This window comes from Macrotis lagotis, chromosome 1, assembly GCF_037893015.1.
Source record: "Macrotis lagotis isolate mMagLag1 chromosome 1, bilby.v1.9.chrom.fasta, whole genome shotgun sequence".
Classification (NCBI taxonomy): Eukaryota; Metazoa; Chordata; class Mammalia; order Peramelemorphia; family Peramelidae; genus Macrotis; species Macrotis lagotis.
The window spans coordinates 313672638-313744726 of NC_133658.1; the positions used below are offsets into that span (position 1 = coordinate 313672638).

The window sequence follows — 72089 nt, forward strand, 5'->3', positions numbered from 1 at the left end:
TTTGGACTAGTAAATTTAGTGCCTAGTGTTCTTTTCTTCTCTTTCATTTTCAAGGTTCACAAGCCATCTCCTATTCCTCACTTTCCCTCAATTTACATAGCCAATTCATTGTCAAGCCTGGACTCTCTCACATTCATCTTCTTACTACTCTGAGGACCCCATTCCCAGTCCCTCATTGGTCTTCATTTGGATTATCCCAATAGACCCTTAATGGGCATCCTTACCTTAACTCTCTCCATTCTAATCCTTCCTCTATAGAGATGAAAAAGTAATATGTCTACAATCCAGGTTTAACCATATTGCTCCCCTGCTCAAAAGAGTCAAACTCCTTTGTTTTGTATTTAAAACCCCTTCAACTCTAGCTCCAATCTACCTTTCCAGACTTATTATATAGTTCTTTCCTTCTCGTACTCTCAGATCAACTCAAACTGACCTTTTTTTTCTGTTTTTCACCTATGGCACTCCCTCTCCCAAATCTCTTAGTGCCTTTGCATAGGCTACCTGTCCCTCATGACTAAAATGTCAGCCCTACTCAATTCTACATCTTAGCAACCAAGTTTCTTTCAGAGTTCAGTTCAAATGTGACCTTCTAAATAAGGTTTTCCTAATCCCTAGATGCTAGTCCTGTCCCCTACATACCCCCACCCTTCAAATACCTTGCATTTACTTTTGGATTATTTTAAATATACTTATATGTCTATATATTGTTTCCTCCAATAAAGAAGACACTGAGTGTCAGACATTTGACACTTACTAGCTGTGTGACCTTGGGCAAGTCACTTAACTCTGATTGTCTCATACCAAGGTCTATCTCCACTCATCCTGATTCATATCTGGTCACTGTACCCAGAAGGTTCTGCAAGAGAAAGTGAAACCGCCCCCTCCCCTCCTCACTAAAATCCAATTCACATGTATGTCTTAAGTCTTGGCATCACCTTCCTGATGTCATGGTCTTTGAGAATGAAGGACAAACCTCCATTAAAATGTGATAGAAAGGAATTTTATAACCTCAACCTCCAGAGAGGTGCCTAGTGTTCAGTAGGCACTCTAAAATACTCGTTGATTTATGGATGATTGACTTTCTCATATACTAAATGCCTTTAGTGGTTGGCCTAAATAAAGTCTGACCTCCCTTTCAACTCTCACACTATGATGACTCATTTCCAATCATAATTTTTAAGAACCTTCCTATGAAAATTATAAAAGTTTATTATTGTTGTTATTAATTATTGTCATTACTATGGATAAAGAAATGAATAACATTTTGTGATAGCAAGTTATTTAAGGTGTTTGAAAGCATGTTACAAACAACTCATTAATTCTCACCTCAGCCCTTAGAGGTAGGATGGTGATAGGTATAATTATCCTTTGATTGCTAAAAGAGAGTAAAGTACTTAAAGAGAATAAATTGAGCAAAACATAAGGTGAGCGACTTATCCAAAGTCACATAGCAGCTAGTCAGTGACAGAATTGATATCATTACTCTGAAATCTTTAGTCTTAAAGTTTATCTTTTCCTTACAATTAGGAATAGAGTCTTAAATTTACTAGTCCAAATTCCTAGTAAAATCATTTTATCAAATCATCAGTAAGAAAAATTCCACAATCAAATAGTTAAATTAAAGTGAAGCAAACTGAGTAGTGGTCTAAATAGGTTATAATCAAGGAATGAAAGACTAAAAATAATCACTTGCTATGTAACAAGTCCTCCTAAGTACTAGAGAAACAAATACAAAAAATAAAGATATCTGCTTGTTTCAAATCTAATGAAGAAAGACCATACATAAAGGAAAGTGGGGGCCAGAGATGGAAATGTCTAGAAAATCACAAGGATAGTGAATTGATACATGTATAGTTTCTTTAGTGCCTTGGGTTTCCAATGTCCTTCATATTTGCAATGGATTCTTTCCATCACTCATCTCCATCTGTTGAATTTCCACCTATTCAAGGACCACTTCTTTGATTATGCTTTCCCTAGCTCCTCCTTCCCAAAAAAGGCAGATAGGTGTCAGAGTTAATAGAGTCCTGGGTCTAGATTCAGGAAGACTTGAGTTCAAATCTCACCTTCAACATTTTAGCTGCGTCACTTAATCTCTATCTGCCTCATTTTTTTTCAACTTTAAAATCGGAATAATCATCACACCTATATCCCAGGGTTATTATTAAGAATCAAATGATATAATATTTGTAAAGTACTTCGAATAGTGCTTGTTTCCTTCCTTCCAAGATGAACCTATTTTTTTCCTCCTTAAAAAGAATTTATCAGAACCCTTTGTCTATACCTCTCCTCTAAATCTCCCTCCCTCTGTCCTGTATTCTAAGGTTTGGGGTTTTTTTTTGGGGGGGGGGGGTGTTGTCTCTCATTCAGTCCCTCCTATCATGGAACTTTGGGCCTTACACATAGCAAGCACTTTAAAAAAAATGTGCATTGAATTGACTTCTTCTTCTTAGAACTGTTATTGTGAAAGCTTATTGGGATCATCAAAGTATTCTGGGATGGTCTATCAGTTCACCCAAGTCAAAGAAGCAATGGCATTAAATTAGAATTTCACATCCAGCAATAATTGCCCTCCAGCTCTTACCTTCAAAAATACTTTTACCATGTACCTTGGGGTTAGAGAACGGTCCATTATTTCTTTTAACAGTCTCTAAACCCCTAGGGACTTCTTAAACTGGAGTCTTGCTTCATTGACCTGGAAAGTCTTTGAGAAATATCCAGTCCTTGAGTGTTTCTTTGTAACAAAGAAGTTTAGTCATACAATATAAAGCCATCTTGTCTAGTCCATATCTGAGAAGGAATAGCCTCTACAATATACCTGAAGTCATCTCACCTTTCCTTAAAGACTTCTAGTGAGGAGGAACTCTTCACTTCCTCAAGCAGTTGAAAATACTTTTGGCTAGTTCTAACTTCTAGGAAGTGTTCCTTCATGTCATTCAACCATGTGCCAAGTAATAGGAAAGACTCTGGACAAACATATAAAAAAACAAAATGAAATAGAACCTTCCCTCAAGGATTTTATGTTCTATGTGTTATAAAGTCTAAATTTATCCCATTAGACTTACACTCTTACATCCTGGTTGTGCCCATCCCACCTCCTGACTTAAAGGAGAAAAATCTTAAGGGAAAGGCAGACACTTTCTATTTCCACAAAGACATATGTGTCTCCTTCTAAAAGACTTCTTGATCACTTTTTGTCCTTTCAGTTCATCCAATGGCAGATACCAGATCCTGAATAGTCACAGTGTTGCTGTTTTTTATTTTTTTAAATGGAATTCCATTATCTTTGCTTTTGTAAAACATGAATCATTAATATCAGTCACTGCCAGGCCAACAAAAATAAAAGCAATCAGAAACAAACTGGGAAGAAAACAAAAAGGAGTTACACCAAAGGAGTCACTTCAGTCAGTGGAAAACTTTAAGTTATTGTGGAAAAGTAAATTTGAAATAAGAAGTAATTCTTAAAGGAAAAACACTGGCTTTAGAACAATGTTTGTCATCAACAAAGCTATTCCAGATCTTTTTTTTAATATCCCCAAATTAAGTTGACACATTAATTTAACATTAAAACAGGGATTTAATGAAGTCTGAAGAATGAATTCCTATCAGTGCTTTGAATGAGTTATCGAAATGCCATTTTATTATGTAAAACTATGTAAAATAAATTATGTTCAAGCATTGGTTCAAAAAACATTTTACCATGCTACTGATAGAAAATAATAGAAAAGATTGGGGGAGCCCCATCCCACTCTCCACATGGGAAAAATTAAAAAGCCATGGTCTTTAATTCAAAACCAGCTAATTTGACATACAGATAATTATCTGATTACTTTGCAGCCATTACTTTGCAATATGTTACAGCTGGAATTAACAAATAGAGAACAATGAATCCAAATTATATGGGGTTTGGGAAAAGAGTGAGAAAGACTAGTCAGTTTCCCTTATTTTGAAGCTAAAGTCTCCTGGCAAATATATTTTCTTTCCTTTAGGAGCTAAACAGAACTACAAACTAATTCTATCATCTTTCCTTCACTGGTTCTCTTTTTATTAGCAGAGGTTGCTCCATCATTTTTTGTTGTCATTTGAGAACAAGTTTTCAGAGACAGTGTTGTAATAACCTTAAAAACATTGGTTTCCATGAAATATTTGAGTTTCCAAATACTGATTTTCTTGCATATTTGTCTATCAACACAGGGCAAGAAGCCACATTCTTGTAGTAACAAGGATGCCTGCATTTGGATAAGCATCTATTGGAAGTCTTGCTTTGGAACTTTAAATCTCTTCTATTCAAAAGCCAGAAAAGGCTTCCCATTGTTCCAAATCCATATTCCTCAGCCAATCAAACCAAGCACTCCTTGAAAAGCTTGGAAAGAGCTCTGGGCAAGAAGTGCACATATTTAGTGATGTCATGCACATGAAGTGATTAAAGAGGTGGGTAAGAGATAAATTGGGATCTACTAGGGTAGGAGCTGTTTAATATTTCATGAGGAAAATTGACTCTCAGATCTCTGTGGATTGGTCCAATCGATAGGACTGATAGAGATTTTATTTCTTCAATTTATGTTCCAAAGACTCTATTAATAAGCTCACTAATTGTTTTCAATGAATACCAAATAGTCAGTGATTTAAAGAAGGCACATCATTCCCTGGTTCTTTCCTTTGGAGCAGAGCACAATTCCAAAGGTGGACCATGAGTTAATCTGAAGCAGTGTGATATACTGGAAAGGACAGTGAATTGAGGGTCAGGGGATTGGATTTGAATCAGACTCTATTGCCTACTAATGGTGACCCTGGACAAGACTTCTATGTTCCGAGTCTCAATATTCTCTAATAAAATGAAGAGATGGGACTATAGGGTCTCCAGGGTCTTTTATAGTTCCTGATCATATAAGGCTATGATTGTACCCTCCCAAAACCTCCCCCATATGCCTTAGCTAAGCTCTGGAATAATTCCTAGGCCATGGTAGGGGAAAGTAGAGAGACGCATTGGAGTTAGAGTTAATCCTCTATAAAGCCCTTCAGTGCCTCGAACCTCCTCTTTCTATATCTCTTATTCCACTCCCCCCAAAGTGTTTGAGTATTCATATTGTTCATGCTCCCCTTCTGGTCAAGAAGATGAGCAAGAGGAAATCATTCATAACATGGAATTAGTGACTTAATAATGTTCCCCATCAAGGATATTTGTATCTTAACAAGGATCAGAGAAAAACCTGAAAGCAAACAATCTAACAAATAAAAAAAAATTGGTAACAAATAAGATTAAATATACAACTAATAAGCAAATGTATAGAAATGGATAGAAATCTGATGGACAAGTGGAGGGATAAATAGATGGAGAGAAAGAGACAGACAGAGAGATATTCTAAGTACTTTGAAAACTTGTATTGAGCAAGAGGAAATAATAGATAATCTCCTTGGACATTATGCAGATGACTGCCTATTCAATCAATCAATCTAGGGCAGAATAATTTCTTCTGACTTCTTGTTAACATCAGAGAAATAAAAGCAAAGCAGGAAGGAAAGTGGCAGGATGGAGAGAGAAGAGAAGAAATCCAGCTTGTCTCATAGTCATCTTTTATCTAAGCCTGGTCTCAATATCTCTATCTCTAAAATAAGAGAACTTGATAGACAATTCACTTTGATAGAAAGATTGCTGAACCCGGGGTTTAATCCTGGTTCTGACATTATCTAATGGTATGACTTTGGACAAGTCACTTTCCTTCCCTTGGCATCCTTAGATTTAAAAATGGAAGTTACTTTAAAGATTATGTAATCTCACCTTTCATTTCACAGATGAGAAAAGAGATTAAGAGATTGGCCCAAAGAGTAAGCAACAAATCTGTATTATTTTAGTATAAATATAGTGCTTATCCTACTATACATATTAACTTCAACTTGGCTGTGATCTCTGAGGTCACTTTTGAATTTAGACTGCTTTATTATTTAAAAGGAAAACCCATTGCTGACCTCACAAAATTGAGCTATTGGGCCAGGATGTCTGTGGGCTGGGGTAGGATTAGAAGATGAGAAGGAAAGGGAGACTAGTTTAAAAATCTAATCATTCCTATTTGAGAATTAAAAGCATTCCCTGTCATACTAAAGCCATCCTCCTGGAAAAAATACAATATATGTATATATGTATACATATCAGTGTTTTGATCATGACATGACTTGAATTGGAGTGAGGGAATGCTGTGTGGTCACCAGCTTCATGTTCTTTTCCAGTGTCATCAGGTTACAATGGCCAGATATAGAACAGGAAGACTGAAGATGACCCAGATTAGGGGTCAAGGGGGCAGGGAAGGGAGAGAGGGTCAATCAGGATTAAGTGACTTGCTCAGGGTCACACAGCTAATAAGAGTCAGGTGTCTGAGGTCATATTTGAATTCATATCCTCCTGATTTCAGGGTCATGCTGTATTCATTGTACCTACTAGCTGCCCTTATGTATATGTATATGTATATATTCTCAGATGAGATAATCGCTGCTACTAGGGAAGATCAGAGGAACTGGGGGGTACAGTACAGAAAAGCTCATCATCCTGAGTTCAAATACAATCCACCTTCAGATGCTTTCTAGCTCTGTGGACAAGTCACTTAACCCTATTTGTCTCATTTTCCTCATCTGTAAAATGAGCTGGAGAGGAAAATGACAAAGTATTACAGGATCTTTGCCAAGAAAACCCAAAATGTAGTCACTAGGAGTCAGACATGACTGGACAACAAAAAACAAAATGTGCTTTCTCTAAATCTATGGGCTGAGAGAGGTGCCTGGAGCACTAGGTCAGTCACAAAGCCCAGATGGTCTAAGGAAGGACTCGAAAACTCAGCTTTATGAATCCAAGACCAATCCATAAAGCAGAGTTCATATGAATGCAATTCATTCAAGCTTACAAAGTGTTTTCCCTATAGCACCTCTGTAAATTGCATAGATTACTGGATGTGAAATCAGGGCATCTGGATTTAAGTACTGGCTGGGAGACTCTCAAGCTCTTTGACTCTAGATTAATCTAACTCTTTGAGCTTCATTTTCTTCACTGGTAAAATGAGAATAAGAAAAATACTTGTACTTACCTCTCAAGGAACTCATAAGAAAAGTGCTTTGAACACATAAAAAGAAAGGCTTGATTGATCTATTGATCTATTATTATTAATATTAATTATTATTAATAATAATATTATTATTATTATAATCCTAGTTTATCAAGAGGAAACTGAGACCAAAATAGGTGACCAAGGTGAGTCATACTGCCAAGAATGGTAGAACTGGAACTCAGATCCAGATCTCTGATGTCCAGTCCAGCATCTTTCCACTAGAATGACTTTTAAGTACAATAAATAATGAAATCCACTAGGGAAGTTCTTAAAGGAACTCTATAATTAATTCTGTAGAGTGGACAATTCCTTTGTAATATGAATTTTTTTTTCTAACTCCTATTTTAAAATTGTTCTGTACTGGGTTTTCTTAAAATGCAATCCACCTATATTTAATTTTTAATTTTTTTGTTATTCTGAACTTGACAAACACAAATCTACATGAATGTTCCCAGATGTAAAGAATAGGGGAAAAAAGAATTATATATATATATATATATATATATATATATATATATATATATATATATATATCCTATCTTGAATTCCAAAGAGTATTGCTTGTTACTTTAAGCAAATACTTAGAAACCCAACAGAGATGGTTGAGTGGAGGGAAGAAGTACAGTTTAATTCCTACATAGAATCCACAAAGAGGTAGAAAAGTCAACAGATTGAGTTGTGACCAGAAAATCCAAGAAAAAAAAATCAGGGAAAGTCATTTTTTCAGCCCAAGTAAGCAAAGGGAGACAGACAGAAAGATCTGAGGATTGAGCACTATTCAAAACCTTCCTACAGAATGAGAGACTGCTTATGGCTATGCATTAGGGAAAGAAAAGGACCACTTTAGTCATAGAATAGCTAGACCATGGGAAGGGAACTATTAATCTGGTGGTGATTTCTTTTTAAAGATGAGTAACTACTACAAGATAGAACTTGGTTCTTTGTTTAAGGAGTTTTGCTTTCGATTCACTCCTACAAAATGACACATTCACACCAACAAAACTATAAAAAGAGTATATTTAATAAAGTGATTATAAAACGGGTAGAAATAAATCAGTTTTACAGCAAAAGTAACCAAGAAGTTCCAATATAATAAAAAGAAGATCAAATTCTACATAAATATAGATATTAAAAGAAAACATCACCAATCAGGTGAGCTTCAACATCTGAATCAACAGCAGCTGGGGAGTCCCAGGTGTACAACCTTCAGGGTCCCACTTGGAAAGGCCCCAGGCAGAGCATCTTCTCCATTGGTGAAACTCTGTTAAACTGGGGTTTAATTAGATCTTATATAGCTTTAGAAAAAAGAGGGCTTCTTGCCAATTTTTTTGTGGCATAAAACCAAATTTTCCAGGTTGTCTGAGAAGGGAGCCACCCCTCCCCAAACCCCAAGAATTATGGTGTCTACATTCAGAAATGACTAATTCCTGAAGAAACAGGCAATGTTCATCAAGAGAGAGTCTGAGCAAGACTTGTCAAGAATGTTCAGTGGTTCTTTTAAATATTCAAGCTGTTTTAAATATGTCCATGAGATCAATCCTACTCATCTCCCCTCCATGTACATCGGGGTGAATTGGGGGTCAGTGATTCTCTGTATACTAGAGGTAAACTGAGGGTCAGTAATTCTCTGAAGCTAAACTATAAGGCCTTACCATGGAAAATCTTATATCCTATGTATTAACCATACATTTGGCCTTAAGATTAGACATGGTATAGGCTGTTCCAACTTTGGGGGTTAATTTCCTATAAATTTTCTTTATTCTGGTATATATGTATAGATTACACAAGAATAACAAAAGAAGCAGTTTAGCAAACCATAGAAGAGGATGTACTAGTATGGAAAGATACTTTTGAGCTGAAGATGATCTAAATAAAAAGTCATACCAATGATGATTAGTATTAATAGTTACAAGGTGAGAGGCCTCAAGTAGTTTACCAACAACTATGTAGGTCTGTATTTAGTGTTCATTAATAGCTCTTTCATTTTTCTCCAATAGTTGCTTTAGAGAATCAAAATCACTTAATATTTGTATAAGAGGTTCTAAAGATAGATATAGCTTTGGAAGAGGTAAAGATCTGGGTACCCAGTTAAGAGTTTGGTCAGGGGGAAAAGTAAAAAAAAAAATCATCACCCTACCAGTGGAGACATGTACACATCCACTTGGACAGGGGGAAAACATAAAAATCATTACCCTGCCAGTGGAGATATAAAATGTTGAACAGGCAGCCTTTAAAAGGGGCAGTCTGACCAATAGAGGACAGATCAGTTTGAATATTAGAGGTAATATATAAATATAAATATATATATATATTATATATATATATTATATATATATATATATATGTTGTGAGGATATAACAGAGAAAATAGACTGAGGGTATATTGTCAAATCAAGAGATTAGAGGAATAGTCCAAAAGACAGGGCTCTATCTGCCCATGTAACCATTCCACACACTTCCTGAATTACACACCAAATACAATCAGCTAAACTATGAGTTATATTCTTACCATCAATATATTATCCATTAATGTGTGGTAATGTAAAGTAATCATATAGCACAAAAGGAATAACATGCAAATTACACATGGTCAAAGGAGTATTGACCTTAAAATAAGCAATAGTGAGGGCTGCCTTCCAGAACTCCTGCGTGGGGCATGACCCCTGACTGTGCTGAGGCTGGTCAGGTGTCCCAAGGCTGCATTTACAGGCAGATGTATCTGTGCAGCCGCCTCAGAGTAGTTCCCAAATGAGAAAGTGGATGGAATGCTGGTTCACTTGAGTGTTGGTCTTGTCCAGTATGTCTGTATATTGTGCTGATAAAAAGGGCTCTCTACAATAAATCCTTCCCATGTGAGTTCTATTTTCATGAAAAAAAAAGTAATAGTGCCTATACAGGAAGTATAAGTACAATGAGGAGAGGTTACAGATGTTACAATCCAATGATGTCTAGGAAGATAGCTCCTAAAGGCATTTTCCCACAATTTGGCATCTCCTGATTGTAGTAAATTACTGAGCATTTTCCTTTTGCGACAGCATATACATGTTTTCCAGAGAACACTGAGTCCAGTTAAATAGGGCTGAGTTATTAGCATCAATATGCAAGTAAGGTAAGGTAGAAGCATTAAAAATGGCTAAAAATTGCTTTTCATATCTTAGGGTTAGTTGGTGGGGTAGGACCATGGTGGGCAACCATTGAGCATTAATTGTTAACATCTGAGCAACATCTTGTCCAGCACTGATCAGTCTGCTGGCCAGGACCTCAAGATCTACTAAATTTACTAAGCCCAAACCAGTTCCAGCCCCACCAAGTAGGGTATCATACCAAGCACATTTTCCCCTTTTGCTAGTACAAGTCTTTAGTATGGGGAAAGTGATATTATAATGCAACAAAAATTTGGGGGAACTTTGAGATACATTAACACAGCTATGGGGAACTCATAATTGAAGGAGGACTTTGTAATGGCTTTTGCCACCATAATAATTTAGCATATTCTACATACAGATATTGATTTGTAATATTGGTAGAATTAGTACACACAAGATATTTATCCTGGTCCTTGGTGAAACTGAATGACAAAGTAGTTTCATGGTAATTACCCATCTAGAACAGTTGTGGATGGCAGCATTAATGTGGTGAAATCTAGCCTTAAGGCAGCATGAGGTATTTACCCAAGAACATACAGTGATATTCATTATAGGGGTATTGCATATCAATACAGTTCACACAGGGGAAGGAGCTTGCCAGAAAGTAGCATCTACAGTAGTCCAATCAACAATGCTGCATGGTTGGTTAGGACAGGTGAAGTTATCTTGTTGTCTGTAAGATGTGTAGTTCCTCCACCACAAATGGATGCGGGTGTGATTGAATCTCAGGAGGGCTCCAGGAGTCTATGAGGCTGATACATGCAGAAGAAATCACAACAGGAGGCACCCTAATAAACACTTAATTCACGTAAAAACACTTGAATTAATGGAACGGTATACCATTTATCACTCCCTGAATAACAGATTACAACAGTATTATCTTTGCCTTCTGCAATAATTTCCGCAGCCTTAGGTGTCTCATGTAAATGTGTCTTTATCCTAACTTAGTCCACTTTAATATTACTGCAGCCAAAACTTCCACTGTGGGTGGTACTGGAGGGTGGCTCCTTGATCTGTTACCATTCTACTTTTAAACATGGTATAATTATTAATTGATACACTTTTGCTCCTTTAAAAAGCTATGAATGTATTAGGGGGGCTAAAATTGTGAAGATACACTTTGATTTCCCCTCTATAATCACTATCTAGAGCCCCACCCACCATTGTACATGTTGAATAGCAATATTTGATCTGGTGACTAATTGACCATAATGTCCTTTAGGAGGTCAATTTCTTTGCCTTTAAAATATGACCCATTAACACTCTGTGTTTGCATAGGAGAACCATAATATTAAGTTATAATATCTAATGTTTTACAGGTGTTGTTTTGAGTAGTTTTTCTGTCAGGGCAGGCTATGAGTACTACAGAATACGTGTCCACGCAGGTGCAGGCACATTGACACCTTGACAAAACAGGCAAAGGCCCAATAGAATCAATTTGCCAAATTTGGGCGAGTGGAGTGCCCCTTCCTATTTCCCCAATAATAGTGTTGGGAATTGGTCTTTCGTTAAATAATTGACATTGGGTACATTGATCATTAACTTGTCTTAACAGTGGAAGGGGAATTGATGAGCAAGGGCCCACCTGTGAGAGGCTTGGGGTCCTAGATATCCTGCTGTTACATGGAGTCATCTGGTCAAATTCAATAAATCTTCAGGTTCCTCCATTTCTTTAGGAGAAATTGCATGATAACAATCCTTGCCAACACATCTACATATGCATTGTACTCATGTTCCAGAGTGTCCATACTGCCATTGGTATTGACATGAAAGAATGAGACATTATTATGCTGGACCCAAAAATATATATGTATATATATTTCCATATTTCATGACCCCCCCAAACTTGTTTCCCATGGAAAAAATCCCAATTTTTTGCATGCCACATGGTCATCTAAGTGGTTAGGCCATTTGCTACTGCCCAGGTGTCTCTAAAAATATGACATTGTCTCTCCTCCTGTTTCATTACTTGGCATACAAACCATCAGTTCTTTCCATTGACTGTTTTCCTGTTCTTCCTAAAATATTATTTGCTACAACCTTCAAATGCCTAATTTTTCCTAAATATTTAGCAGGCCCATCCATGAATCAATTGTGTTTCTTTTGTTCAGGACTCAAGGCATCAAATTCTCGATTCCATTTGACTGATGAAACTGCCTTCTGAAGGGGAGTGGTCAGTGGAGACTGCACTGAGTTTTATTAAGACCCTTTCTCAGGCAGGGGAGAGATGACAGATTCTCTTGGTTTAGCTTTGTTCTGTATGTACTATTTCCATTTAATTATACTGGACTTCTAGGCATGTCCTATCTTATGAGAGGCCAAAGTCCCCATTTATCCAGCTCATAATAGGTATTTGGGGCCTTAACAGAATCTCATGATTTAAAGGGAGCTGTTCAGTTTCTACTAATGCTCAGTATGCAGCCAGCAATAGTTGGTGAAAAGGAGTATAGTTCTCTCCTACAGGCAGCAGTCTAATGTTAAATTTTTAAAATTTCCCCAGTCACTTTTAAGAACACATCTCAATTTAGTACAAATCTGGGTTGCGCAATCCCAGAAGAAATTCCATAACTTATTAGTTGATTCATAGCTCTCTATATTCTTTTCTACTTTACATTGATTTTAAATCAATTTTCAAAACTTCCAAAACTAATATTTTATTTATATAAAGTCAAACTTGCTCATACCTTCATTTTACATGCTTTAGTGTCCATAAATTTGATATAATTACCAAAAACACCCCAACTTTCTCTATGCCTCTTCATTTTTCTTTGCACCCCTTTCATTATTATCTTCACAGGTCCTTAAATCCATTATTCAGACTACACAACTTGCATTTTCTCTTAACATACTATTTAAGCATATTTCAGACTTTATTCCCCCATTCTTCTTCTTCTTCTTCTTCTTCTTCTTCTTCTTCTTCTTCTTCTTCTTTTATTTTAACACTGTTCTTGACCATATTCAATGACATTTAAAACCTTACTTTTACAGCTAAATAGGCATGGTTCTATATACAAGTTCTTGGGCAAGATTTATCTATGCCCCTGATTCCAATGGGTACTTGAAATTTTACAGATTGTGATTGTCCTTGTACTTTAGCAAAAATAATTTCTCATCAGGTAAATTTAGTGTCACCCCCACCCCTTGAAATGTACTATTATGTACTCCAGGAGAAAGGGAACAATCATCACTGAGTACTCCTTTTTGGGTAATTGACCTATCTTCATCATTACTTTAACTTGTTTTACCTAAATTTCTTTTCCTCCCAAGCCTATAATTTTAATGGACATTCTATTTCTAAATATACTAGGATTGCCATACATCAAAACCTCTATCAAAACAAAACAAAACAAAGAAACAAACTTTAGTAACAGTTGTATATCCATTTTTCCGATTTGTAATTAATTAACCTTATGAGAGACCAATAATTCCTCTGTCTGATGATATCCCTTACTAGGATTTGGTCCCTATCTACTATTCTCCTTTAAGAGGGGTCAAATATGGGTAAAGGAAGGGTGCCAATGGAATGGCCCTAATTTCCCTATTTCTACTTTCTTGTCCTTTCTTCTCCTTATTCATCCTGGACAAGTTAGGAGTAGGGAGTCTATCAGTCTTTTTCTTATCCACTCATGCGCATATCAGAGCAAAAAACAAATCTTTTGGGGACATTCTATTTTTTGTACTTATCTTGAGATTGACCAGCACTCCTATATTGAGATTTATTGCTATCAGTATATGTACAGTTGCCTAAGTTCTCTGATTGGGAGATTTTGTCCAAAACTTCTGCCAGAGGCTTGCCTGCTTCACTAAGTAGCAATGCCATTATCAAATTTTTGTATCCAGATGGGCCCCTCTGGATTAAGGTATTATAGCTGGCTGCTCCAACCAAAGTCAAATCATATGTATCTGTATCCCCCACCATAGTATGAACTTCCTTGTGATCAATCTTCCCTTTTTACTTCCTATATTTAAATTGTGACTTTCTAAGGCAGCTTTTTCAGCTACACTCTGATAACTGCATACCTGATCTCCTAAAATAAAGTTCTGACATTGTAGAATTTCTCCCACAGTCTTATCTCTCTGATCCCACCCCATTTTACAGACTCCTACCATTCCTTTGCCTTTTTCCATAGTTATTTGCTTCAAACATTCAGTTACTTGTGTGGGAGACCCTTGTTTCATATGGCTTCCCTATCTTCACATGGCCCCATGCCATATGCCCATTCTCTAGCAAGGGATGAATATCATAAATCTTCCCAACTCAGTATATACATATCTCTTTCTTTTCCCTACATTTTTCTTTTAAAAATGGCATTTTGTAGAGTGATCATGTTCTTGATATCAATTTTGTTTGATTAAGGAGTTTTGGTTTCAATCCACTCTTACAAAATGACACACACCAACAAAACTAAAAAGAGTATATTTAATAAAGTGTTTATAAAATGGGTAGAACTGAATCAATTTTACAGCAAAAGTAACAAAGAAGTCCCAATATAATAAAAAGAAGAGCAAAATCTACATAAATGCAAATATTAAAAGAAAACATCACCTATCGGGGGAGCTTCAATATCTGAATCAACAGTGGCTGGGGAGTCCCAGGGGTACAGTCTTCAGAGTCCTGATCAGGAAGGCCCCAGGCAGAACATCCTCTCCATGGGTGAAACTCTGTTAAACTGGGGTTTAATTAGATCTTATATAGCTTGAGAACAAAGAAGGCTTTTTGCCAATTTTTTTTGTGGAATAAAACCAAATTTTCTAGGGTGTCTGAGGAGGGATCTACCTCTCCCTGAACCCCAAGAATTATTGTGTTTACTTCCAGGAATGGCTAGTTCCTGAAGAGTTAGTCAATGTTCATCAAGTACGGCCTTGAAAGTCTGGTCAGGACTAGTCAAGGATGTTGAGTGGTTCTTTTAAATACTCAAGCTGTTTTAAATATGTCCATGAGAACAATCCTGCTCATCTCCCCTCCCTGTACATCAGGGATGAATTGGGGGTCAGTGATTCTCTGTATACCAGAGGTAAATGGAAGGTCAGTAATTCTCTGTAGCTAAACTATAAGGCCTTACCATGGAAAATCTTATATCCTATGTATTAACCATACATTCTTCTGCATTCTTGCATTTCTTTCAAGGATTATAATTAGGGACAGAATAGAGACTAGATAGGACCTGGAATCATAATTCAGTTAAATAGGGAACTCTTGATTGAGATAACTACTTTCATCCTAGTTGGTCAACACCTTCTCTGCAACTCTCTTAACTATTGTCAGAGCTGTCACAGATCTAGGTAACATAAGGACAACCTCTTTGTCCAGAGAAGGATGTGGCAGGGGGTCTAAGACTATAGACTGAGTGAGGAACAAGTACCAAAGCAAGTAGTAGCAGTAAGACCCTGACCAAGGGAGAGGAGCAGGGTCTCAGATACTGCTCGCAGACCAGCCTTAAGCCTTCAGCAGTAATAACATGGGCAAGAAACCCACACTAAAGGAGTCTTTGGTTCTGGAGGAACATGTGGGTATTTGGATTCCATAAGAATTTGAAAGGAGGATTATCAGTTTATAGCGTCTGCCTATATTGCTGCCTATGACAAAGGTACTAAATTAAAGTCAAAAAACTTAGCCACCATCTTATCAAAAACTGATGAGATTGCCCCACCTGTTTTTAAATAAACCTGGAGTCTTCACCTTCTCCCTTGTGCATGCTCCAGGAGATCTAGCTGTTTTTGCTCATTAGTATTATGAACAGGGCAGGAGAAATGATCAATGTATCAGTTAGATTCTGACCCCAACCTATCATTAGCATGAAGGGACAGGAACAATACCTTTCAAAGTGCAAAAAAGACCTTGAATTTTGAGAGAGTATGCCATTTTGTTAAGTGTGCATTTGAGAAGTGTGCCATTTGTTAAGATATCTTAATAAAAATCCAGTTTAATCACTCTGGACTAAATATTCCCCAGCCATTTATAGCAGTTCTATCACTAAAAACCCACAGAGCTTTGTGGCTTCACAAAAGTGACTGGAATCCAACAGTAGTCTACTGGTGCACAAGTCAGGAGCAACCCAAAGTTGTGTTGCTCAAATCCAAATCTATGTCAAAACACTGCAGAGTTCACTCCACTTTAATCTATATAAAAACTTTTAGTTACCCAGTCTGAGTCATCCCTAAGATTCTGGGAAAAATATGGCGCCACAAGAAAACAGAAGCGGGACCCAAGTGGACATAAAAGAGAACAACCATAAATGTGTTTAAAATTATTTTATAGATGAATGTGCTAGAAGAATTAATTGAAAAAGAAATGAGATCACTAGCAGGAAAATGGAAAAGAAATAAGCAACATAGAAGAAAGAATTTATAAAGAGAATTAAGAAGTTGGCACAAGAGGTATAAAATTTTACATACAGATCCTCGAAAATTAGAATGAACCAAACAATTCCTAGTGATTAAATGAGAAATGTTGAAACAAAGGTTTGAAAAAGAATTTAAAAATAGAAGAAAGGAGATCAGATAACTAGTCTGGAAAACATATTAAGAAGAGGCCATTTAAGAATAAATATACTGGGGCAGCTAGGTGGCGCGGTGGATAGAACACTGGACCTGGAGTCAGGAGGACCTGAGTTCAAATCCAGCCTCACACACTTAATAATTACCTAGCTGTGTGGCCTTGGGTAAGCCACTTCACCCCATTGCCTTGAAAAAACCTAAAAAAAAAAAAAAAAGAATAAGTATACCTGAAAACTATGAACAAATGAGTGTAAACAACATATTTCAAGAAATCATAAAACTTCTCATAGCTCCTAGAACCAGAGTACAAAATGAAAATTAAAAAAATTCATCATTCATCTCCTAAAAAAGAAAAAACCCAAAATAAAAATATCCAGAAATATCATAATCAAATATAAAGCTTTTTAATCAAAGAAAAAAATTTCAACTAGCCAGAAAGGAAGAATTCAAGTATCAATGACCCATAATTTGGATCACATATTAACAACCACTATTATAAAGGAGTACAGAGCTTAAAGTACAATATTCCAGAAGATAAAAGATATAGGTTTATTACTAAGAATAATTCACCAAGAAAAACTAAAAACTAATCCTACATAAGGTAAATAGACCTTTACTGATGAAAAAAAAAAAAAAAAACCAAAGTTGTCTAGGAACTTTACAATAAAAATGAAGGAGTAAAGATCAACTTCAGAAAGTAAATATGAGTGAATAATTATAAGGGATTAAATAAGGATGAATTGTTTACATTATAATATGGGGAGATGATACTTAAGATCCCTCAGAATCCTATCATCATTAAGGGTAGTAGAAGGCATGTAATGCAAAAGGGGATTAGGGAATGATTTTTTTAATTCTTTTGATGATCTATAAGAAGAAAGGAAAGGAAGGAATACACTAGAGGAAGGGAAAGGAGAGGAAGGTTAGGGGAAATGATTTCACATTATTTCAGTGCCCAAATAGGAGATTATATCAAAAAAGAAGGAACTAAGACTTAAGTCTCACTTTCAACTGAACTGGATTTTCAGATGAACTTCATAATGGGCATGGAGTCAATCAGATTTGAGTTCAAATATGATCACAGACTGACTTATTGTGTAAACTTGAGAAGTCACTTATCTTTTATTTGCCTCAGTTTCCTCATCTATAAAATAAGGTTAAGAATAGCACCAATTCTCAGGGTTGTTGTGAGGACCAAATGTGATAATAATTCTAAAGCATTTAACACAGTGACTGGCATATGGTAGGTACTACATAAATATTAGCTAAAATTAACATTGTTATTATTATAATTATTAACATGTCAAATGAAGGAAGAACATACATGGGTGTTGGATGCAAAGATACATTTAACTCAACAGGGAAAAAGAAAGAAAAGAGGAAAAAAAGGAGAAAGGGAGGATAAGAGATAAGGTAGAATCTTAGTTGTAAGCAAAATAAACTCCAGGTATGTAGGGAAGATTATGAAGTAGGATTTAAAAGGAATGAAAAAGGATGAAAACCTATGATTGGGCTCTGGGTGAAGTATAGAGATAGGGCCAGAGAAGCAGAGTAGATTACAGCTAATCTAGAGCATTGGTGGTATCATTACTTCTTTCTCACCACCTTCTTGTTCTTTATAAAGAGAGAATGGTAAATTCTAATCAGCAAGGAACACCAACAATTTCAGACTACTCATGATGAAACATGCTACTCACCTCCTGACTGAGAGGTGATAAACTCAGGATACTAACTGAGACTTTTGTTTGAACATGGAGAATGAAGGAATTTGTTTCACTAGATAAAACATATTCATTACAAGGGTTTTTTTATACTTGAAAAGAAGGTAAGAGGGAGAAAAGATGGATTTTTGCCTAGTGGAAAAAATAAATTAAAATTTCAAAAGTTAGCTTATGAACATGATTAATATAGAAATATGTTTAACATGCATATACATGCATGACCTATATTAGATTACTCACTGTCAAGGGAAAGGAAATGAGAAGGGAGGAAAGGAGAAAAATGTGGAACTCAAAACCTTATATAAAAATGAATGTTGAAACTATTTTTGCATGTAGTTGAAAAAATAAATAAATATTTTTTTTAAAAATGTTAAGTGTATAGGGGTAACTAGATGGTGCAGTGAATAGATCTCTGGTCCTAGAGTCAAGAGGATCAAAATTCAAATGTGAACAAGACCAAGAGAACAATTTATACAATAATAATATTATAAACACAATTTTGAGAACTCTGATCACTGTAATTACCACAGTACCAGAAGATTGATGAGAGAATGCCATCCATCTCTTAATGATAGACTCAAGATATAGAATGAAATGTACATTTTTACATGGTCAGTAAATGGTTTTGTTTTCTTGTATATGAATATTTTTAAGAAGAGTTCTATTTTTTAATGGAGCAGAGAAATACTTATTAAGAAAAAAGAAAATCTAGAAAAAACAAAGTACAGTATTTTAATATATGATAGAATAGAATAGAATAGAATATATGATAGAAAAATCAGCAATCTGAAGGGAGTAGGGGAAAGGCTTCTATTAACTCCTGAAAAAAAAATCTGAATATTCTTATTTTCTAATGAGAAAGTAATTAAAATGATATAAAAAAGTAATAGAAGCATTTGGGATAAATGGGTGATTCTGGGTTATTTGAATACCATTAAGCATAAGTGATGATCTAAAAGAAAGAAAGGAGAAAAAAGAAAAGCATATATAAATTCAGCATATTCATCCAAAGCTTTCCTGCTTGGGTTTTACCATCTGAAATACCTTATATTCTCTTCTGTCCATTTCTTTAAATGTTTCATTGATTCTCTTTTATTTCCTTTTTTTTGGCATTGTTATTTCTTATTATCTCCATCTCAAATATTAAATAAATAAATAAATAAATAACTTACCTTATAACAAGTTGGCACAAAATATCAGAAAATATTCCTCCCTGTTTCCCCTACCCAGACTTGGAACATTGGTTCTTATACTTTCTTTTTTTTCCCTTCCTTATTCATCCTTTTCTTTCTCAATACCCCCTTTATGGTCCATTCTCTGAACTTGAAGTATGTTTGCTTTCCCTGTTAAACTCCAGTCCCTACCCTGTTTCCATGCAGAATATAATATATTATCAGACTAAACTCTATGTCAGTATGTGTGTATATATTCAACCTCCTTTTGTCAAATTCAGAAAAGAGTGAAATTCATATACTTCTTTCTCCTCCCAATATTTTCCTCATTTATATATTTTTCTTGCATATATCACTCCCTACTGGGTTATTTTTACTATTTTCTTTTTTTTAAGACCATAAAAAGAGAACAAAGCATTTCCACTCTATTTGTATTATTTAATTCATTCTCTGAACCTTGAAAACATTAGGACTTTGAAGCAACACTTGTCTTTTCTCTGCTTATTAGAATGTAACTGCTTCACAATTTTTACCACCTTTCACTTGTTGAAATGAATATTAACTCTTGTATTTTTACTTCAGAGTTTCTATTCATAACTCATTATTTCTTCAGGGTTATTTGAAAGTTTCCTATTCTATTACAGATCTATTTTTTTTACTCCTGTAAAATTTATACTCAGTTCGACTGAACTTATTTTTGGTTGTTGTCATTTTTCTTTTACCTTTTGGAATATATTATGCCAAGACTTTCTCTTCTTTAATTTAGTTGCTGCCAAGTCTTGTGTGGTCTTGACTGTACTTGGGCGCTTTTATTGTGTAAAATCATAGTAATTTTTCCTTTGATTTAAGATTTTTAGATTTGGATTTTAGCTATGAAATTTCTAGAAATTTTCAAGTAGCTGCTTGATTTTTGTTTTCTATTTTCACTTTGCTATCTTGCTCTAATAAAGCTGAGAAATTTTCATTTATCTTTTTAAAAAATTTTATATCAAGTCTTTTTTCAGTCATAATTTTCAAAGGATCTATTATTAATTTTAATTCTCTTTGAACTATTTTTTCAATGTTGTGATTTTGATCTAATATTTCTTTTTTTATCTCATAGTATCATTGAGTTATCTTTGGTATATTTTAAATTTTATAGAGCCCAAATTTTGGGTAAAGGTTTTTATTTTCTTCTTTTCTAAGCTACATGCTCTATTTCCATTTCTTTATCTTTAGGTGATTTATTATTTTTAGGTTTTTTTCATGCTTTATTTCTCTCAGGTGGTCTGTTTTGGCCAGATCACTTATATGTTCAAAGGCTCTTCTTGTGGCGTTGTACTTGTAGTGTTATTCTTTTCTTCTGAGTTTCATTCTTGGATATCTCATTATCAATAACTTTTGTTCATAGCCAGACTCTACCCCTTTTCTTGCCACTGGCTTCCACCTCCCGATGGCAGAGGGCTAGCAGATCTCAAGGTCCTAGGTCAGAGCCTTGGAGTTAATCTATCACTTCTATAAGGTACTACTAGAGGCTGGTATGGGTACTGATGCTTTGTGGTTCCATCCTCCCTGAGTCTTCACAAGTCAAGGCACTCTTGAACTTCCTGATACTTTCCTGATAAGAGTGTTGTTGCAATGGCTTTTCTCACAAGATCCTTTTCTAGTAGTCTCAGATCATGACTGTCTTTATATGTAGACTTTATATAAAGACAGCTGGAAAGGGGGACCTTACCATTGCTTCTCTTTATTTATTTTTAGTTTTTAGTTTTTGTAAGGCAATGGGGTTAAGTGGCTTGCCCAAGGCCACACAGCTAGGTAATTATTAAGTGTCTGAGGCCGGATTTGAACTCAGGTACTCCTGACTCCAGGGCCAGTGCTCTATCCACTGTGCACCTAGCCACTCCTCTATTGTTTTTAATTATTATTCAATTTGGAACCCTTATTAGACATTGCTAGTATATATTAGGGAGAACTGAATTTCTCTACTACCCATCTTAACAGAAAGTCTGAACACAATCACTTAATATTAATGTTATTGTTGTTGCACAATTGTTGTGGTGTGGCCAACTCCATGTGGTCTATGGGGTCTTCTTGCAAAGATACTGAAATGGTTTGCCATTTCTGTCTCAAATGTGTCCTCATTTGTAAAATGAGGAACTGAGACAAACAGGGGTTAAGTGACTTGCCCAGGGTCACTTAATTAGCAAGTGTCCGAGGTCGAGTTTTAACTTAGATCTTCCTGACTCTAAGGCCAGTGCACTATCCACTGTACCTCCTAGCTGTTCCTTTTATAGTAATAGCTCTCCCCAAATAAACTTTTGTTGCTAACCTCAATTCAGTATGGAATTAAGAAAATAAAAAAGGTAAGAATAAGCTAAAGGTGATTAGAAAATATGTATATTTCTAAGACCAAAATTATGTCTTTGTGAAACTGTACAGATACCTGAGACAAGTATAGGAAAAAAGTTGAGTCCTTTTATTCATCACTTTAGCCACAAAAATGACCTTGAATTGGTAAGTGATCCACATGGTATCTGTTTACAAATTAGGAAATTCCAGGTGCCAAAAATTATTAATCTTTTTTTACTACAGCCTACAGTGTATATAATATTAACAAAAATGTTTCAATGACTGGTAAATCATCTTTAATTCCTTTGGAACTCATTGGTGTGATGTTAACCATGATGAATTCTTTTGGTATTTAAAGAACTAGATTGTCAATTAGCTTTTATGAGATACATCACAGCCATCAGTCTGGTATCAGATCTACTTTGCTGAAGAAGCCAATTATTAAAACGTATAATAATTTGCTTTTATTATAATCTATCTAAAAGCCAAGGCTAGTCTCCAAAATAATTTAAAGTTTTAAGTTGCAATCTAAGAGACCTTTTCTTCAAAATCGCTGCATAATGTAGTGTCTCTGTTCTTGGTTAATTATTTTGCAGAGTGTGAATTTCACTTTATCTTTCCTTGTGAAGAATCTGTTATACAGGTACTTTCTAACTGCAACTTTAAGGATCTAATTAGTTAAGCCATTCGAGGAGAAAGAGAGAGAACATAAGTTAAATATCCTGGAGAGCACTTCCGTGGCTCTGGAACTAGTAATTCCATGACTGACCTTGGCAGAAAAGAAAGAAAGTGATGATGGTCTGTGACTCCCACTCTGCCTATCTCTTTCTACCCACTAGGAACCTTCTTTGGAGAGGGGACTTTGCCATGGCTATAAATTTTAAATGTGTCTTCCACACTCTGTCTTTCCCTTTCTCTGCACCTTGTCCTGACAAGTTTGAGGCTACAGAACCAATCAGAGGGACAAAGAGAAGAGTTATGCATAGGACTTTTTCTTCTATCTTGACCTATGATTTCCTTAAAATGCAAGGTATTCTACACCTCTATTCTTAGAGAGTTATCTAGAAGTTTGCTGTGAAAACTTATTTTACCAATGTCATAAAGTAGTATATATCAGAAGTGGGACTTGAACACAGGGCTTCCCAACTCTGAACCTAGAGCTTTATCTTTCAAGACCTTTTCAGTGATTTGAATTCAATAAAGTTTGGTTGATTAACGCTAACATCACATCTGTATATACTTAGCCTCAGGCAGCTCTCTGACAAATAGATATGACATTGGTCACTAAGGAAAAACTAAGTAAGAGAGAGAATAAGAATGAAGGTTCAGTGCAGACAGCTTAACAATCAATCATAGAAACAACTAAGTGGTGTAGTGGAAAGAGCACCAGCCCTTGGAGTCAGGAGGACCTGAGCTCAAATTCAGCTTGATTGCCTCACATCCAGAGACATTTCCAATAATCCTGATTCATATCTAGCTACTGGATACAAATGGAGGAGAAAAGTGAGGAGGGTGACTTAGTACAGCACCTCTTCACTAAAATCCAATATCCTGTTTGCCATAGCATCACTTCCCTGTTTGTCATGGCTTTCTTCAATAACAAAGGACACACCATTATCTTCAACATTCTTAGAAAAAACAGTTTAAGCACCCATGTTCTACATGAGTTATATGTGAAATTTAGCATGTATACAAATCCTCCCAATAAACTCACACAGTAGGACTGTTCTGAAGAAGAAGAAGAGCAAAAAAGAGGAACAAGAGGAAGAAGAAGGAAGAAGAAGAAGAAGAAAAAGAAGAAGAAGAAGAAGAAGAAATATCAAAATATATCAACATCTACTGACCCTGGAAAAATGTCAAAACTGATTTACACCATCTCCATGAACAATTTGTAGTGATTGAATACCCACAGTGTCCTAGGCACAATACCAAATAAAAACTTTATCATACTTCTTCCAGTTTCAGGCACACTGGCTAAAATAACAGTGGAGAAAATAGAAAGGGTTTACCAGAGAAAACATGTAAATAAGTTCATCAGGTATGGAGGATGATGGTAAATTATTTCTTAGTCAGTTTGTTTACATCACCACAAGTCATTCTTCTGGACATTCTATAAACATCTTTAAATGGATTACACTGGAGGTATATTACAAGAGCATAATAGGTGAAAGAAACTGTAACATTCCTAGGGGAGCCCCCCAGCCTATCACTTTGGAAAGATGAACTCTTTCTCATTGACTGGCATCTTCTTTTTGTGAGATTACTTTGAGCTGGCCACAGGATATTTATTGACCAGACCTTTCATTATAAAGCAGCAAAGTACCAGTTACCTGAAATATATGCAAGTTTTTAAAGTCTACATTCAAGGTTTAAAACCTTTTTGCTTATGAAAAATGTCCTACCCAGCCTCTTCCTGTCTCATTTGGGAGATTAAATGGTAGCTATATAGTTGAACTGCAATTCGCTTGGCTCTAAAGAAGCCATTATCATTGAAATTCAAGACCCTTGATCTAAGGTGTCTCAGAGAACTATAGGATGCTATATACTATACTTTAGAGGGAATGGTACAGTGTAAAATTAGTCTTTGTAAGGAGTTACAGAATGAAGTCTTGTACCAAACAAAATATGGTAGTAATAACAACAGATCTCAATGGACTATGTGTCATTCAGAAAGTATAAAACAGGGGATACCCTAATCAAGGTAAGAGACACCAGACAATGGCAAAAATGTTTTTTCTAATTAACTAAATTTTAAATCTCCTGTTAAAACTACCAGAATCTGAGATTCTTTTTCTTTAGAGTTTTCAATCCAGGAATGCAACTGGAACAGGGATCCAAATGGCTTTACTCAATTATGACACACAGGTAACTGAAGAATACAAGTCAAAGAAATGGGTCTCAAGGGAAAAGATCAGAAGGAAACTCATGCCAGAGAAGACTAGCATTCATAATGACCAAAAGGATATGGCTCCTTCAAGCAGAGAAGTGACACAATGCTGACTCTGGAAGAGAGAAGATAATAAAGACTGTTTTGTGATTTTCAAAGCATTTTATATCTGTTATCTCATTTGATTTTCACAACCACTCTTTGAGTTAGGTATTGAAGGTATTATGCAAACTTTTTGCAAACACAAAAGTAAAGGCTCATCACACTGATGTGACTTACCCAAGATCCCACAAAGAGTAGGTGCCAATACAGTGATTCAAACTCACAAATGCAGTAATCTTTCCAGTAGTCCACAGTTGGTTGCCCTCAAAAAAGAAAGAGAAAAAAAAAGTTTTCCAAATATAATTGAAGTACCTAGAGCAGCTCAGCAAGTCTATCTCATTTATAACTAAAATATCTTTGCTTTTCCAACATCACCCTTGGATTATATGAAGGTTAAATGTATTTTTATTTATTGTAGAATCTAGAATAGCAGAGTTGGAAGGAACCTCAAAGGTCATCAGTCTGTCAATCAGCATATCATTTATTTTACAATAATTATGTCTCCTGCCCTATGTTATAAATAATGTGTTAAAAGAATGATATAAGAAGGGGTTCTACTTTTAAGGAGTTTCTAATTTCCTTGGAAAGTAGTATCAGCACACAATTAGGTCAACTGGAGAAGCATGTGGTGCTAAATCACATAGTTCTCACCCTAAGGATCATTGAAGTCAGATAAGGTACACAAGAGATCAGCAAAAACTTCCTAGAGAAAGTAAAGCTTGAACTAAGAGTTCAAGCTGGAAGGAACCCTATAAGATCCCTTTCTAACTTCCTCATTTTACAGATGAGAAAACTGAGGTTCACAGAAAGAAAGTAATTTACTCAAGGTTACACAGATACTGTCAAAACCAGGATCCAAATTCATATTATTCCAGTTTTCTTTTCCCTACAAGGAGGTTTTGCTAGTTAAGCTGATAACTTATTAATTTTCCATCTTCCTGAATGAGCAAAATAAGATCCTTTGACTAGCAGAAGGCATTGAACATAGTGAATATACATAGTAAAAGATGCTGCAGGAAAAAAATGTCTGAAATGAATTGGGGACTGAGTATAGCAAAGCAGCATCCCAGTCTGAGCTCAGTGAAAGGAAACGTGCCCTATTTGCAGGGTTGCCGTGGTTACACTGAAGGACACAGAGTGACAAGTGAATGACAAGCTAATCTTGGGCAAAATAAAATATGAACAGAGGGTAATGGCAATCCCTAAATTCACATTCCCACAGAGATATAGGGTGTTAAGGAGGAGGAAGAATCCCTTTATCCAAAATGACTTTCTTATTAAGCAAAACACCATCTGAAAATATACACCGTAGCACTGAAGGACTGAGATAAAACGAATCCTGTTTCTTTTCACTTTTCTAACTGGTACATTTTAAATATGTTCAAGAATTCCTGAGGACTATAACAATTAGAGGGAAGAAGGGGAAAATATGTTTTGTAGATCAAATACATGAAATGTCAGGGGCTCCATTTTAAAGATGCCTAGAAGACATTGATCATTAATTTGAGCTGAGAATAGAGAAGAAAAGCAAGAATACCTGCTAAAATAACATGTAGAATTTTCTGATCACCTATGCACCTTTAAAGTTCACATTTATATGAGAACAGCCAGAAATAAGATTGCATAAATGTTCCCACAAATTGTGCAAAGGTTACCCCCTCAGCTAGGAGACAGGGACTGAAGCTATATAATCATAGGAGCCCAGCTAGGAGCTAACATGGGAAATTTTAATCTCCCCAAAGAATTAGCAGCCAGCATGGAAGATAGATGAAATCTGATTGCAAAATTGATTAAGAAATTGTATAGCACAAACATATCATCAACATTGTTTACCTTAACGCTTGGCTTATCTCAGTAAATAGAGGGAGACTGAAGTAAGGTGCTGAAAAGGGCCTGTGAGCCTTGAAATGGATAATCAATGCTACTTTTTTGGGCAGGTTAAGTTTGGATTCAGCATTCTATCAGTTGGATGCTTCATCCATTTTGTTGTACATCTAGGTCCCAATTAATACAAATAATCCACATCTCTGTCCCAGTTTCACTTTTATTCTAATTCAGCACTATTTGGGTCTATAATTAATATATAGTAATTGTCTCGAGTTCAATGGAAATATACAGTGTGAATTCAAATAAGGATCACTTCAGGTAATTCATTATTCACACCAATGAGAATCATTCATGGCCTCATTCAGGTCTTTAAGAGAAACTCACAGTAAATATGAAGATCATTTAAAAGAAATAGGCTTATTTTTTAAAAAAATAAATGTTTAATTGTTTGATTATTGTTGGTTGATTTTCCCATCTTATGGAAGTTCATATATATTTTTTTGTTCTGTCATTTTTCTATTGTATCCAACTCTTTGTGGCCCTATTTGGAATTTTCATGAAAAAAAAATACTAAAGTGGTTTGCCATTATCTTGTGGAGCTCATTTAACAGATGAAATAAAAGCAAACAGGATTAAGGGACTTGCCCAGGGTCACACAGTATCTTAGTGTCACAGGCTGGATTTGAACTCAGGAAGATGAATCTTCCTGACTCCAGACTTAGAACTGCATCCATTGCACCACTTGGTTGATTTTCTCATCTTAGGAAAATTCAAATATTTTTATACTTTGGGTAAAAATATTCACTTTAAACCAGTGGGATTAAACATTTAGGATTTAGCAAAATCTATGTTTAAGATCTTCATTCATTCAACAGTCAACAATTTTTGATGATTACATTCTGTGAAATGTTTTCAAAAATTTTTGAGGTTATAACCTCTTTAATGTATTATGTTAACAAACATTTAGTCTCTACTGTGATGATATAAAGAAATCACCTAGCCCCATAGCCTGTATATAGTATTAAGTTTATTGATTTAAGCAGTTTATTCATTAAATTAAAGTCTATATAATTCAAATATGCTTGTCAGATACAAAGTCAATCTTAGCATAGGTTGCAATCAGCAAAAGATGATCTTAAACACATTTTAAGAATTATTTCTGGAAGAGAAGTGTAAACTAAAGTACAATTGATGGATTCAGGCACATCCTACTGACTTTTAGCTAATGGGAACATTAGCCCTCACATTTAGTTTTATAAGGCATTCTGCTCAAGTTCTCCTTTGAGGCACATAGAGTTAGCTTTATTATCCACATTTTACAAATGAGGAAACAGAGGCTCAAGGAGATTAAATATCTTTTTGCTATGCCTTTCATGCCTTAAATAAAGATATCTCAAGAATCATGGAAAATTAGAGCTGGAAGGGCAATAGAGAACATTAACTCCAGGGGTTCTTTACTTCTTTTGAGGAATAGACCACCAGCACCCATTTTTTTAAAATCTATTAAAGACAATGGGTCCCTTCTCAGAATAATATAATTGAAGAATAAAAATAAAATGCAAAATATTACAAGAGAAATAAATAGTATTGAAATACTATTTAAGTTCACAGACTCCAGAGCAAGACCCGTATAGTCCAACCCACTAATTTTACAAAGGAGGAAACTGAGGTTCAGGCTAAGTGACTTTCCCTGTTTCTTTCAGTATTGCTCTGGACAATCCATCTATGTAGTTTTACTAACTCTTACTCAGCAGTCTTCCATTCTTCTCTATCACCCTCAGTTGCCTCCCAAAACAATAAAGCATGCTGCATTGTTTTCTAGATCATTCTGTTTGCTTAATCACTCTCCCCGAAATCCATTTCTGGTAGTTTCTCAAGACAGCTCCTGCAACATTTGTCCCTCCCTACCATACTACCAAATCTCCAGCTTCCCACGTGTTGCTCATCCCTCCCCACCCCCTTCAATTCCCCAGCCTCCCATTGCTGCTCACCTTCATTCAGCAAGTTCTCGATCAGCCGGCCCTTTCTGAGGATCTCAGGAACATGCCAACAAATAATAGTGAGAGCCTGTGTGGAGAAAGCATTAGGAGGGAGCCATGAGTGTGAATTATTGGTGTCAGCAGGAGAGTACACTGCCCTGAAAAATGAGTGGGCTGATAACCAGAATTTCTTCTATTTTCTGACACTGCTAGAAAACTGTGAGGTGAGCTTCTTATAAATATATAATGTCAAAGGGGAATTTTGCTGTTTATGCATGGCCCTAATTTGTTTGGGGTTTTTTTTTGACTCTCTGTGAGGCTTAGAAGTGTCTGATTTCAGACACAACAGACTCCTTAAATCTGTACTACCTTCAAGCACATTCAGCCTAGGTGAATAAACTTTGTGAGATTCACATGAAATGGGGAACATACTGTTCATTGTTATCTGTGTCATTGTATCCATATTGTCCTCAAGGAAATGTAATAGGAGGAAAGAAAATAGTTGTGTTTCCAAATATCCTTGGAACCCCAAACTGGTCAAATGACCCTGGTCTCTATCCCTTCATTGAGAAAATTAATGAAATGCACCTCTGTCACTGAAGGACTGGCCTACTGAAATAATTGAAAGGAGATTTGCCCGAGAAGTACAAGGGACTGGGAAGGCAGAAGAGAGAACAAAGTTAGAAGATAAATAGTACTGGCAGCAGCAACCTTTAATGACCTCAACACAGCAATCTGGAGATGACAAGAAATTCACAGTGAAAAAGGTTGGTGATTTATAGAGCATATGTCAGGGTGGCCCAGGCCCACGGTAGGGATGTGAATCATAAGCAAAGGCAGATTATCTGTCAAGACAGGTAGCCATCTTCAAAAAACAAATGTTGTCAGAGAGTGATTGGCAGAAGGCGAGACCATCTTAGTCATTTATCCTTCCCAGCATCTGCAGGATCCATGAAATAGTCAATCATAACATCTTCATTAGATCCCTAATGAGCTTCGGGGGTCAAGTAGGTCATGAGAAAAGCAGGGCTATATGAGCCAAGGGAAAGGCACCTGTCAAATCAAGTTTTTACTACCAAAAAAATACCCTAAGCAAGGATAGAACAGATATGCTCAAGTATTTCTTCGCCACTCAGATAAAACTTCAGTATATTCCTTTGTGCAAGGTTATCTATGCATAACTTTTCCTCTCACCTACTAAATTGCAAGCTTTATGAGGAGAGGGATTTTTATTTAATTATAGTATAGGATAATATTACTATGGGGCACCTTGGTGGTACAATGAATAGAGGGTCCACCCTGATTTCTGGAAGACTCATCTTTTTGAGTTCAAATATGGCCTCATTTACTCTGTGACCCTGAGCAAGTCACTTCACCTTGTTTGCCTCAGGTTCCTCATCAGAAAAATGAGCTAGAGAAAAAAATGGCAAACCACTATAATAGTTTTGCCAAGAGACCCCCAAATGGGATCATAAAGAATTGGACATGACTCAATAACAATAGTATGGTTTAGTATAGACTTAGCTACTATTTTACACATTCTCTCTCCCCTACCAGATTGGAAATTGTAAGAGAAGGGATGTCTAGGTTATTCTGTTATGCTGCTATATTATATTTTATTATATTGTGTCATAATTATATCATTTTATATTATTCATATTAAAGTTTCTCTTCCCTACTAAATGATAAATTCTGTGTGTGCAGGGATTCTGTTCAATTCAGTTATGTTTTATGTATTTGTGTTTCTTCCTCTCTGCTTCACCACTACCCACCACTATTAGACTATAACTTCCTTGAGGGCAGAGATCATGTTTCAATTAAACTGTGTAGTTTTCCAGGCCTCACATAGCACTGTTCCTGTATATTACAGTAAGCACCATCCTTCCCTTCTACAAATCCAACAGTCCAGCCAAACCTTCTCTCTGTTTCTGTGTCTCTTTTTGTCTCTCTGTATGTCTGTATGTCTGTCTCTCTCTGACTCTGTCTCTGTGTCTCCATCTCTGTCTTTCTCTGTGTATCCCTGTCTCTTTCTCTCTCTCAGTGTTTTTCTTTCCCTCTCCTACCTCCAACACTTTGTTAAAAGATATTTTTTCCTGTTTGTTTTTTTGCCACACAATATTCCCTCTCAATCCACACATAATATTTATTTACACCTAATGTGCTTACTATCCAATCAAATCTAATTCAAATCAACCCCCAAAGCATTTATTATTATAATAATGTTATTAAGCTTAGTTATTTTCATAGGTCTCATATTTTCTTTCTAATCTGGAAGATCCATTATGACAGGGAATGTGCTTTATATAAGCCTTACATTTCCCATAGCATCCAAAATACTCTGTCCATAATATATGAACTTAATAAATTGCTGTTAAGTGATCAGGGGGAGAGAGCCATGAACTGGCATACATGAGAAGGGTTCTAGTTCTGATTGCCACTGACAGGAGACACCACTCTGGATAAGTTTCTCCCTCTTTGGGTCATGGTTTCTTCAATAAGTATTGGTTGCACTAGAATAAAATTTCTTAGCCTGAGGTTTCTGAACTTTAAAAAAAGTCCACATTTGGATAACTATCCTAGTAGAATCTGTTTCTCTTGTAATCTTATGTATTTTATTTTAAATATTTAAAAACATTAGTAAGAGAAGTTTTCATGTGCTTCACCAGACTGCCAAAAAGATCCATGACGTGAAAAGGTTAAGAACTGTGGTCTAGGTCAGGGTTGTCCAACCTTATCTTTAAAAGTTTTTATAGAAACAGTGGACAATATATTTTAATTTTCCATTTTAGTCATAGTTCCGTGGTAGTTCGACTTCATTTACTAAAGCATTTAGTAAACCCAAGGTGGGCTGCATAAAAATCACCCTGAGGTCTGCATTTTGGATAGCCCTGGCTTCGGTAATCTCAGAGGTCTCAGTCAGCTCAGAAGGTCTATGCCTCTATGATGAAATGTAGCCTCTAACCTTTGGACTGTGGACTACTAAGAGAGGAGCACTATGTCAGTAACAGAACCTCAGAGACCCAGGCCTCCTGTTATGCTGCTTTAAAAACAGTGGGGGAATCTTGAAATTGCTCTGAACCTTGGTCTTTGAGCTAGTGAAATAGGGAGTTGACTATACACATCTAACTGAAAACTGGAATGCTTACTTGAGTGTTTCTCAGTTTGGTCAATAGATTGTGTGTTTTATGTTGACAAAAAGAAAGAAAAGGGAAAAAAAACATATGGGACCTGCTCAAGTAAGTTCCTTGAAGGTAGAAGACTCTTGATTTTATCTTTTTATCCGTTAGCAAAAATCATTGTAAAGGATTAACCATTACTTTTGTGGTATGATTGATTGATAGGTTGGTTGATTAAAATGATGATCCCCATGGAAACCATTTGATTTTAAGAGGTATTCAGATATAAGCAGGTTCCCTAGAATAAGGAATTAAAGGGATTGGAGAACTTTGAATTACCTGAATAAGAAATCCCTATAAAACCTCTCAAAAACTGACCATCCTCTTTTTTTTTAAAGTTTTTTTGCCAGGCAGTGGGGTTAAGTGACTTGCCCAAGGTCACACAGCTAGGTAATTACTAAGTGTATGAGACCGGATTTGAACTCAAGTCCTCTTGACTCTAGGACTGGTGCTCTATCTACTGCGCCTCCTGGCTGCCCCTATTTATGCTCCTTCTAACTGCCCTAATAAATAAGAAAATTCATATGACCTATCAGTATCATCTTCCCTTGCAAGAATATAAGCTGTTCAACATCATTAAGTTTCTTATGGTTTGCCTTTCCTGTTTCCTGTTTAATTGAGACTCATATTTGAAGATCAAATTTCCTATTCAGTTCTGGTCTTGTCATCAGGAAAGTTTGAAAGTCTCCTATTTCAATGAATGTCTTTTTCCTTAAAAGAATATGTTCAATTTTTCTGGGTAGTTGATTCTCAGTTGTAATTCAAGCTCTTTTGCCTTTCATAATCTTATATTCTAATCCCTATGATCCCTTAATATAGAAGCTGGTAAATCTTGTCTTATCTTGACTGTGGCTCCATGATAATTGCATTGTTTCTTTCTGTCTGCCTGCATTTTTTTCCTTAATCTGTGAACTCTGAAATTTGGCTATAATATTCCTGGCAATTTTCATTTTGGGATCTCTTTAAAGAGGTGGATTGTTTCATTGTCTTTTTTATTTTCTTTTTAATTTGTTTTTTATTTTATTTTTCCAGTTGGGTTATGAAAGTTTTTCAACATTCATAGATATGCATATCCATATTTTAGATTGCATAATTTCCTTCCACTCTCCCATCCCATTCCCCTCCCCTCAGTAGTGAACACTCATGTGAATATTGTACATACATATTTGTGTTAAACATGTATACAGATTAGTCATTAGGAATTTGCTAAAATTTATTTAAGCATTTTGCATTAATTTCATTGGGGAGATTGGTCTATAATTTTAATTGTTTTGGTTCTTTCTGCTTTAGGTATCAGTATCATATTGGTTTCATAAAAGGAATTTGGAAGAATTCCTTTTACTCCTAATTTTTAAGTAGATTATGTAGAATAAGAATTAATTATTCCTTAAATGTTGGGCAGAATTCACTTGCAAATGCATCTGAACCTCGAGACCTTTTTCTTAGGGAGTTTATTGATGATTTCTTCAATTTTTTTTTCTGAAATGGGATTATTTAATTATTTTATTTCTTCTGTTAATTTGAACAGTTTGGATTTTTAAAAAATATTCACCCATTTCATTCAGGTTATCAAATTTATTGACTTTCAATTGGGCAAAACAGATCCAAATTATCTCTTTAATTTCCTCCTCATTGATGGTTAATTCATCATTTTCATTTTTTGATACTGATTGGTATTCATTTTTTAAAATCAGATTAACCAAAGGTTTATCTATTTATTGATTTTTTCATAAAACTCACTCTTAGTTTTATTTATTATATCAATGGTTTTCTTGCTTTCAATTTTATTAATCTCTCCCTTGATTTCAGAATTTCTACTTTTGATATCTAATTGGGAAACCGTAATTTGTTCTTTTTCTAGCTTTTTTAGTTGCATACCCAATCCATTGATCTCCTTTTTGTCTATTTTATTCATATAATCATTTAGTGATATAAAATTTCCCCTAAAAACTGCCTTGACTGCATCCCATAATTTTTGGTATGATGGCTCATTGTTATAAATTTCTTGGGTATAATTATTGATTATTTCTATAATTTGCTATTTGATCCACTCATTATTTAAAATTGAGTTTTTAAGTTTTCAATTTATTTTTCATTTCTCTTTCCATGATCCTTTATTATTTGCAATTTTTAGTGCATCATTATCTGAAAGTATACAATTATTATTTCTGCCTTTCTTCATTGATTATAAGGCTTTTGTGTCCTATTCAATTTTAGTATAAGTACTGGGTACTACAGAGAAAAAGGTATATTCTTTTCTATCCCCATTAAGTTTTCTCCAGAGGACCATCATATTTAAGTTTTCTAAGATTTTTATTCACTTTATTAACTTCCTTCTTGCTTATTTTGTGGTTAGCTTTATCTTCTTCTGAGAGAGGGAGGTTGAGGTCCCCCATTATTAAAGTGTTGCTGACTAGGTCTCCTTATAATTCACTCAACTTTTCCTCTAGGAATTTGGATGCTATACCACTAGGTGCATACATGTTTAATAATGGGTTTCATTACCTAAGGTGCCTTTTAAGAAGATGTAATTTGCTTCCTTATCCCTTTTAATGAAATTGATTTTTTCTTTTGCTTTATCTTAGATCAAGATTTTTTTTTACTTCAGCTTCAAAATTGTTTCTCATAAACAATATATTGTAGGATTCTGGTTTTAAATCCATAATACTATCTGTTTCTATTTTATGGGAAAGTTCATTCCATTCACATTTGCAGTTAAGGTTATTCTGTATTTCTCTCCATGCTGTCTTTCCCCATTTATATGTTTCTCTTTCCTCTTATTCCTTCTCACCAAAGTTTTACTCCCTTTCCCCTTCAACTTTTCTTTTAAAATTTAATTTTCAGTACATTTTCACTTATACTTTTACCTTCCCTTTTCCTTTTTATCAGTCCCTTCTTCCTTCCCCCCCTTCCCTTCCCTTTCTCTCCCCCACCTCCACTACTTCTCTGTAGAATAGGACATAATTTTAACTCAAGTGGAAATGTATCTTATCCCCCCCCAGCCAAATATATTGAATATAATTTATTCAACATTCAAACTGTCCCTTCTTTCCCTCTAATACAATGGATCTTTTTGCCTTTTCACCTGCATTATTTATCAATAGATGTGCTATCAGTCAATTACTATCAATCAAGTACCACCAATTAAAGCTTGAGTGATTGATTGAATGCTTGATTAGCTCAAAGTGCTATGAATGAAAGTACAATCAGATTAATTGATTGATTGATTGATAAACAGTGTAGCCACATAAGAACTAAATACCCTCCCCTCTTCAGTCTCATTAGAAATACATTTCTTAAGAGTCATAATGTTTTTTGTCCTTCGTTCTTTTTTGTTTTTTGTTTTAGTTTTTTGAAAGGCAATAGGGTTAAGTGACTTGCCCAAGGCCACACAGCTAGGTAATTATTATGTGTCTGAGGCCGGATTTGAACTCAGGTACTCCTGACTTCAGGGCCAGTGCTCTATCCACTGTACCACCTAGCTGCCTCTTGTCCTTCATTCTTGAAGAAGAATGACATGAACATCAGGGAGATGATGCCATGACAAGCACATGCTATCCATCCCAAAGACAGAGCTAACAAGCAAACTTTTTTCCTCATATTATTTATCTTGAAGTTCTCTTTCTTTGTGAAGGGGAGGGGGGCTATGTTTACTTTTACAGCATGAATATTGAAGTAATATTTTTCATGATTACACAGTTTTAACTATCACCAAGTTACTTACCTACTTTCTCAATGAGGGGAGTAGGGTGGGAGGAAGGAGAGAATTTGGAACTCAAGGTTTTAGGAGCAAATGTTGAAACTTGTTTTTGCATGTAGCTGAGGGAGGAAAATTGTAAAAATAAAATAAAATAAAAGTATTCTTTTCTTCATTGGCTTTTTGGACCTTTTCTCCATTTGACCAGTCTACTTTTCAAGATGTTATTTTCTTCAGTATTTTTTGTATCTCCTTCACTAAGCTGCTGGCTCAGTTTTCATGATTTTCTGTATCACTCTCATTTGTCTTCCCATTTTTTCTTCTACCTCCCTCACTTGATTTCCCAAATCCTTTTTGAGCTTTTCCCAGGCCTGAGAAGCTTTGGATGTAGAAATGTTAACTTTGCTATCTTCTTCTGAATATGTGTTTTGATCTTTCTGATGACCATAGTAACTATATATGGTCAGACTTTTTTCTTCTGTTGTTTGTTCATTTCCCTAGCTTATAATTTGATTTTAACGCTTTAAGATTGAGGCTCTGCTTCCAGGGTGGAAGGTGCATTATTCCAACCTTTTGGATTTTTTTTTTCAGCTGCTTTCAGAGATACATCTATGGATCTGTAAGTTTTCAATTCTTCCAGATCTTATGATCTAAGAAGAAGTTTGTATCACTCTCCTGGCTTGTGTTCTGGTCTGTGAGTGACTGCAAGCACTCCTTTCTGCCCTGGAATTATAAGGAGGGTCTCAGGGTCTCTATTTCCCCTTTGGAAGTAAACTCTGTTGTGCTTCTGCTCCATTTCATGGGAATGGAACCCAGATCTGAGTATGAGCAAAGCCTCATACTGTCCTGCCTCAGTGATAGCCAAGAGATCTCTGTAATCTCTTGATCCCCTTACTGTCCATGGGCTGAGTGCTCTAGGAGTGGCTGCCTCTGTTGATTAAATGACTGTCAGGGTCTGCTCCTGGTCTGCTGGGGGTCAGGTCTGTGCTCCTGAGGTCCACTTTCACCCTTCTGACCCTCCAAGTTGTCCTTGGCAATCTCTGGGCTGAGAGGTTTGGAAACCATCACCACTATCAGGGTTTCCTTGGATTGCTTTTCCTGGAATGCTGGGGCCATTTCCACTCTGCTCAAAACTCCTCTCTCACCCTGGAGCAATGCATTCTTCTTACTGATCTCCCAAGTTGTCATGGGCAGGAAAAGTATTTCACTAAGTCTTTTTTTTGGGGGGGTGGGGTTCTACCACTCTAAAATTTGGTTAGAGTCATTATCTAAAAGCATTTGGAGTGGTTTAGGGGAGAATTGGGGAGAGTCCCTGCCTTTATTGACCATTTTGAATCCACCTCTCTGAAGTGGTATTCTTAAAAAATCAGGTACACAGAAGAACATTGTACACCCTAACAACATGGGGTTGATGATCAATCTTTTCTTTTCTTAGGTTTTTGCAAGGCAAATAGGGTTAAGTGGCTTGCCCAAGGCTACACAGCTAGGTAATTATTATTAAGTGTCTGAGGCTGGATTTGAACTTAGGTACTACTAACTCCAGGGCTGGTGCTCTATGCACTTGCTGCACCCTTGATGATCAATCTTAATGGACTTGCACATTCCATCAGTGTAATGGTCAGGGACAATTTTGGATTATCTGAGATGAAGAATATCATCTGTATTCAGAGAAAGAATTGTGGAGTTTGAACAAAGACCAAAGACTATTACCTTTAATTCTTTTTAAAAAAAATTATCTTATTATGTAGTTTGCTATCTCTTATACCTTATTTTTCTTCCTTAAGGATATTATCTCTCTCTCTCTCATTACATTCAACTTAGATCAATGTATACTATGGAAATAATGTAAAGACTAACAGACTGCCTTCTGTGGGGGGTGGTGCAAGATTAGGGGAAAAACTGTAAAATTCAAAATAAATAAAATCTTTCTTTAAAAAATCAGGTACAAATTGAATCATTTAATATGAATTAATAGAGATGATTATTTTAAAGGATCAAGTGAAACATTTTCTAAAGAAAAAATACTTTATCTTTTTGGATTTTTATATATCAGATTTTCTTATAGACAGGATATGTGGATCCTTTCTTAGGGAACAGACTGAAAATTTAAATTCAATTAAATAATTATTTAAGTAACTATTATGTGGAGGACACTTTGCCAGATGATGGGGATACAAAGAAAAAAAATCAGCCACTGTTCTCAAGGATTCTCAACAGATTGCTGCTGAAAATAATAGGTTCCAAGGACAAACTCATCTGGGTTATGAACATTAGCAATGTTCATAATAATAGACAGTGAAACAAGGTATCAACCAATCGTGAGGTCAGTATATGAGAAAAACACAGAAGTAAAAAGTGAGTGGATAGAAGTTCTTGATGACCAAATGTCAGAACTAGAAGCTACTTTAGTGATCATTTAGACAACAGATAAAGTGTTATTTGGTAAAAAACAAAAAAACAAAAAAAACCCTTCTTTCTGGAAAATCTCTAATCTCCCACTATGCATATATACATATATATATGTGTGTGTGTATATGTGTATACATATGTATATACACACACACACACACACACACACACACACAATAAACCCAGAGACTGGGCATTACTCCCCCTCCCCACTCCAACCTTTTCACAGTCTCTCTTACTGAAGTGGCACAATTAAATTTTCTATGTCCCTGTCTCTCATTCTCTGCTTATTAGGTAGTTGTTAAAAAAAAATCATCATTTCTTTGGTCCTAACTATGCTACTTATTTGCTAACTTCCCTTATTGACAGTCTACTTTTGATGCCAGCCAGCTCTTTCTCCATATAAATTAGAATCCTGAAGGGCTCTGGGTCTTTGAACAGAGAGAGAATCATTGACCATTGCAGAGTCTCCATTTCCTCTATGTGCTGCCAGTGACTGGGCATGATGGGGACAGGTGGTGCCTATTCTCCTTCCCTTGGGAGCAGTAATAGAGTTTTATTAACTGTGTCCCCCATGTGGTTGTGTTGTTCTCCTATCCACATAAGGAAATACAAGCAAAGAGAAGGAAAATCATTTGAACCCAACTCTGCTAACTCTCAAGCTAAAGCAATGCTCTGTATTCAGACACCTAAACTAAGGAACTTGGGAAGCCAGAGTTAAGTATAAATGAAAATCTTAGGAGACAAGTATTATCATTATTCCCATTTACTACATAAGGAGAATGAGACTGAAAGAGTTTAAGAGACTCTTCTAGACTCATATAGTTAGAATCTGAGAGAGGATTAATTGGGTTTTTTAAAATTTTACCTACTTTATTCTGAACTTAATAAAACAAGCATTCCTTCTATAACATAGTAATTGTACATACAACTATAAATATTTAGGTACAACTAAATATATAATATCATGCAGCTTGTTTTTTCTTATTCCCCTCCCCTTATCTTAGAGAGGATTACCAGAAGAGACAAATGCATATATCTATGTGTATAAATAGAAGTATTCAACACGTTGCATTCAATACATAGTTCTACTAGTCAGTTTTCACTCTGAATGTCATTTTCATGTCTTTTAAAGCTAATTTGGTTATTTATAATAGTAAAAAATGATGTCAAAATTGTTTTGTTTTGGTTTTTTGCAAGGCAACAGGGTTAAGTGGCTTGCCCAAGGCCACACAGCTAGGTAATTATTAAGTTTCTGAGGCCGGATTTGAACTCAGATACTCCTGACTCCAGGGCTGGTGTTCTATCCACTGCACCACCTAGCCACCTCTCAAAATCATTTTTAACACAATATTGTTGTTACTGCATATAATATTCTCTTGGGTCTGCTAATTCTGTTCCTCATTATTTTGTGCATATTTTTCTAAGATCATCTAGTTCATCATTTCTTTTAGCACGGTGGCATTCCATCATAATCATATACCTCAACTTGATCAGTCATTCCCCAATTAATGGGTGTCACCAAAATTTCCAAATCTTTGCCAACCAAAGAGAGGTTTTTGAAATATTTTAGAACATATATGTTCTTTCCTCCCCCCCCCCCCCCCCAGCCACTTTATCATCTTGGGAAAGCAGACCTAGCAGTGGTATTGCTGGGTCAAAATGAGAACTCAGAGCTTCCTGTCTCCAAGCTCAGTGTTGTTCCTATTATACCACCAAGGTGAAGGAAGGAGCTACAAATAAACTGAAACCAAGAGACAGCCAAGCAACACAACATAACTTGGCTGAACTCTGTGTACTTCTAAGTTGGTCAGAGTTACCTTCAAGCTTTTAACATAATTATTAGAAACAATATTGATAACTTGTTTTCAGAAATGACACAAATAGAAAAATCTGAGTCTGAACAAGGGCATTCAAACACCTGTTGCCAGACTGCTGAGTGATGTCATAATTGATATTGGTGAAGTGTTGATTAAAATGACATAATTATGCTAAGTAGTTCACAAAGAAAAAAATGATGGAACACATGTGTGACATGAAGTGGTGAGTAATTTTGCTGAGATAATTTGTGCCGACCATTTTGTGTAAGCCTTCATCATGTCCAATTACTGTCTGATGAGGGTCTTGCCCTCAAGCTAATTTGACAGCGGGTAAAATTTTGATAGACAGAATAGTTTCTGAGTTTTTTGGGTTTATTCTTTTAAAAAATGCAAACTACTAGTCACCCACTTTGAATTCTCATTTTGAACAGAATTTAACTGAAATAGGAATTTTATAACTTTTAATAATGTAAAATCCATTTACTTCTTGATTGTATCAAGCATGGGAAAACAGTAGGTTGTCAACTGAACTTACTGATTTCAGTAATGTGAACTATCCACAGTTGTCAATGTGACTATCAAACTTGAATGACTTAAAACTGAGGACTTAATCCTTTAATTTATAAGTACTGTACTAAATGAGACTTTACTAGAGCCTCTCTATGATTCTTTTTAACTCTTAATTCTTTAAAATGGCTTTTTGTCTTCTCTATGTATTTTATCCTTAAGATTTAATGCTATTTTTCTCTGGTTATCCAAGGAATGGAGATGCCATAGTGTCTTACAAGTCACATTTAGTACTATCATCTCCTTTAATGGGTACTGGTGTAAAATATAGTATTATTTCTATCATCTCTTCTACCCTCAAGGCAGTTGGTAGTACAATGGATAGAGAACTGTGACTTAAAACCTAGTCTCAGACATTTACTAGCAGAGTGACCCTAGGCAAGTCATTTATCTGCCTCTATTTCCTAAAACTGCAAAATGGAGAAAATAATTACATCTATCTCACAAGAGTTTTGTGAGGATCAAATGAAATAATATTTATATGGCACTACACAGAGCTAGAACATAATAACTATTTGCAATTATTTGTTCTTTTCTCTCCCCCACCCTAACCCTCCATGAGTACCCCCCTGAAGATTTTTTCACAATTTACAAAGTGATTCAACATATATTCCTCATTTGATGTTCACAACAACTTTGTGAAGTGGGTAGGAAAAGTAATGTTATCCTTATTTTGTAAACTGAGGCCCAAAGAAGTAATGTGATTTTTTTCAGTCATGTAATTAGAGTATGTTAGAGTTGGAAGCAAAGCCCATATCTCTTGAATCCTAATTCATTGCCAGATGCACTAAATCATCCTGACATTTTAGCTGATTAAAATGTTGTTCCCAAGCTACTTTTTCTTGAACCAAATAAAAATTTACATAAGTATGTATGTATGTCTTTGTCCATTCAGATAAGCATTTTTATTTGAGCAAAGATCAAAATCATCTTTGACTTTAAGGAACTTATAACTTATTGTAAGAGACAATGGATACATAAAAAAGTTTATGTAGAATAAATATGAGCTAGTTTTAAAAGGGAGGGAACTAGAAGCTTAAATTTAAGACAAATCTTGAAAGGAATTAGGGCATTGCACAAAGAGGAGAAAGTTGGGACTGCATTCCAGACTTGGGGACAGAGAATGCAAAAGCAAGTATATGAGAGCAGCAGGCTTGTAATGAGAAACAGTAAAAGGCTAATTTGGGTAGACTATAGAATGTATGAAGGGAAATAATGAATAATCCACTGTAAAGTTAGATTGGTGCCAGGTGAAAAGACCTTTAAAAACCAGTTTAAAAACAAACAAACAAAAAGCTCATATCCTAGAAGTAAGATCAAGCTACTGGAATTAAATCAGGAGAGGAGAGAATGGATTGACCAATACTTAAGGAAAACCACTGGAAGTATGTTGAGGAATTCCCTGAATTTGTCTTTCTAATCCCCTGAACTTGCCATATTTTTCAGAAATACTGGACCCAGATCACACAGGAGGCTCTGAATATATTAAGGATGAAGTCTCCCCTCCCCACCCCAGTTGATTTATTTTCTGCATCCCAAATTAGACTCCCTGTGTATCCTTTGAGAGTCAAGTCCAGCTTGCATCAGGTTGAGAAAGTGCTTGTGTAACTGGGCTCCTTTGCAGAGAAGTTGGCCCCATCTTTAGTCTTGTGGTTCCCAAAGGAAAAGAATGCAGCTTTTGCTGCAGTGAAACTTTTGCTCCTTTCCATTGGCCTGGTTTTGTCCTTTTCCTACCTCTACTACACCTTTCTCCTCCTATGCCACTCTCTTTAGGTAGAAATTTATTTTCTTCTCCCTTTGTCCTACTATTAAAAAATGCATACTTCTGTGTGATTGTGAATTCTTTGGGCCACAAGCATGTTCATGTCTCTTGTAATAAACCTAGCTCTCACATAAGTTTCATGAAGTTGTGATTGTTGACAAACTGTATGTAGGCTGGATTGGAATAAAGTGAGATTTGAAACAGGAAAGACCAATTAAGTGGCTAGTGAAATTCTTAGGTGAAAAAGGGATAAGGGTCTGAACTATAAGGATGGCAATTTGTATAATAATGATTGCTATATGAGACAGCAGGAAGACTAAATAAAAAGAATTTTGCAGCTAGTTGAATATGTAAGGTGAAGGAATGTGAGGAATGAAAGATAACACTAAGGTTGATAACCTAGGGAGAATGAAATAGGGAAGGCAGTAAAGGAGATAATTATGAGTTCTGTTTTGGATATATTTGTGATGTCTATGAAACATCTAGTTTAACATGTCAATGGTATATAGAACTTAGAGTCATCTTTGTGATGGGGTCACTAATTGGGTTTAGAGATAGAAGTTAAGTGTACCTTTAAATATATGTATGCATATACATACACACACATATATCATGCGAATCATATTTTATCCAAAGCTAAGATTTTTAATATCTTTATCTTCCTATTTTTTCCCTCTACCTTATCTAATTTGTATATCAAATTTAAACTCTTTCAGTTTATAATGCATTTCCTTTTATGATTTTAGAGAGTTTACTGCAGGCTTCTCCTCTTATATTACACATGTAAAACATCCTTGTTTTTTGCAAGATGGTATAGGATGACCTTTCACTCAACAGAGCAGTGAATTCCAGCAGGCACCACCATTCTGCCCCAGTTAAGTGAGTTGTAAGGGCAAACAGGAAATATACCTTTTTCATTAAATAATGTGTTTTACAACATTCAACCACACTGAGTGCTCATCAGCTCCCGGAGCAATTGTAGAGGCTGGTAAAACTCTCACTTCTTGGAGTTTCCTGCCTTGTTCTTTTGCTCTATAATCTTTCTTATGTCCATCAAATAACCTGTAATCCTCTTCGTTCTTAAAAGCTGAGAGTGAATTTAGTGTTTAAAAGTGACACAGGAAAAGCTTCTGGATCCCATGAACAAAAGATTCCCCTCATGCCACTGTAGGAGCATCTGCTGAGTGTTAACTCCACTAGTTCAAACACCAACAATACAGAATGCAAACAAAAAGGGAAACAAGGAATTATCTTTTCTCCCTTCTACTAAATTTCCCTCTCAGGGCCACCTGTTTTCAAACGAACAGCAATTCTAGCTTGACCACTGTACATGGGGACTAAAAATAAATCCCAAAGTTTATTTTACTTAAGATAAATATAGTCTTTTTATAGAAAGTTATCATCTAATAACTATGCTACAGAGCTTAATAAAGGCAAATTGTTTCATTCAATTTCACTGTTTTTCTTTCTCTTGCAAAATGATGGAACAATGGACATTTTGCTACCATTACTAACTCACAATGCTCTCTCTTCTTGTTGGCTAACAATACCCATCACCTCCTTTAAGCTCCCAGAACCTACACACTTCCAAGAAAGCCTTTTTTGATTAACCATATCCCACTTTATCTCTCTTTAGCATTTGCAACTTTCCTATTTCTATATTGCTTTGAGCTTTCCAATTGTTCTCGTTATTTCATGAGAGAAAAACTGTTTTTTTCACTAGCTAGATTGTGAGTTGCTTGAAGATCAGGATAATGTTTTCTTCGTTTCTTATCTGCCTGTGGTGCCTAATATAAAGCACCACTATGCACAGTGAACACTCAATCAATACCTGTTTTGCTTTGTTTGGCTTGGTTTGATCTGGAGCTGTGATTTCATCTGTGTAGGGAATTTCAAATGTGAAAACTCAGTAATTTGTCCACATAGAGAAAACTTTAGAGAGTTGTTCTGAGCACCATGAGGTTAAGTGGTTTGTAAGCACACAGCTAGTATGTATTGGTGGCAGAACTTGATCTTAGGTTTTCTTAACATCAAGGTTAGTATTCTATGTACTTCTATATTCTATGTATACCATGCTGACTTGCCATAAGCTAACAAATAACATCAAAATACTAAAGATTTAATCTTAATTGCTATCATTAAATTTGGAAAAATTTGGAAAAAAAGAATTTCAAGCAAACTTGGTGTGTTAGCATCAACTCAGATTTGTGGGGATTTTTGTATTTCAACAAATGTACAATTAACCAGTTTTGGACAATTATTTTCCTTCCTGATATACCTAAGAATGTTTCTGGGGGCTGGCCAAGTGGCATAATAGATGCCTTGGAGTCAGGAGTACCTGAGTTCAAATCCAGCCTCAGATACTTAATAATCACCTAGCTGTGTGGCCTTGGGCAAGTCACTTAACCCCATTGCCTTGCCAAAAAAAAAAAACCCTAAAAAAAGAATGTTTCTGGGGGCAGCTGGATGGTGAAATGGGTAAAATACAGGCGCTGGAGTCAGGAGGACCTTAGTTAAAATCTAACATCAAACAATTATATAGCTGTGTGACTTTGGGTAAGTCACTTAACCCTGTTGCCTTGCCCCCCCCAAAAAGAATGTTTCTGTATAGTATGTTTGTGAGGATGCAGTTTGCTTGACTACATTTATTTCTTTTAGGAGCAGGTGAGCAAGTGGGCGTGAGATATGTAAATTAGTGGAGATTTTTAAAAATTTAAATATTAAAAACACTAGAAAAATACAGAAGATATAAACAGCATAATTATGTTACACCCTTGCCAAATTTAACTTGAAAAAAACATTATATTGGGGCGGCTAGGCGGCACAATGGATAAAGCACCAGCCCTGGAGAACCTGGGGTTCAAATCTGGTCTCAGACACTTAATAATTACCTAGCTGTGTGGCCTTGGGCAAGGCACTTAACTCCATTTGCCTTGCAAAAAAAAAAAACATGATGAGTGAAGAATTAAAAAACAAAACATTAATGTAAATTAACTTCATATATATTTTTTAGTTATTTTTATTCTGAAATGCTATCTATTGATTAAATTTATAAGAAAACTTACCATAAAAAATCTGAACTTTTGGGGTTTGGATGTTGGTACATTGAACAGTAATAGTAAAGTTTGGAAGTATGTGTGGGGGAGTGCCTTTTGGACACAATGAGTTTAAGATATTTATGAGTCACAAATTAGAGACTAAACTGTCATACCTCAGCCAAAACCAGTATTTTCTATAATAAATATATTTTCTAAATATTATTTAATTGTTATGCTGGTATATCTGTTAAATTTTTGAAACATCTAAAGTTAGGTAAATTAAAATTGCAATTTGGATGTTATTTAAAATGCCTTGAAGGAAAAGCCAATCAGTAGTTTTAAAATGTTTTTGAGGAGTTGGCTTCTATAGTCTGTGAATCATTCTATAATGCAAAGAATTTTTTTAGATTGAACCTTAATTATTTTGTGGTCTATATAAACATTTTCATATTTGGCATTGCTTGTTTGAGTATATATGTATGGCTGTCAATAAAAATGCCTTTTTTTATCCACTCTTCTAACTGTTCTCTGTGAATGTTATCTTCTAGAACCCACAAGATGTAAGGAAGAGAGAGTAAGGAAGAATGTTTAGTATTACAGGATTTTGTACTGAAGCTGTTGTTGATTGGGTCTCCATCTTGACCAGGTCTAATCTTGCTGATCAGCACCTAGAGCTGTAACCTCCTCCATTTTTCTGACATGGATTAGGTTTGCCCTTCTTTAGGCATATTGGCAGGAGCCACAAGGTAGTACAGTATAGATAAGAGTGCTAGGCCTGGAGTCAGAAAGACTTATCTTACTAAATTCAAATTTGGCCTCAGATACTTATCAGCTGTGTAACCCAGAGCAAGACACTTCCCTGTTTGCCCCAACTTCATCATCTATAAAATGAGCTGGAGAAGGAAATGGAAAACTATTTAAGTATCTTTGCCAAGAAAATCACAAAGGAGTGATGAAGAATTGATTAAACAACAATAGATTAGTATTCCACCCTACCAAGGGTGATAAGACTTTCAAGTGGCTTGAGTCTAATTCCACCCAGAATTCCTCAATTCAAGTAATCCTCCAGCTTCAGGCTCCACAGAAAAGATTACAAGAGTGGGCCACTATGCCCAGATACCATGCCAGCAGCTGGAGTTCAGTTGACTTACAATCCATTAACTTATTCTAAAATTTTGATTACTGCTTTTCAATATAATTGGTTACCTTTATAATAGTTTGTATTTTATATATTTAAGAAAATTATTATGAGAAGTCTGTAGACTTCACTATATTGTCAAAGGGATCAATGACACAAAATAGGTTAAGGCTCCTAAGAGAACAAGAAAACAAAGAAAATGTCAGGAAAGAAAGTGAAGACTTAAGAGTTGTGCAGGTTGAGCAATAATAATTCTGAGATGTTCACTTAAAGAGATTTTCAAGTGAAAGTAACTTTTTCAATTAGGTGGTCAATGTTTTGTCCTTTTAAATATGTCTGAAAAGTATTTTTCTTATGCCATGCCATTTTTTTTTAACTTTTGAAAATAATCTTAATCAGATAAGCTTGACAGAAGCCAGATGTATTCAGTCTGCTGCACTAAAATTGGCCTCAACTTAGGATAATAGCAGTGTCACAATGAAAAGGGTAGTTCATTACTGTAGGTTTTCAGTTCAATGGGCCTTATTTTTGCCATTATTAAAGAGGTATTATAAAAATACTGTTGGAAGTCCTTCAAAAATTAATTGCAACTTTGTCCTATAAATGATTTTGAGACTATGATAATATATTTTGTATTTATTTGTAGGAGCAAGTACTTGAAAAAAATCTTACTTATTTTTGAATCGGGGTTATTTCAGACAGAGCAGGAGCACTGTCTTCACATCTTCTGCATTGCAACAGTTGGGATTCTTGCAGGATCCAATAAATAACAGCTAATAGGAAGGCAGAGAAAATTGGCACAAATCCTTCCTGTCACAAAAAGGGATTTGATTTTATCCATTCACCATACTATCTCAAAGAAGCAGTTATCTCCTAGGTTCTTGGGTTTATTTGGACAGAGTTCTGTTCTCATTTTCAAGAGGGGAAATGAACATAGAAAGGATGAAAGGATAAAAAATAATGACTATCATTCTTTTTTTTTATTTGAAGATACTGGAAACAGGACATTAATGAGTCTTTTGACACTAAAATTCTTTGAAAGTTAAACTAAAGTTGGAAGAATTCATAATGAAAGTAGAAATAATTCAAAGTTCATCAATTTAAATTCCTAATATTGAGTTCATAATTAATTCTTTTTTTCCCCTTTTTCTAAAATGACAACTGAGTTTAAATCTGAAATACCTTCCTTCAACCTAAAGGCCCCAAACATGGTAAAAATGACACACAAATTATATTACTATTCTAATCCTGAAAATGTTAGGAAAGTAGGTCTAATAACACTAACCTTACAAAGACAACAATTTCACATTTATTCAAAAGCTTTATCTCAAGCAATATATAAATAAAATAGAATTAAATTAACATGAATCACTAAAATAGTGCCAGAGGAGAGAAGGGAGTCTATTTAAAAGATGTTATAAAGGTAAAAATCAATAGACCTTGGCTACATATATATATATATATATATATATATATATATATACACACACACACACACACACACACACACACACATATATGTATTGGAAACTGGGGGAGAGGAGTGAGACAGTGAAAGGTGAAAGATGACACCGAGATTGTGATTATGGATGATGGGAAGGATGTTGATACATTGAACAGTAATAGTAAAGTTTGGAAGTGTGTGTGGACACAATGAGTTTAAGATGTTTATGAGACATCAACTTCTAGATGTCCCAGTTAGAGATGTGATAATGGAGGTCAGTAGAGAGGTTAGTGTTAAATCAGTATATATAAGAATCATAATTGAATATATGGGAATTGATAACATCACCAAGTTAAATACTGGAGAGAGAAGCCCAATGAGAAACCTATGATTAATAGGAAGATCCACCAAAGAAGACTCAGGAATCAGAAAGCTAAGAACAAAGAAAGCAATATAAAAAAACCTCTAAAAAAGAATATGAAGATGGTAATTGAAAATGTCAAAAGCTGCAGTCAAGAAAGCTGAGGGTTGAGAAAAGACCATTAGATTCATCAATCGAGGGATGATTGCTAACTGCAGAATAAAGGAGGAAGTCAGATATTTATGGTACTAAAAAGATATTAAGAGGAAAGGAAGTGAAGACATTTATTGTGGACAGTCTTCTCAAGTTTAATGGGAAAAATTAGAAAATATGGGATGATAGTTATCTGAGATGGAAGGGTCAAGTATGTTTTGTTTTGTTTTTTTTTTAATGGGAGATATGGACATATTTGGAAATAGGGAGACTGAAAATAGGGTTGGGGATGATAGAGGGGGCAATTTGCTAGAGATTAAATTAAATAGCATTACTTATGCATGTAGAAGACTTGCTTGGCAAGAAGGCTGCCTCATGTGAGATGGATAGATTGTGGCAGAGGTATTAGCACCATGGGCAGCAATGAAAAATGGGGGGAAAAGTGGGAGCTCTAAGTGAATGCCTTTAATTTTTTTTTTTCTGTAAAATATAAGGCAAGATTTTCAGCTGAGAGGATAGGGAGAAAGCTAGGGGGAGGTTCAGGAGAAATGAAGTTTGGAAAAGCCATTGCAGTGAAATTGTGACAAGGCAAATGTTGTAAAAGGACTGTTGGAGTTCAGGGTTAAGGAAATCATGAGAAAGCCTCATGACTCAAGAGTTGTAAGGGACATTTAAGTTTTATTATGCAATTGAGCCATTATTGCATGGGGACTCTCTCCTTAGGGGATAAGCAGCTAGCAGAGAAAAATTCTGTGCTTATATAGGAAAACAGGGTATGATACCCCTGGGAAAGGGATGGGGTTGGTGAGGGTGTAAAATTTTAAAGGTAGCTAGATGGTGCAGTGGGTAGAACCCCAGCCCTTAAGTCAGGAGGACCTAAGTTCAAATTCTGTCTCATTTACTACATGTGACCTTACTACATGTGTCACTTAACTTTGAATGCATTGCATTCAAGGTTATCTTCAGTTATCCTGATCCATAACTGGCCAGTTAACTTCAGTCATCCTGATCCATAACTGGCCACTGGACTCAAGATGGCTCTGGAGGAGAAAGTGAGGCTGGTGACTTAGTACAGAACCCCTCAATCAAATCCAATTCACTCATGACCAGGGAAGTGTCAGGATGCTCAAAGATAATTAGCTTGTTTTCGGGTAACAATGTTATCACATTGGGTTCCAGCCTCTACCTCCCTTATCCTTATAAAATCCTCCCAACAGAAGGGCACAATGTCCTACCTTGTTGATAAACAGAGTACCTTAAGATAGTTCCAAGGTCATATAGGGAGGAAGATTTTCTAGAACTTTATTTCTCAGGATATACAAGGTCAACCTAGAAAGGCACAAAATTTAACTATTTGGTTTCTGTATTATTTCCAGGGCATCAGGATTGTCTTGCAATAGTGAATGCTCAGTTGAAGTTTTACAACATTTCTAAGTTCCTTGAAAGTGGCAACCATTTTGTCATTCTTTGTTTTCCCAGGGCCTGATACAAAGCAGGCGCTTAATAGAATGAAGAATTATATTTTATCAAAGGCATAGAGAGCCACTGGCACTATGCAAACATAAAAATGATGCAGTACCAATGATTTGGGCAGTTTGTGTAAGAATGAGTTGGAAAGACTGGATATATAAAGAGATCACATATGAGATTAAAGTGGTAGCGGCCTTAATCAGGACTATGATCTCCTCCAAAAAAGGGGAATAAATGTAATGGGGTAAAAGGAACAAGATTTGGAGATTGATTTAATATGGAGGAATGCGCAGAAGGGAGAAATTTCAAAGATCCTTGGGTTTACTGGCTGATTGGGAAGATAGTGATACCCACACTAGAAAAGGGAAAATTTGAAAGGATGAGGGGAAATGGTTGTCTTGGACAAGTGAACTTGCTATTTACAGGAAATCCAAGGTGTCTAGCAGGCAATTGACAAAGCCACATTTTTCCTGTCAAAAATATTGAAATATCACCAAATCAAATGGAAAAACCCTCCACATATATAGAGCTTTAAGACTGGATTTGCATTTTTGGTTAAAATTTACAAAATGCCTTACAACATGTAAATATTATTGGCTACATTTTATAAATGGTGAAACTAAGGCTCAGCTAGATTATGTGTTCTGATACATTTATAGTATATCAATTTTATTTCTTCTTTGGTTGTCTTAGGTCTTTTAGAATAATTAAGATCTGAATGAATTTTTCTGCCACTATTTTTTCTCCACTGACAATTATTTTGAGAACCAGAATGCTTATCCAAGACTTGAAGTGCAACACTCATTCACAGACCAAATCCCACCCTTGGGTACTAAACCAGGAACCCCAAGGTGGGTTCATCGTATTGGTGCCAAACAATGCAGACACTCAATCACTTTGGTACGTTAACAACCCAGAATTACTGACCTCAAGCAATCCACTAGCCTCAACATCAGCAGTAGGAGAAATTACAAGGATATACCAATGCAACTGGTTCTCCAATGTCAAAATTCACTGAATTGTGGAAATAGATTTCACTTATGTGGGCAATATTACCATAATCGTTTTGTTGTTTCTTTCATGCCTTTCCTAAATTGCCACTAAATCTCTAACCCATAATAAAGATTAAAGACGTCTGATGTATTACATAAACATCAGCTTTCAAATTCTTTTCAGAATACAGTCTTTGCAGTTCTAGCCCTTGGTTCTGCTACTAATTCATAGGATGACCCTACATAAATTATTGCTCTCTGGACCTCAGTTTGCTTTTCTATAAAATGAGATCTTCAGATTAAATAAATTTTGAATATTTCTTAGTTCTAACATTCAATATGTAGGTAAATATATAGAGGCAAAGAACAGGTGAAAAAGTAATATTTTAAAAGCACAAAGTAATACACCCCTCTCTTTTCCCATCTGCAATTAATTTAAAAGAATTGTCAAAGAAAAAAAATCTTACAAGTAGATGATAGAACTATGTTTAATAGTGGCTTTATTAAAAGCAAACACTTGAAAGTAATCAGTATTTAATTCAGATTAATGTGTTTCAATACATTATCAGAAATACTTAAATCTCTCACATGAAGTATATTAGAATATCTCTCAACAACTCTTTTGAATTTACATGAAACACATTTATAGGGAATTTGTGACTTGAGTCCAGTTCATTAACCAACAATAACTAGATCATCACTGGTGAATTCATAAGCTGGAACCTCAAGGTTGAGTGGTGCAGGCCCTTTTCTGATTCTACCAGATGCGTCATAATGTGACCCATGACAAGGACAGTAATAACCACCAAAATCACCTGCATTTGCAATGGGCACACAACCAAGATGGGTGCAGACACCTATAAGTATGACCCATTCTGGCTTCTTTACGCGGTCTAAATCGTGTTGTGGGTCTCTCAACTGTGACAATTCCACTGCAGCTTCTTGTTCTATTTCTTTCTGGGTTCTATGGCGAACAAATAGAGGTTTTCCTCTCCACTTCAAAGCTATGTTCTTGCCTTCAGGAATATCTGACAGCTTGATTTCAATTTTCGACATAGCCAACACATCAGCAGAAGCACTCATGCTGGAAACAAACTGGGAGACCACATTCTTAGCAGCATATGCAACACCAACAGTCGTCGTTGCAGTTATCAAATAGGAGAAGCCTTTCCTACTTTCACTGCTATCTTTTGAAGATTTTGTGCTATCTAACACATCTGCTCGACGATAAGCAGAGAAGTCAGGAACTCTGATGTCTGTATGGGAATAACGAACAGAAGCAGGAGCTGCAAAACAAATAGAAGGTTATGAGAACAAAATCAGATAAATTCCTTAAAAGGTAAGGGTGTGTGTGTTTGTGTGTATATGTACATATGAATGCACATATTAAATAAACATACATGCCTGCCAAATCTTTAAAATTCAAAAACATTCAGGCAAAGATAAAACATTTTGAAAATGACAAAATGTTACTATAAAAAATAGTCAAAGTAGGAGTACAGCCAGCAAATGAAATAGTATAAATTGGATGATGTCTATTTACGTATTGGTATGAACATTCAAGTTATTTGTCAACTGATCTCCTGGATGGATATTGATGATTTAGATTCATTAATATCTCCAGAAAAATAAGTACATGAAGTTAAACAGTCCTGTTAAATGAAAATAGCTGAGATTCTAAAAATTCAGTTTGCTAGTCACTAGAATCTACCCTTCAATATGGAACCCATCTCTAGTTTTATAATGCAAATTGTGAAATCTATATTTTCATCAATCTATGGCTTTCCTGAACTCCAAGCATACCAGGATAGTTACTACTGTAACAAAGGTTCATATTTTAAACATCAATACTCTTCCAATGATGTGTGGTGGCAAGTTTTGAAAACACCCTGTAATCTCTTAAGATATGCAATCGGAGATCATCCGAGGGGCAAATATGAGGCTCCACGTGGACATCAGCAGGCTGTATCATTTTATAAACTAGGAATTAATTCTAAGAAGCAATGTAAGGAATATCAAAAAAATTTAAATGAAATATGCACCAATATCCAAGAATGAGAAATAAATGTGTAAACCAAGAAAAATGACATGAAAACTCCTAAGAATTATGTGTGCGCCCCCCCCCCCCAAGAATGTAAGGGCAGCAACATACAAAATGTGCACAGGGAGAGCAGGCATATAAACAAGACTGCAGAGCCATCAATGTATTTCAAGATAGAAAGCCATCAATGTATTTTAAGATAGAAATCAGTGCTGCTTTAACTGTAAATATAATAAATGATGAGGGAAACAAGTACAGCTTTATCAATGAGAGTACAAAGTAAGAAAACTCTGGTAACATAATAGGTGATTACCATTGTGTACATACTGTTTTAGGAGCTAGGAAATTACTAAAAGGAAAGAATGTTACAAAAAAAATTTTAATTAAAAAAATTCTATGAAACAAGTTTTAAGAAAAAGTGAAGCTCTGAGCAGTTCTCTACAATAAATATAAAAATTCTACAGTCTTTTCAGTAGTTTTCATTTACAGAAAAGATTGTTTCCAAAAAAGGTTACTGAGGGGTTTTTTTAGGATTTTTTTTTGCAAGGCAAATGGGGTTAAGTGGCTTGCCCAAGGCCATACAGCTAGGTAATTATTAAGTGTCTGAGGTTGGATTTGAACCCAGGTGGTACTCCTGACTCCAGGGCCAGTACTTTATCCACTGCACCACCTAGCCATCCCTAAGGCTATTGAATTTTTAAAAAGTTTCAAATCAGAGGGAATTAGGTTCAAATTCTGGTTATGAAACTTTATATGACCTTGAACATGTCACTGGATCTCTCTGGGCCTGACAGGTAACAGGAGGGGGTTCTATGATTCCTTCCAACTCTAAAATCTATGCCATTTTTCCTACTCATAAAATTTATTTTCCTTTCCATCACAAAGAAAATTTCTAAGCCAGAATTCACAACACTCACAAGTCATCAAAAATTACTTCATAGTATAGATTTCAACTACTTTCCCTCTAGTTCCCAAGAATAATAACTATATACAAAAATAAAAGTTACCTGTAAAGGAAGACTAGTAAAATTAATGACATATACCTAAAATATCTCTGCTTTTTTCCAATAAGCATGTGGGCAAATTACCAAATAAGAAAAATCAACCTAAAATGATTCTCAGTCAGAATTTCTGTGAGGTCAGTTATATGATTATTAATTATACGATCTTGTAAAAAAATGGCTACTAAACTGAGTCAAGATGTTTACTATCACTTAGATAAGAAGGCAAGATGGAAATGGGGGGTGGGGGGGAAGAAAGCCAATTTCCCCAGTCCCTTTGACTACAAAGGCTTTGATCTTAGACAAGTCACTTAACTTATTAGAGGCCTAGCCAGTTCTCAAGGACTACAATTCATAGAGGAACAACCAATGTGCACTAATAGTAGGAGTTTTCTTGGCACTAATTTTTCATTGGAGGTTATTCAGGCCAGTGTAATAATAGGTCCGGATCAAAAGGGGAAAAAAATACACTTAAATAATTTATTTCTTCTAATAGAAAACAAGAATAAATAAAATTCATATAGTAAACAAAAAAAATCAGCACTTTGAAATGGACATTTCTGGAATAAAATCACTTTAATCAACTGATCTTACTCATACAATAACAGCTAAAGAAAACGGAGTGAAATCTGGCATGAATTAGACACAGACCAATGTCTCATCCTATTTATCAAAATAAATTCCAAATGGATACTCTCTCACTCTCTCTCTCTCTCTCTCTCTCTCTCTATATATATATATATATTTGTATATATGTATTTAAAGGCAACATGACAATCAAATCAGAAGAGCAAAGATGAAATTACTTTTTCAATGGCAAAGGAACAAAGAGGAGACATTTTTTATTATATAAAATTAAAACTTATACATAAACAAAAACTGATGTAGTTAAAAATCTGTTTTATAGGTTAAGAAAAAAAAAATATTGGGCGGCTAGGTGGTGCCGTGTATAAAGCGGCGGCCCTGGAGTCAGGAGTACCTGAGTTCAAATCCGGGCTCAGACACTTAATAATTACCTAGCTGTGTGGCCTTGGGCAAGCCACTTAACCCCATTTGCCTTGCAAAATCCCCCCCCCCCAATCACACTGTAAGATTCTCATATCCAAGATAAAAAAATCTGAATCAAATTTTAAGAACACATGGGGGGGGCAGCTAGATGGCATAGTGGATAAAGCACCGGCCCTGAAGTCAGGAGTACCTGGGTTCAAATCCAGTCTCAGACACTTAATAATTACCTAGCTGTGTGGCCTTGGGCAAGCCACTTAACCCTGCTTGCCTTGCAAAAACCTAAAAAAAAAAAAAAAAAACCCACACATTGGGGATCCAACAGCTACAACATAGATATGAACCAGTAGCTTTCAAATCCAAGTTTTTATCATCATATTTAAAAGAATGCTAAAATCACTCATATTCATCATACTATTGAAGATAATAAAAAGAGAAGAATGATAAATGTTGGAGTGGTAGTGGGAAAACAGTACACTAATGTACTCCTGCTGTAGCTGTGACCTGATTTGGCCATTCAGCAAAGCAATATAAAACTAAGCCCAGACTATTAACAACTATTCCAGGCCTAGTCTTGCACTTTGAAGAAATCAGAGGGAAAGGATCCATAGATAAAAATAACTTTAACAATTTTTTATATTGGCAGAAACAAAACAAAAAACTGTGAATGGAGAGTGTTCATCTGTTGGGAAATAGATAATTTACAATATGTGAATGAAATATGCTACAGGAAATGGAAGGACAGTTTCAGAAGAAACCAGGAAGACCTCTATGAATAAATGTATGGTGAAGTAAGCAGAACTATCATAAAAATTGTATTGCTAAAAAACAATTCTGAAACACTTTAGAACTAAAAGTTCTGGACCTGGAGTCAGGAAGACCTGAGTTCAAATGAGGCCTCAGTCCTTTATTAGCGACTGGTCTGATCCTGGACAAACTGTGTGTCTATTTCCTGTAAAATGAGCTCGAGAAGGATAAGGCAAAACTACTCCCAACATCTTTACCAAGAAAACTCCAAAAGAACTATGTAAAGTCAGACAATAAACCATGACTTCAGAAGATTTAAGATGGAAGTACATTAGTCAATTCTTGTCAGAATGATGAACATGACATCTTTTTTGAACATGGTTAATGTGGGCCTTTTTTTTCCTTGACTATTATGAGTTTCTTTTCCTTTTTTTAATTGTCTAGGGAAAAAAAATTTTTAAGGTGCTTAAAAGATTTTTCTTATTTGAATTTAAAGAAACTTCCAAAATAAACTTAAAACTCAAGATACAATTGCTTTATTTTAGCATAGCAAGGTATATTTTCTTGCAGAATACAAGAAGTCTGGAAAATCTGGTAAAATTTCTGCCTCAAAATTCAAGCTCTTAAATTATTTTAACTACATGTTTTGAGTCTGACTTAAAGGTGGCAAAGGCTATCATTCTTAGGTTCAGTTTCAACTTAAGACAAAACAATATACTATGGAAAGGCCACTGGGATGCATTAGTACTTCTTCAATTTGAAGTACTTCTTCAAATTATTCAAAAATAATTTGCCCTATTATTAAAGAGCAAATTAGTTTCATGGGTACTTAGTACTAGGAGTAGACTACTGAAATTGCTTGTTTTCCCCCAAATCAAAATTTTCACCACTGTCAGGACATTAACTCTTCATTCCACATTCTATCAGATTGTTTTCCAAATGAATTGGGGCAGCTAGGTGGCGCAGTGAATAGAGCATTGGTCCTGGAGTCAGGAGGACCTGAGTTCAAGTGTTCCAACTAAATTATATGATGGAAAGAACATTAGAATTGGGATGATTCCTGGATCTATCCCTTTTACAAGGTGTGAACCATAGAAAAAAGTCACAATTTCTGGCCCTGATTACTCTTATGTAAAATGGAGATAACAATGCTTGACCCATAGGGCCATTATGATCAGAATATGCTAATATAGTACTATATTAATTGTAAAATGGTGTATGAAAGTCACCTACATCTACAATACCAGAAAGGGGGTGGCTAGGTGGCACAGTGGATAGAGCACCAGCCCTGGAGTCAGGAAGACCTGAGTTCAAATTCAACCTTGGACACTTAGTAATTACCTAGCTGTGTGGCTCTGGGCAAGCCACTTAACCCCATTGCCTTGAAAAAAAAATACCAGAGAAAGTAGTCATGATGACGTTTTAAATGTATTAAGTATATTCACAACATGATTAATATGGAAATATGTTTTAACGTAGTTATACATGTATAACCTATATCAGATTTCTCATGGAGGGAGAAAAACATGGAACTCATAATCTTACAAAAACAATGTTTTAAACTGTTTTTGCATGTAGTTGAAATAATAAATTTGAATTATAAAAAGTATTAAGTATAATGCAAGTTGGAGGTTTCAATAATAGAGGATATTGACTAGTATTATTTTTCTCTAACTTGTAAAAGCAACTCTATCTTCTATCCTTTCTTCACATTTGGGGGAAACATCAATTTGGTGTGAAGAAATATTTTTTTATGTATCAAGATATCATATAACCTTGAACAAGTTAAGTAATTTGACTTTATGGACTTCAGTTACTCTGTCATAAAAAGAAGGTCCATTCTGAGTTTAAAAGTCTTGAGGGGGCAAATGTCCACGGGCTCCAATACTAACATGCTACAAATATGTACCTGCCAAAGGGCAACAACACTCTCTCCCATCCATGAGATATCTAAAGGAGAATTCGGGCTGAACAAGATTCTCTGTAATGCCCCATCCAGAGCTAAAATATATTAGGGACTTGATACATCACCTTGGTAAAGAAGTCACTTCGCTAAACCCAACTACTTCAGGGAGCTGTTAACAAACTCAAAATATGGAACAGTGGATTTAAAATTGGAGGAACCGTTCTCCAAAAGTTCTACTCCACTGAAGGAGCTTGGTCGGCGCTGTGTAGGGGGGAAAAGCACTGACTCAAAAGACCTGGGTTCAAAATTTCCAAGTATGACCTTGAGCAAATCACTTCACCTCCCTGGGCCTCGGTTTTCCCCCACTATTATTAAAGGGCCATATCAGATTACACCATAGCTGAAGTCTCTTCCCAAGCTGTAGATCTATAATCCCGGGATGTCACTTCACCTTTGGGGGGCTTCAGTTTCCCAACCTGGAAATAAAGAGTATTTAGCAGCCTCACTCGCTAAAGGTCTGTGGGGGTCCGGGAGATGACGTACGCACGGTGTTTGCTTGTCTTTTTAAAACTTTAAAAATCTGAGAGTAAGCTGTTATGATTATTATTCCCTGCCCGCAAACAAGGGGCACGTCACCCCAAAAGTTTCGGAGTGGGAGGCGAGGTCACTCTCCCCCAAAGCAGTGAGGTGGGAAGGGCTCCGGGGCAGCGCGGGCCCGCTCTCTGCCTCCTTCCCCACCCCCCAGGGCCCTCAGGCTTCCATTCGCCCGGGCGGCCCAACAACGCCGGAAATGGGGGTCCCGGGTGCCGGAAACGGCCCGCTGGCCCCCTCCCTCGGCCCTCAGGGGGTGTCGGGGAATCCGGGTCCCGCGGGGAGCCCTTCCAGCCCCGCGGCTCTCCTCTTCCTCCCCGCCCGCCACTCACAGAAGAGGCCGACTTTGGCGACGAGCTGCCGGCGGGCGGCCTGCCCGCTCAGGGACTCCTTGCACAAGATGGGCCGCTTCGCATCCAGCACGGGAGGCTCCGCGGCCGGCACCACCGAGGCCTGCACCAACGGCCGCAGGGGACCCGCCACTGCCCGCGACGTGGCTGACAGCACAGGGGCGAAAGGGCCCGAGCGAGCGGCAACCGACAACATGGCGACGGCTCCTTTCACCCCGCGAGCCGGTCACCGGGACGACCTTTCCCGAGCTGCGCAGGCGCCGGCGAGCGGGGGCGCGCGTGACGTCATTACGCCAGCCCCGGCGCGCAGCCCGCGAGGGTCAGCTATAGAAGGCACTGCGCAGGCGCGGCTGTCGGGGATTAAAATCGCTTCTTGGGAGGCTGAATGCAACCACTTACACCATGTGTTAACACTTGTATTAACACTTATTGTTCATCCAACACCTTTAGGACAATTACAGCGAAATCTTAGAAGTTAGCCTCAATCATTATGTCGGTGGAACTCTGCCGTTTTCAGATGACACCGGTGCCGCATATCCTAAAGCAGAGTTCTGGTAGTATGAATGAAATATTGGGGTTTTTTATTTTTCTATTACTAAAAATACTTCACTGCTACTAGGGCCTTGGGGAGAGCTAAGGAGGGCAAATGTAACGATAACTGTGGCACACACACGGAACGATGTAATATATTTCTGGGATTTCAGGGACCATTGAATGTGAACTTTAATGTACAATTAATTATATCTTACAAAAATTTCTAAAACTATATCAATAATGTGATCGAGTCTATCAAAAGTCCTATGAATCTACGTCCCTTTTTAGCTGCTTCAGCGTAAAGGTTAAAGGTCACCGTGTGACCTTGAACAAGTTACTGACCCTTTGATATTCGGTTTTATTTTCTGTAAAGTTGAGGATGAACCAGATTCTCAAAAAATAATTTTTTTTCTCCAGAATATAATCCAAACTTGACAAATACCAACAAATATGAATGACATGCTGACAAAGAACATAAGAACATAAAAGAAAGATTGCATATAAAATAGGAAACCATTTTTAACTTGTTTTCCTCTTAAAAATATATAACAAATTCAACACCATAGTTTCAAAGCTATGTTTTATCTATGTCTCTTCTAACTACATCCTTTTGGTCTTTTTGTACCTTCTTTTACATATTTTTTATTTTTGTTTTTTTGCAAGGCAGTGGGATTAAGTGGCTTGCCCAAGGTCACACAGCTAGGTAATTATTAAGTGTCTGAGGCCAAATTTGAACTCAGGTACTCCTGACTCTATCCGCTGCGCCACCTAAAGGCCCCTTTAAAATATTTTATTAATGCTTCTTTTCCTCCTTTTTTGGGGGTGGATGTCTAAACCCCCATTTCCTCCTCAGTTTTTTCATCCCCAATTGAAAAGAAAAAAAAAGCCTACTTATAACCAATATAGTCAAGCAAAACAAATCCACATAATGGATGTGTCTGGTATTTCTCATTCTATCACCTGTCAAGAAATGCAAAGCATGCTTCCACATAAGTTTTGTTAAATCCATTAGTCATTGCATTGGTCAGAATTCTAAAATTTTTCAAAAATTGTTTTTCCTTAAGATGTTCTTGTTATTGTATGAATTGTTCTAGTTCTGTTCACTTCACTCTATCAATTCACATAAATCTTAGCTTACTCTGAAATTCATCTCTGCCGATATTTCATATATTGCACAATGATACTCCATTACATCTAAATACTATATGATTTTTAGTCACTCCTCAACTGATGGGCATGAGCTTTATTTCCAGTTCATTGTTAACTACAAAAACAAAAACAAAAGCCTGCTCTGCATATTTTTGTGCACATGGCTCTTTTTACCCTTTTTGATCTTTTTTAATTACAATGGTGTCAAGTGTATATACAATTTTGAGGCACAGATCCAAATTACATTCCAGAATGACTGAACACAGCTCCATCCATAGTGTGACTGTCATCCCATGTTCCTTCTAACAATTGTCATTCATCTTTTTAGTTGTCTTTGTTAATATGGTGGGCATGAGGTAGAACATTAGAATTACTATCATGTAATTTTTTTCTTATTTTGAATGATTTGGAGCATTTTTTCATCTCAGTAATTTTTGAAGGCTATCTCTCATATCCTTTGACCATTGAACTATTTGGAAAATAATTCTGGTTTTTGTATTAGTTAGCTAATGGATAAATAACATAAATGCAAACCTAGAAAATAATTATGCAATATGTGTCATTTTATGTTTATTAATATAAATATTTATGTATGTCTATATATCATACTACTCCATAATTTTGCCAAGAAAACGCTATGAATAACTGTGGTCCATGAGGTCACAAAGAATCAGACAGGACTGATTAGCAAAAGAAATTGTGTGTGTGTGTGTGTGTGTGTGTGTGTGTGTGTGTGTGTGTGTGTGTGTGTGTAAACCCTCACTTGATCTGTCCATTCTCACTACCTATCACTTAGCTCTTTTCTCTTTTCTTTAGTCTGGCTTCTGAACTAATTTTTCAGAAGTTTTCTGAAACTACTCTTTCTAAAGTTACCAATGATTTCAATTACCAAATCCAAGGATCGTTCTCCATCCTCACCTTCTTGACTTCTCTGCAACCTTTAATGTTGTCAATTACCCCTTCCTTCTTGATATTCTTTCTATGTTTCTGTGACACTCTATCTTAATTCTCCTCTATCTCCTTTGCTGGAATTGTCATCCAAGTGTCTCACTCTACCTATGGATGTCTCCCCCCCTTTCTCTTCTCACCCTATACTGTTTTACTAAGTGAACGTCATGATTCAACAATCATATAGTCATCTCTATGCTGATAATTTTATGATCTGCTTATTTAACTCTGATCTCTTTGCTGACCTCCAGACTCCCATTTCCAATTGCCTATTAGATATCTCAAACTGGATGCTTTGGAGATATCTTAAACTTATTCCAAAACCGAACTCATTTTTTCTTCCAAATCTTCTTCTCTTCCAGATAGCCCTAACTCTGTCAAGAGAGCTACTATCCTCTCAGGCCCTCAGGCTCAAACCTAGATGTCTTCCCTATCTTACCACTCTCCACCACTACACTTATCAATCTTATAGATAGATTTTACTTTTCTAATATCATACATATATAAATATATGTATGCACACACATGTGCTCTGTTTCTCCTCTTATACTGACACCATCACTCTCAGGCATGTTCTTATCATCTCATGCTAAGATTATTGCAATAGTTTGCATTCTGCCTCAAATTGCTCCCCATTTCACTTGATGGTCTATTCAGGTGTCAAAGTGATCTTCCATAATCCAGGGTCTAATAATATCACCTCATCTCCTCAGTTAATGCACTCCAGTGGCTCACTGTCACCTCCAAGATCAAATATAAAATCCTCTAGCACTTAATAAGCTGGCCAATTTCTACTTTTCTAGTCTTCTAATACCTTCTTATACTGCATATTGTGATCCAGTGACACTGACCTCTTTTACTATTCCTTAATCAAGACACTGCATCTTCTGACTCTGAGCATTTCTCTCCCTTCTCATTTCTGGTTTTCTTTTAGTCCTCACTAAAATGCTATCCTATATAAAAAGTCTTTCTCATTCCCTCTTAATGCTAATACCTTCTGTCTGTGGAATATCTAGGATCTAGTGGGGGATGGGGAGAAAGAGAGAGAGAGAGAGAGAGAGAGAGAGAGAGAGAGAGAGAGAGAGAGAGAGAGAGAGAGAGATCGAGATCAGGACAGCTTGCATTTTCTCCAGATCCATTCTGCGAGTGAAAGTGGCAAAGGAGTATTGTAACTACCCTCATTGCAACAAGTGAGTCTAGAATATAAGTAAAACTTCAACCAGTACTGGAAAGGATGACCAGGAATACCATGTTATCAGGAAGCAACCAGGTCTCAGTAAATGGAAGAAGAAAAAAGGAAAAGATTTATGAAAGAATAAAATTTAACTATCCAGAAGCCATTTTGATGGAATGGAATACATGGGAGTGGGAGATTATGGAGGTGGATTTTAGACATATAAGAATAAGCATATGGAATTAGGCAAGGAGAACAAAGATGGTACTGATTCTAATAGCTATAGTTTCAGAATCATTGACATAGGGCTGAGTATGATAGGGAAGGCACAGCCCAGTAGGAATGAGTTCAGGCAAATTTTCAGTGACTGGAGAGCAGTCTATTAGAAAATAGGGAGGTGATTTGACTGTTTAGGAATTTCTTTTGATATTCACCTTGTGGAAAATGCTGATATTGAATCCTGTGAGACCCAGGAACCACAACTCCAAATAGATAGGATCAGGAGAAGATACAGTATGAGGGAGGCAGAAGTTGACAATGCCTGGTGGGTCTGGTCTTCAGAGCACTGGAGAAGGAGCTGGGATAAAGAGATTTGCCTGAAGTCAATTTACTTATTCAGTACTGTATTAACCAAATTATCAAAAAAATATAAGATGTTATTTCTCCTAAAATTTCTTACTCTGTTCTTTTTAGATCTTTTGATATGTTTGTTTTTCCTGTGTCTTTTTATATCAATTAACTTTGTTTTATTATATATTCTAGTTTTAGTTATCATCTCAATTGCATTTATTAATTAATTTCTTTAATTTTACAGATTTTCCCTTTGTTTCTTATTTGGGGATTTTTCATTTGTTACTTTTCAAATCTTTTTAGTTACATGTCCAATTCATTGATTTGTCCTTTCTCTCTTTTGTTAATAAGCATCTTCATATATTTATATGCATTATATATGTTTTCATCTAATAACTATTTTAGCTGATTTCCATAAGTTTGAGTATATGATCTTTTCAGTCATTTTATTTGATGAAATTTTCTATTACTTCAGCAATTTTTTTCTTTGATCCATCAGTTCTTTAGAATTGTCATTTAGTCTCCAATTATTTTTTAATTTTTTTCATTAAGAACCCTTTACTGAATATGATTTTATTATATTCTAATCAGTATTTATGTTTCTGCTTTTCTGTATTTGGGGAAAAGGCATTTATACCCTAAAACATGACCTTTTTTTTTTTGGTGGTTTACCACATATAACTGAAAATATATATATAAATTACTCTCTATTCCCATTGAAAACTACCAGCTATCTATCACCTTTAATATTTCTAAAGTTCATTCTGGTTCTTAACTTCTTTATTGTTTATCATTTGGTTACAATTTTTTCAAGTCTGCAAGGATCACATTAAGATTTCCCACTATTGGGGCGGCTAGGTGGTGCAGTGGATAGAGCACTGACCTTGGAGTCAGGAGTTCTGAGTTCAAATCCAGCCTCAGACACTTAATAATTTACCTAGCTGTGTGGCCTTGGGCAAGCCACTTAACCCATTTGCCTTGCAAAACCCCCCCCAAAAAAAGATTTCCCAGTATTATAGTTTTGAATTTTCCATTTCCAATTTTTCTAACTTTACCTTTAAATGTTTAAATGGTATGCCATTAAGTATTGATAGCGATTGATTAGCTATTAATTCTTTAAGTGTAATATAATTTCCCTGTTAATCTGATTTTATGTCTTTATTTGCTATAGGCTTACCTGAAATCATGTTTCCTACCCCTGCTTTTCTTTTACTTCACTAAAACATAATTGATTTTTCTCTGGCCCCCATTTTAACTCTACATGAATCTTTGTGATTCAAATGTTTTTCTTATAAATAACATTTTCAGATTCTATTTTCTAATACAGTTTGCTGTCCTCTTTTGTTTTCTGTGTGTTTATCCCATTCACTTTCATGGTAATTATTATTAATATGTACTTCTCTCTATCCTTTTATACGGTTTTCTTTAGTGTCTAGTTTTCTTGACACTTGTGATTTATAATTGAAAAAAAAGCCTGTTTCCTCTCTATTGCAGTTTTTCCTCTCTTCTTTGCCTGCCCCATATCCCAGGTTTTATTTGGTATTCTTTATTTTTAATCCATTTCACATTCCTCTCCAAAATATTCTGATTGGACTTATGACTATTTCCTTACCTCTCCTGTACTTGCTCTTACATCTCCCTCTTTCCCTGTCTCTCCTAGTTCCCTTTGGAGATTAATATATTTCTAAACTGAGATCTCTGTGTATATGTGTGTAATTATGTTCAATCTTCCTTTATCTCTTCCAGATGAAAATAAGGTTCATAGTATGCCTGTTCTCCCCACGCTTTTCTCTATGATTATATATATAGTCATCTTATATAGCTCTATTATATGATAATGTAATCCTCTGTTCCTTACATTTTTATTTTCTCCTCCTATCAAAATATAACAAAATCATCCAAAATCATTTTTAATTTTTTCTATGATTCTTAAAGACATTGTGGTTTTGAGATTTGTTTCTTATCCCATATTAATATGGAACAATTCATCTCAATATTTTTCTTCTGATGAAACATATGTAAAATAAGGCTTTCTGATTCTGAAACTAATGCACTGCTTATTCCACTGAAAAATACTTTTTCTTGTGATAATTTGAGCCCATGTTCATATGGACTTCTGCAATGAATACTGTCCAAAACAAGAGCTGGACACTGTCTAAAACAATTTCAGTAGTCATACTACTTGTATTCAGAGTGCTCACTCCCTAAATTTATGTTTCAGTATAGCCCAAATCTTCCTCTTATTGAAAAGAATCTCCATTGATTTCTCTGCTGCCACCAGGAAGGGCTTTCTAATTTATATTTATATTTCTTTGTCATCTTCAGCTACTCTCCACACCCCACATTTCTCTCTAGAGCAGTGAAACAGGAAAGATTGACAGTCATATTCAATTTGTACAGTCTATCTTGGATGGGAGCTATTTAAAATGTATTTTTTTCTCAATACAATCAGTTTCAGTAATGCAATACCCCTGTTTCTTTGGAAATGGGTAACCCCAGGGAGGAGATGGAATTAACCAGGAAGACGGAGATCAGTTCTATGACTATTTTAATCACTAACTCCTTTAACACATTAGTCACATTCATTAAATATGATTAATTTTCAGATTTTGTTGGAAAATGTATCAGTTTTCCTATTGACAAGGCACCCATTATTTACCATATCAGTGCCCAAGAATGCCCCACCAAAGCACTGACTGCTCTTTTGCTAGCTTTTCAAAATAACTTTATAAACTATACGCCTTATTCTCACTAAAAATATTGATGTGCTCTGGCTTGGTACATTCCCGGATATCTCATATTTCCCTGTTCCACAAACCAGGACTACATTTTATTCCTCCTCACATTTTCATCAATCAATCAAGACTCAATACTTCTTAAACTTACTCTTGGTTCCTTTGTTGACTCAATCATTCCCTGTTCCTTCAATGTCTTTTTCCCACTTCATTTCTGCAGGATAAAATCCCATCTCTCCTTTAAAGTCTACCTTGAATTTATCCCCTCACCCCTGACACTTCCTACTTGTGTGAATTTGGGCAAGTCACTTAACCAAGACTAGTTCTTTATCTGCAAGATGAGGGCAAGGATTAAATGTCTTTGAGGAACATTCCAGTTCTATGATTCTGTGATTCTCCACAAAGTTCTTTGGCCTTGTGGTTTTGTGTCTATGTATCATATGTAATTATAGGATTTAGATGTGCAGGAGTACCATGATCAATGGTAGAAGGACTCACTTGGTGGCACATTCATATGAAGTTACTGCCTGAGAAAGATTTAAAAGACCAGTGCCCTCCAGTGTAGGTCATTGAACTGGGAATGGTACAGAATTTTCAGCTGAAAGAGAAGATTATGGTTATAATATAAGTGAATGATGCCATGGAAAGTACTTGATCTTTTTTGGTCACTTGTTTCTACTAGAAGAGATAAAACTGAATCCTTCCTAGACCTCTCTGATCTCCTCTCTGGGGGCAGTTTAAAGTGTGACCTTTTCTTCCATCACTGCCCCATCTACCACACTAGGGATTTAACCAGCCACATCATGTCATAACAATTTGGTTGTTTTTAGCTTAGAAGCAACATAATGGCTCAGGTGATCCCTCCCTCTCACTTCTTTTATTGGGAATTTTATGGAGTTCATATTGAATGAAAAGTTATTATAGATTATGATAGTTTAGAACCCCCAATTAGGAAAATTCCTAAAATTCTGACATATTTAGCTCCCTGTCAGAATCTAATTTAAAGATTGTATATTTACAGCTAATATATGATTATTTCATATTTAATGAAACTTAGGATATGGGGAAACATTTACCCAAAAGAAATTAATATACTAGGATAGGCTTGAGTAGGGGAAAAGAGTAGATATTTTGGACATCTTCATTATTTAAGGAGGCAATTGCAGCTTCAGTCTTAAAATGCTTCAGTTCCAAAATGTCTCAGACTAATAACATGTTACAGCAGGAATCAAAGTATATAAATTTACTTTTAGAGTATTTTGTGTAATCCCTAAGTTTGTCAAACCCAAGTCCTCCCTTTTTTGCTATAGCTCAGCTTTCCTTTCAGTTTTATCCTTTCTAGGGCAGCTATGTGATACAAAGGACAGAGGACTGGCCCCAGAGTCAAGAGGACCTTGTTTCAGATACGGCTTCAGACACTTATTGTTTACTTAGCTGTGTGATCCTGGGCGAGTCCTTTAACCCCAACTGCCTTACCAAAAGCAACAACAACAACAACAACAACAACAAAAGGAAGCAGTTTTATTCTTTTTTCTTGTCACCCCTTTGTCACTGATTTATGTCTCCAGGGGCCAGATACTATCACTTCACTGTTGCTGCTACTATGTTTAGTTCTTAAAAGTGTTTCTTTTACTGGACTCTCTCCTAAGCATGACCCAAATCTACTTTCTAGCTCAAAACGTACAATCACTTTGACAGATCTCATATATCGAGAAGAAATTCTAGTCCCTCTGAACTACAAATTGCAAGATCAATTAATCAATCAACTACTTTGTGCCAAACACTATTAGATGCTCATCAGTTCTCAAACTACAATGCTTAATAATGCTACAATAGTTATTTGTGTTTCTCTCTTATCTTTCTAATAAGTTTAGGGACTATTTCTCATGTAGATGTTGTGTCTTATGCAATACCCATCAAAATACTCTATACACAATAGAGGCTTAGTAAATGTTTATTGAATGTTGAATGAATATTAGCTCATATTTTCATGTTGACAGTGGGAGTAATTAACAGGGGCATCTTAGATTCTATGGCAGTACCTGATCAATAACAGCAGAGCAGGTAGCCCCCATCTGGACTATTTGTAGGCTTTGTCTGACTTCAGAAAATACCCAAGGGTCATGCAGAAGAAAAAGTGGAGTAAAATGGTGACTTGGGAAATTGTTCTTTGCCTTGATACATCAAGACTAAGGTAAGAAAGACAAAATCTACCTTGTTGCTTACTGTACTAGAATCTAATATAAATATTAGGGAAAAATCAAACCATTCCTACTATAAGATTGAGTGTTTTGGGGGGTAGGTATTATCTCAAGTTGCCTCAAGTCTTCATCCAGTTTATCCTTTACTAATGGGCCAGGAAGGTTTCATAATTCCCATAGCTAAATGTCTAACTGGATCAGAATTGGAAAGTAAATAGAATCATGTGCAGTTACTGAAATGCATATCATCTCCCAGTGATTTACATTCCTCAAAAACTCATACTCTTGAGTTACGGGTTGTATCAGAGCTGGAAGACTGCTCAAGCAATTGTCTGTGCCTCAGTGGAGTTGTCTTCCAATGACTTCCTATTCTCGTACAGTTACCTGGATCTAGGCCCAGGAGAAGCAGCCCTCACCTTGGCTCCTCCATGTCACAGCCTATTGTGCTCTGCCTTCAAAGCTGACATTCTCCATGGTCCTCATCTGCTGCAGCTGTGTCTAATTCCTCAGGACAAGTGTTACCGCCTCATGATGCCTTGCGGTCTACTCAACATTTTTTCCATTCTTTTGTAAGAAAGATCTTTACCTAACCTGTCATTCCAAAGGGGCAATCAGACAGCAGAAGGAACCTTTCCTACCCCTAATTGAAAAATCCCTAGTTATCATTACTTGCTGAGTCAGGGGGAGTAAGTTTCTTTCATATATGCCCTTCAATGGAGGCAATATGTGTCCCAAGGCTGCAACTCCACTGAGTAATTCAGAGACTAGGGATAAATACAGGTGCCTCTTTTCAACTGCTTTTTAGTTCCCTCAAGTCTCTGTCATGCACATTGTATGACCTCTAGGAGACATGTAGTATCCTGAGGCCAAGGGCAGGACTAGTGACTTTTACCTTATATTTCTGCCAACATGGTAAGAAATTCCTATTTCACTTTAATGGTATTATAGTACTTTGTGACAAGACTTTTAGGATGTATAAAACAAAATTCTGGGTGAGATCTGTGGGGGTGGAGGTGAGATGTTAATACTAACTTTAGGAGAATCAGGAAAAGTGTCACAGAAGAGGTGACATTTGAATTTGACTTTAAAAGGTTAATTGGAATTCAATAGGTAACCAAGAAGCCTGAGGAGGTTGCAGCTAAGGAGACTGTAACCAAAGAGATGAAGATGGCAAAATTCATAGAACATTGTGAGGATACTGTCTAAACCAGCTAAGTTGAAATGAAGAGTGAACAGAGAGTAGAGATATGAGATAAATTTAGAATTAGAATGTGCTATTACTTGAGACAGCACTAATTAGCTTTCACTACCCGTGTTAAGAATTCAGTCCTGGCTCTTAGGCCATGATAACCTCACACCAGCTTCTCTGAATACTTGTTTCTCTTATTACAACTAGTCAAGGAAATTTTACTTTCAATTTTTCTAAACTTTCAATGACAAAATCCTTCCCTGAGGCATCAAACTCTACTTTTCTTGGGTTCTGAGTCAATTTTTCATCAGGATATGCTCAAATTCTTGTCCTTAATTTTCTATTACTAGCACTATCTCATGATTCATGGGCTTAGTTCTTATTACTCTCTTTTCCAACTAACTTCCTTTCTATATATTGCAGGCTGTAAGAATGTTTTAGAGGTACAATTAGAAAGGAAAATGGAATATACAAAACTGAGAAATCATGTAAGGAATTTGAATCTAGATGATATTGCTATGATGCTATGGAGTCCAGAGAACTTCACAGATGAGGAAAAATATAAGGAAAGATTCACTTGTTGGGTATAGGAAGAAGAAAGGGCTGGGAAGGAGAAACTAAATGAAAAAGTTGATAGCCATTTTCATTTCTCCCTTCTAGGACCAGCAAGGAACACTACATTACTATGTCCAAATTCCACATGAACCCAGATGAGAATGTCATCATATTTTCTAGTCACAAAAGCCATATTTTTGTATGCTATACTTTCTAATCCCTTTCCTCAGATATTCTATATAATATTAGAGTAAATCCTAGGACAGAAGTGACCTAACCTAGATTGAAGAGTAACTGACTCAAACATTCCTTACCCCATTTATAACTAGGGTTGAATGTTCTATTGAATCCTCCCTTCAAGGGCAGGATTTGTAAATCTGGGAATCTGTCAGTCAGAATCTGGGAATCATCATCTGTCTTACCATTCATATAACTTACCATCACCAGCGTTCTATTACTTGCTCAGAGATTGGTAATCAAATTAATATTACCATTACTACTCAAATCAACTCCCAACATCAGAACTTTTCCCTAATCAGATTAATTCCTCTAGCCGACTGTGGAGCCTGTTTTTTATCAGGTGATTCCCTGTTTCTCTGAGACCGTCAACTTCTCTGACTTCTGGTTACTCTAGGTAACCTCTAATAACCGTTTCTATTCTGAATTCCCTGGCTTCTCATGTGGCTTCCTGTGCCTGAAATTAGGGCCTCTTCATATTTAGTAATCCATTTTTGTCTCAGTTCAAAAGCCCCAAATCCATATTTCTATAATATACAATACAGAGTCAATATGTACTTTTCCCACAGTCCCTCAAAAGTTTGCTGATTCAGAGTTTCCCAGCAATAAATATTCAAGTTCTTAAAAATAGCCATGTGTAAATTAGCTGCTGGGAAGCAAAGCATTGCAGTCATCAGTCAGTTCCTTTGCCTCAGAGAGGGTCTACTTTTTTCCCTCAGCTCTTCTCAGAACTTTGTTTTTCTCCTCAATCTGATTTTGTCTGTGTCTTCATAAATATCTTTTTAAAAAAATCTCCTTTGCAGTAAATAAAAATGTCAATATTAGAAAGAATCAGTTTCTTATCCCTAGGAGACCTATCTCTCCCATGTCTCTGTATCACTATCCTAATTTTCCCTCTTATTCTTTGTAATACTCATTCTATTATCAATCAATTATACTTTTGATTATATTTTCATGAAATATTGTATTTAATTTTTTAGGCACTTGTCCCTCCTTCTCCCCCCTCCAAAAATGTAAGCCTTTTTCTCCGTGGTTTTTTTTTTTTTTTACATTTTTATTTATTTAAGGTAATGGGGTTAAATGACTTGCCAGAGGTTACATAGCTAGGCAATTATTAAGTGTCTGAGTCTGTATTTGTACTCAGATCCTCCTGACTCCAGGGTCAATGCTCTATCCACTGTGCTACCTAGCTTTTTTGAGGGCAGAGACTAAAAAAAAAAAAACTTCACATCCCTAGTCCCTAGTCTAGTACTTGGCAAAAAAGAAAAAGTTTAGTAAATGGTTGTTGAATGCAATTTTGGAATTCATGATTAAGACATCCTGGATCAAACTTAAACTATTAGCTGTGTTGAAATCTTCCTGATGTGATGGCAGATTTTGAATATTCCACATAAATGATAAGTAATTACTTACCTAAAATTTCCTTGCCTGTACCAAAGGACAAACAACAACAATAATCAATATTTATTGCTCCCATTTTTAATTTTTATTTATTTTGCAAGGATTAAGTGATTTGCTCAAGGTCATAAGTAAGTATTAACTGTCTGAGGTTGAATGTGAACTCAGGTACTCCTGACTCCAGGGTCCATGTTCTATCCACTGTGCCTCCTAACTGTCTCAATAACTCCCATTTTTAAGAGAACATATTTATGCTTGTTAGCTCATACCATATTTTACACATGCTAACTCATTTTGTCAATGAAATAACACTGTGAGGTGTTATTATATCCAGATAAGGAAATTGAGATTCAGGGTAAGAAATTTGACCAGGGTCACACAGCTGGAGTTTGGGGATTGGAACTAGAGTTTTCCTGATTTGAAATCTATCACTAACCATCATGACCCTCTATCTCTGAGAAAATGAAATAAAGGTAGGTAAGTGAAGGCAGGGTTGTCTTCACTTTAAAAAATTGTAAAGGTTTAAGGGCAGCTAGGTGGCTCAATAGATAGAGCACCAGCCCTGGAGTCAGGAGTACCTGAGTTCAAATCTGGCCTCAGACACTTAATTACCTAGCTGTGTGGCCTTGGGTAAGTCTCTTAACCCCATTGCCTTGCAAAAAGAAAAAAATCATAAAGGTTTAACTCTTCATATAGATTTCTTCCTCCCCAAATTCACAACAAAGTCTTTTCACATTTTCTTTCCCTCTTTCTTTTCAAGTATTTTTTAGAAGATCATCATCCATCAATTTAACTGTCAATTCTCTTACAGAGACAAGGGCTCTAAGAAAATGGGACATGGGATGGATGATTTTCGATGGTAAAACAAGAAATTTTAGGAGTAAGGGGCTCAACTATAGGAAATGAGGATATATGTAGATAGAACACCCTATTGAGGAACCCTGGGATATTCAGGGGTCTCAAAGAAGCTGCTGACA

At 35.9% G+C, this 72089-nt stretch overlaps 1 protein-coding gene and 1 long non-coding RNA gene across 2 annotated transcripts; both read right to left on the reverse strand.

Annotated features, from left to right (window-relative positions):
• Positions 1-21788: 21788 nt before the first annotated feature.
• LOC141517141 (uncharacterized) lies at positions 21789-29268 on the reverse strand. Its single transcript, XR_012476802.1, has 3 exons — positions 28767-29268; positions 25126-25211; positions 21789-24961 (listed from the first exon to the last, which is right to left on the reverse strand). It is a non-coding gene; the product is annotated as an uncharacterized LOC141517141 (long non-coding RNA).
• A 21983-nt stretch (positions 29269-51251) lies between these two features.
• On the reverse strand, positions 51252-58663 carry UQCRFS1 (ubiquinol-cytochrome c reductase, Rieske iron-sulfur polypeptide 1). Its single transcript, XM_074211437.1, has 2 exons — positions 58405-58663; positions 51252-52067 (listed from the first exon to the last, which is right to left on the reverse strand). The coding sequence occupies exons 1-2, from the start codon at positions 58616-58618 to the stop codon at positions 51457-51459; spliced, it is 825 nt and encodes a 274-aa protein (XP_074067538.1). The 5' UTR covers positions 58619-58663; the 3' UTR covers positions 51252-51456.
• Between the last annotated feature and the right edge of the window lie 13426 nt (positions 58664-72089).

Excerpts from the sequence above, each read along its gene's own strand:
- UQCRFS1 (XM_074211437.1), bottom strand. The coding sequence starts at position 58,618 with ATGTTGTCGGTTGCCGCTCGCTCGGGCCCTTTCGCCCCTGTGCTGTCA. Across the intron at positions 52,068-58,404 it reads CGCCAAAGTCGGCCTCTTCT|CTCCTGCTTCTGTTCGTTAT; the intron begins GTGAGTGGCGGG and ends TTTGTTTTGCAG.